This window comes from Humulus lupulus, chromosome 8 (genome assembly GCF_963169125.1).
Source record: "Humulus lupulus chromosome 8, drHumLupu1.1, whole genome shotgun sequence".
NCBI lineage: Eukaryota > Viridiplantae > Streptophyta > Magnoliopsida > Rosales > Cannabaceae > Humulus > Humulus lupulus.
The window spans coordinates 9,638,470-9,710,558 of record NC_084800.1 but is presented as its reverse complement, the minus strand read 5'-3'; the positions used below and the strand labels follow the sequence as shown (position 1 = coordinate 9,710,558).

Sequence of the window (72,089 nt, the reverse complement as noted above, 5' to 3'; positions counted from 1 at the left end):
AATAAATATACCTTCTATATAAAAAGGGTATAGATATTTATGCAATTAAAAAATTAAATAAATAAGTGAAATTTAACTTTAAAACTAATTAAAAAATAGATAAATATGTAATATATTAATATAAATTCAAATATTATAATATAAATTCAAATGTTATAAAATAACATTATTATATTAATATATAAGACAAAATTAGATATTTAACAATTATATTAATATAAATTTAAATGTTATAAAATATTATAATAATAATATATATTCCTAATTTTTTACTAATTATATTAATATGAATTAAAATATTATTATGATAATAATATTTAATACAAGACTATATTAATATAAATTTAAATATTATAATATATCATTATAATAATATATAATCTTAATTTTTATAAAAAAAATCATCATTTATGTTTAAAAGTTATTATATTATATATATTTAAAAAAATCATAAATAATGTTTTGGTTTAATTTTTCATTTAATATGTTTATGTCATTCTTTTATATATAATATTATTTATTTATTTGAAATTTATATGATAATGATACAAATTTTTAATAAAAATAATTATAAAATCTATAAATAAAATCAAGCAAATGTGTATTGTACTTTGTTTGTACCTAGTATATATATAAATGGGGTGTTATATATATATTTTTTATATAAATATTCTCACATTTTTATATCTAATTATTGATATTAATTATAATTAATGAGACTTTTTAACTTCTTTCCTTTTATATTTAAAATTTAATGTATTTGCAACTATTTCTCTTTTCCAAATATATTTTTAAATTTTTATATAATTAATTATTAATAATAATTTACATTTTATATCAATAACGTCTTATTAAAGTATTTATGTTATAGTATAGTATGTACTAAAAATAGTTAGAAATGGTCTTATGGTAGTATTACTATATGAATAATGTATTTAACCCATGCTATTGCCATGTTTGTTTTGTAAATAGGAGAATTATGAAGTTATATTGAATTTATATATATTTTTTAAAATAAAAAAGTAAGCAATATATACGAATACGAGTAATTTACTTTTCCACATTGTTTGTAACTTTTTCTCTTGAAAAGAGAAAGTTAATTACTTTATATACTTTTAACTTGAAATTTGCTTTATCTATTTTGTCCCTTTAAAAGGGATTTTCTAGGAAAATTCCTCTTCTTATTTTTATTATTTTTAATTTTAATTTACCTTCGAATTCGATAGTGGATCAATAGATCATTCATTACATTACTAGTCTTGCTTTTTTTTTTTTTTTTTTTGGTATGGAAAACAAAAAAGCAAGTTGCATGCCTCATCTTTTGTGGAATTCCATGACCAAACTTGCCCATTATTTCAGCTTTCAAATGTGGACTTAGATCAGCTTGAAAATTATAAAATCACTCTTTAATAAAAATAATTATAAATTATTACCACTCTCTTTCTCTCTCTTACCTAATACTTAGCTAGCTTGCTATTATTTTAAAATTTTCAAAACCAACCATTATACATATTTTCCCACTCTTCGTTACAAGTTTAAGAGCACTCACATTGGGTGCTCTACTCCATCCTTTAAAATACCTCATCAAAACACACATTTTTCTATTTTACCTCTAAGTTTTACATTATACCATATATCAGCTTCTCTATATATTTCTTTACATCATTTAAATATTATATCTTTAAACATATTTTATTACTTAAAGTAAAATAAAATAATTGAAAAAAATAATAATAAATATATACTAAATAGAGAGAGAAAAGTTATAAAAAAAATATTAAAATATTATATAAAGGATATGTAAATGTTATGTAAATGTAGATATGGATTAATTGGAGTTTGTGCATAGCTATTATAAATATATGTATAAAGGAGCTGATGAAAGATGTTTTTATGAGTTTTAACTAAATATTATAAAGAAAGTGTAGTATAAAATATATCACAAAAACATACATTTTTATAATTTACCTCAAAACTTTTACATTATAGCATACATCTGCTTCTTTACATTATTTATATATTATATTTTTTAAAATATTTTATTTATTTTAAGAAATAAAATAATTAAATAATAGTATCACACTCATATATATACAAAAGTTTATAAAAAAATAAAAAAAATATTTATAGCTTGATGAATAGTATTTCACTACATATAAAGAAATACTATTCATTTAGGTAAAAAAATATAACTTTACATCATCCAATGGAAGGCTACTTAACTATTTTTTCTCTATATTATAAAGAATAGCACATTTTAACTCATCCAATGTGAGTGCTCTAACAAGGTCTTCTTTTGGATTTAGTGTTTTCAAACCATAGAACATTCAAAATTATTATCTTTATGTTGACTTGAAATAAAATTTCATGAAAAGTCTCTCTATTCCTCTGGTAAAATAATTTTTTTTTATGAAATTGTTTAATGAATTCAAATGCTGACAAATTTTTACTACATAAATTTATTTTTCTAAGATGAACTAGTTATGTAAAGAATAGTATGTCACCGACTCACCAACTTAAAACTTGTTCGTCTTAAAAAAAATTGCTGTCAAAACAATGAACTCATAGATATTTATTTAATGGACCCAACCTTGATATTTAAATCTATACATATAAATATTAAAACTTGTTCGACTAAAAAAATTGCTGTCAAAACAATCAACTCGTAGATATTTATTTAATGGAACCCAACCCTGATATTTAAATCTATAAATATAAATATATATTTTTAAAAGGATATAAATATACTTCGAATATGTTAATGTTTGATTTTTATTTTCTTTATTTTTTTTAAGGAAGAGGCTGGCCTAAGGAGAATCAATTAAAAACGAATGGACTTGGACAAAATATTAATACAAACGCGTTAAGGGGGAGAAGGGTTGTTGTCACCGTTTTGGACCGTCTGATATATTGACTTTTCTTGATATTGACTCCTAATCTATGGCTTCTATAAGTTTGGTCAGTGTCCAAATTTGAAGCACGTGTGCCATGCCGTCTGAGCATCCAGAAGAATTTAAGTCTTTTGAAATTTCTGACAGAAAAATATCACTGTAATGTCATGCAACTGATATCAACTATAGGCTTTTAATGTTTGACAGAAAAAGAGACCCATATAATCATATTTAAGTTGATACTAAAATAAAATAAAATTTTCTACATTTTGAGAATTTAAAAAAAAAAACTCCATCAAAATTTATCAAATAATATTCTATCAATCTATTGATTTCTTGAGATTTTACTTTTCACAACAATATATGTGTATGTGGGATTCAACTTTGAAAATTTTGTATTTTGGAACTTCTTATATCAAATTTTTTTTTTAGAATGACTAGTTTGTTTTGTGATTGAATATTTTGGAATGGTTATGAAGACTTGCTTTTCTCTATTGCAGAAGAATCTAAAATTAACTATTGGGGGAAATAGTAATTGAAATGGACAGAATAAAAGGTTACAGTACTAACTTTTATTTCTTGGCTGATTCTCTTTCAAAAGTTCCATTTAAAACCAAACCATTCTCTCATAAATAATGAACAGCATTTTATCACAAGACCCACAAGAAGCACTGAAGGGCAATTATTTGGACACATATATATAAAGCATTAGTTTTAATTTATTCTGATTTTAGCATAGGCCAAGCATTAACAACCAAAAAGTCCATCAAAGTTATCTACAATTGCTCAATTATTTTACTTTCCCCTCATCAATAATTGTTGGTTTGTGGGGCATTAATTTTGGATGACAGGGAATGAAGTTGTTTTCTGATCGGGGTAGTTGAAGAACAAATTTATGATTTTATGATATTTGAAATTAATGTTATGCCTTGTGTTAACACGAGTGTCTGAGTAAGAAGCTACTCCTACTTGCCTTGTCTCTTCCAATAATCCATAACTTGAGTTTTCGATCAAGATATTTGAGCCCTGCAATGTCCAAAAATCCAAAACATGGTAATGAAAAAGACACCTAACCATTCTTCATTCTGCAAAACAATTTGGAATATTTAACAATAAAATCATCTAGTACATGACAACAATGAATGTCTTATACAAAGTGATTGAAAATGTATTCCCAAGCCCATAAGGCAAGGGAAGTTATTAAAATCTCTCTGATTCCAACCAATAATGAAGCCCAATGAAAAGAAAAAGAAGGCCCAATAGAAAATGAGCCACTAATTTTAAAGGGATACTAGAGAGTCTAAGAAACTGTCAAATTGTCAAGAGATGAAACAATATTACAAAAATGATGAAATGAAACATATGTATAAACGACCCTTTTTCTTTTCCTTTTTAACCCTTTTTGAACTCAATTGAGAAGGGTTCTGGTTAAATGCTCCCTTGCTGTAGCCCATGCCTGAGTTATAGTCTGCAGAAATAAGAAAAGCAAATGTTGGGATTAAACCAAAGATCAAAGAAAGTTTGAGCTTCTCATAGCATATGTATGCTAACATATTTTCTCTCTTTTATGAAATATTAAAAGTGATATAGCATTACCTGCTCGGCTAAGGGTGCATCAGCATCCATGCTATGGCTTGCAACTTTTCCAGCAATGACATTGGGATCGGTTTCAAGGATCATCCTGGAAATCGAACCAAATAGATTTATATCAAGTGGAAAGAAAAAAGGAAGCATGTGATGGTTCATGTAAGGAATTGTTTAGCAGATGGCTGAAAACTCAAAAGCAAGACTTTTAAATACGTTAAAAAGGGTCATACCCTCCATCAACAATCTCATCAAGACATAACAGTATAAGATCCAAATTCTCAAGTGCCTCCCTTTTATCAACAGTATTCCTATACAAGGACAAAGTAGAACAATTAGCACCAGATGAGAAAACAAGTAATCAGAAATAGTATTCAAATGAAGGCAAAACAATAAATAACCAGTAGCACCTCAAGATGAGAGAAACTGCATCAAAGAAACCCTGAAGAACTGTGGCTAAAATGAGCTCATTTTCGTCTTCACCTCCTGTCACATAGAAGTGAAGGTCCTGGACAAACTTATAGACAACAATTTTGTCGTCGAACATCGCTATCTCCGCTGCATATCATAATTAGTTTTAACATTACTAAGAATGAAGGCATCTTAGTACAGTCTAATCCTATAACAAATTGATAGAAAATTTTCATTTGCAAAGCGGCTATAGTATTGCAAGTTTTATCATCTTTTCAAAGTACGGATCTTGTGGCAATACAAAGGGGATTATCTTAGTCTAAAACCATAAGAAACATCTCATGCACATACAAAATCACAGAATATAAAGAACGAAGTACCTAATTTTTTTTACTAATACAATATTGTTGGATCACTACTGTATATCCAAATCTTTTAAGCCAAATTACTTATCTCGGACTATGACAAGATTGTAAATCATGTCTGTATCATAAAAAAGAAGCATACCTTCTGTTCGGGGATTTGACTTCAAAGTCCTCTGGAAGACAGATTTTTCAAAAGCCAATTTATGAGTATGGGTTGGCCACTCATCCGTGTAATACCTCACAGCTACACGCTGCCCCTCAGAGTCTAGTAAAAGAATGTTTTTCACAGAAGGGCTCAAATCCTATAAGAAAAGAAATAAAATGAAATGGTTCTAGTGTTTCAATACCAATATGAGAACCAAAATAATGCTGATGATGGCTAATATAGAATAGCCTTAATCCTCTTCCAAGTGTTAAGGCATTTTACCAGATAAATAAACCCCATTTCGGAAAAATCGTTCCATGTAAACATCTAATGATGAAATGATTTTATACTATTGATAAAGTGAAACTTGTGTTTAGCTGACAAGCCCAAAAAGTTACAAGCACATACAAACATCAGATACATTATCTTCTTCATATATTAATCTGTAACGGTTGGAATTCAACTCTAATACACAGATCTATAAATGGGACAATCAAAAGTCGATATTCACATCCAAACGTCGTATCAGAAATTTGCTAGACTTAGAACGTTCTTAAAAAAAAAAAAAGCTTCCCAACTTGTTTTTTTTCTTTAAAAAAAAAACGGTAATCCCACTTCCTCACATTTTGTATTGATTTAGTTTAGAATCACATCTCATGAAGCTACGATTTTTGCTCAAAATTTAAAAGCTTTTACTCGGTGAATAGATCTTTACAACGGATAAACTTACAACAAATCTAATCACAGAACTGAAAAAGAAAAGAGAGAGAAACTTACGTAATTGTTGTAAATACTGCCCATTTCGATGAAATTCCAGATCAGAGGAGTTTGCAGAGTTCGGTAATGGAGAAGCGAGTTGGGTTCTTCGATTTGTTTTTTTAAAGAAACACAAATGAGCAATTAACCTTTTTTAAACAAAAGTGAGAAAAACTAGACATAGACGAGTTTGGCCTATTTGGTCATTTTCCACTTTTTCTTTTTCTTCAATGTTCTAGTAGAAAATTTTATCATTAAATGATTTATATTTAATTATAATTGCATAATAAATTTTGGAGAAGGGGCTTTGTTTTCCGCATTTAAAAAAATTGTATTCAATTTTTATTTTACTATGATGTACATTGTACTTGTAGCAGACATCTCATCAGTTTTTGAAAAATTTTGTATAATTTAGAGTGCCAAAAACATAATTCAAACTATCAATAGTACGCTTAGCTGTATTTTTTTATCCACTTACAACTTATTATTTTAAACTCTATTTTTCGATTTCTAAAACTTGATGGATGCCTACTATAATTACAAAGTATATCATCATATAAAATAAAAGTAAATGGGTCTTATATTTAAAAAATGACTAAAATGATGAGTTTGGTTAATTTTGGTATATTTGTATTTTGAAAACAAAGAATTAAGTAAGGTATTTAGCTAAAACAGGACTGATTAAAATGATATGGTATTTTTCTTCTAGTAAATGATGTAACCTTTTTTCCTTTTTGATTAATTAAACAAAGACAAACTTTTATTTTGATTGATGTTTTTTGTGACTCAAAAGTAAATCTGCCCACATCCAGAAGTATAGTATTCAAACCGCATCAATAATTAAATAGTTGCACACAGAAAAATGTGACATGAAAATGAAAAAACAAATCCAAATTCCAGAGGCCTTTTTACATGGGAAATCTACACTTTTGTGCCAAGCAAGAGCTAGCCATAAGGGTCAAGAGAGACACTAAAGATCTAATTAAAAGGACTTTAATAATTTTTGTACAGATGAGATTGTTGATGAGACAATGATGGAATCATAGATAATAGTTTTGGTCTTATTACAAGGGTATTAATTTGTCCATTATGGGCTATAGAATGATAGTCCGCATTTGCATTTCCAATCCTCTGGTTCATAATTTGCATATTGGATCCCTATGTGGCTGTGTCTGCTGTTGGTTGGCACTTGTATAGCCTCACAAGGAACGCATCCATAACACTTGTGCTCGCAGCTTGGTGGACTTGATCCTATTTTTCCCATCCCTTTGTATTTTGCTGATTCATTCGTACCTGCCTCCTCCTTTCGGTTCTTGAAACCCTTTAAATAAACAGAAGAAAATAACTTTGAGAATGTATCTTTCAGAGAGAGGGAGATATATATATATAATATATATATATATTTATACCTCTTTTGATGTTGGTTTCATAGACTGAAGGCTCTGGCCTGGACCTGATCAAGTTAAGGGAAGAAATTCAGAAACTTTACAATAAAATATATAGGAAGATGAGAGTTCAATAGCCAAAGGAGGAAGACAAGAGGTTACAGAGAAAAAGGAAGAAGGAAAAGAGAATACATTTTACTAAAGCCTAACGAGATCATGTATTGTCTTAGACTCTTCATACCTATCACTATGGCAGTTTCTTCTATTTAAAAAAGAAATAGATAAGAAACTATGCCATTAAAAGTAATGGTGCAACTTAACCTGATAGATGAGCACCAATAGTAAGACCATCACTCGGTGGAAAAGCTCTGCTAGTTGCAGCAACCCAGTACACTACTTGCAGAGCTATTACGAAAAAGCAAAACCTTCCCTTCATCTGTATGGAGCTGGAATGATGATGCTGATGATGATTATGATGATATGGTATGTTCAATGTCAACTCAATCAGGAGCAACAAAGAGAGAAAATCATTCCTGATTCAGGATTACATGCATCATTGCATGGATTTATAAGGGTGAGGAAGCTTACCAAGAAAAGAAAAAGAAAAATAATCCTTTTCCCAAGAAGAGGCCAGCGGGAAGGAACCTCAGATTTATCTAGTTTTACCTTGAGCCAACGTCAACTGATTAGAGAGATTTTACTTGTCAAGCAAGTGATTCTGATTTCTTATCAAAATAAATCTTCCTCGTTTCATTTGACAACACTCTTGTGACCAATCTGCTTACGCTCTTGAGCCAATCTGTTTATGTGAGGTGATGTTTTGGTTGAAGATCAATAGCACTCTTTTTGGGGGGTCTGTGAGAAACCTGCTACACCCTATCAATCTCTGAATCAGAATAAATCTTTGGTGCCTAGACTGCAGAGCTTTTTTTGTTTCATATAATAATAAAAAAGTTTCTTCTGATAGTTTAATTCCCATATGAGGATATAGAAATCCCGAGGCAGAGAGCCTTTTTACATAAAGATGGTTAAGAGAAAGCATCAATACTATTGGCTGATAAACCCAGCAGTACAAAGGAATTTAATGAGTTAGTTAATGGTATTAATGAAGTACTTTGGTCAAACTTTTTAACAGCTCGTAGGGGGTGTGAGAAACACTGGGGTTAATGTACCATCCTCTAATCTGAGCCATCCATTTGGAAATACAACAGAGAAGATTGCATTTAAGAATTTGGGTGAGCCTTCATTGCTTCAATGTACCTCCAGATGATCACCTTCAATGAATGATAGTAAATCATGGCAAATACAAACATTTGTTGTAGTATGAAGAAAAAAAAACAATGTGGTAGGAAGATTTGGAGTCAACTCAGAAAGCATGTTATGCTCAACTGCGAAAAAAAATACTGTGTTATTGAAGTTTGAGCTGTTCTGGTTAGTTTGCTAAGTAAACTTACAAAATCTGGATTGCATGCCTCAATCTTATGTCTTTTTCCAATTGGGTGATCAATGATGTAATAGCATAATGAACACTGCTACTCTGTGACAGTAGCTAATTTGGAATTGAAGTGTTGTATTTGTATACAAAGTTCCATTTTTTTACTAAATCGAAATATAAAATAAAATAGTGGCCTGCTCCGAGACATTATAATAAAAATGACAAGTCAAATATCATCAGCAGGTGTAGAAAAAGGCCTAACAGCAGACTGTAAAGATAAACGTAAACCATATGTATTTTTCAACCTTGCATTGATACTAGCGTGGGAGAAAACACAGTGACTTGGTATTAATTAGGTGTGCTGACTCTGCTGAGCAGTAGGTCAGCTGCCCAAGTCAGCCAGCCAGCGTCACTCTTAGACCTAAAAACTACAGAGGGAGTGAAAGAAAGCATTGGTCATTTTAGTGATAAATAAATGTTATTAAGAGAGGGGGAGAACATAAACAACATCATAGAACAGCTCACCAAATCCAAAAAAGAAAAAGGAACATAGAACTGGGACTTAATGAATGAATGGATTTTATTTTTGACCGTTTTAGACCTCTCCCTGAAATCTCACTTTGTCATTCAAAATCTGAATTAGGCTTCAGACACAGTGAGAGTTGCAAAATACTGTCCTTACTCAGATAAGGTAACAGATAATAGGTTGGTATGGTATCCTCGATTTTTGATTGAAAACGGATGAGAGAAACAAAATGGTAAGGAAAATATTATGGAAACTGGAAAGGCTTCTCAGATTAGCTGGGAGCTGATGCCATTGTACTACATATGAATGGTCTAGAATCTGTGAAACTGAGACACTAAAACACAGCTAACAAAGAATAGCACCAAATTAACTGAACCATTTATTACTCATGTAGAATAGGATGAGTACATCAAATAAATAAGAAGAACAATTGCATTCCAAACTACAATGTTTTCCCATAATATTGTTAAAGTAAAGCAAAAACACATACATAGAACCAAATCAACATTGTAAGTTGTAACAATATTGCGAATTGGATTACTTGCCACTTTTGGACTCTTTCTTTGGAAAAATTGCGTCGACAAGGGCCTCAATTTCCTCTTTCATTCGTTGAAACACACCTGGACCTTTGACTTCATCTATCTGGGTATTCTCATCAATGTCATCACTCGTTCCATGCGTTTCTTTATCATGGGTAGGGGATTTCTGAGCATGGGTTATTGCCTCAACCTCTTCCTTGGCTCTCTCCAACAAGTTTGGTGCTTTTACATTTTCTTCTTCAATTCATTATCAAAACCATACAAATTATTATTTATTTCAAATAAGAAAATTATGAATCACTTTTTGCTTCAAGAAATCCCAAGAGATTACAAACAAATAAATTTTAATATTTAATATATAATTAAGTCTAGTATTGTGATCAGAAATTGAAAAGGGTACAAAGAGTATACAAAATCCATACTCAATATCTATTAACGATGATTGTTCTTGCAAAATATAACTATTCCAAATTCAAAAATGTTGGGTTTATAAAAGTGGTATCTTTAGCCAAAACCTATCATCAAGATTAGCTCTTTATCTAAAAAAAGAAGGGCAATACAGCAGGATAAACAATAGATATTCTCTAAGAAATTTCGAGTGATAAAATAATAATACCTGAAGTCGTAGTAGGTGCTGGTTTTGGTTCCGCCATTAGAGATTCTCTAAGAAATTTTGAGAGTACGATCAGAAACGTTTCTTCTTTACATGTTCATGTTCGAGCTGGGATGCATCCAAGCCGTCTATCCGTGGACCCTCACCTCTTTACTGATCATCCAACGGTTGAAATGAGTAACACATGGATAAGGAATTAGCAGTCCACGTCTCTACAGTGTATGCATAATTTTGGTGCACATCTCCTTTACTTTATACAATAATGTGCACATAACACAATTTTCTTAGGAGTTTCACTTTAAATTTTATTGGTGGAGTTCTCAGTGTTCTTGACCCGTAAACAGTTTTCGGCGCAACTTTTTTTTTATGACTATGTATATTGTAGCTATTTAGAGTATCTGCAAATTTTTAGAAAATTCCGAATAGTTTACAATACTGAAAACTAAGTTCAAATATGTTGTTGCACACGTGACTAATTTTTTTTAAGCGCGTGGAAAACAACATTTGAATCTAATTTTCGGTGCTGTAAACTATTCGGAATTTTCTGAAACTTTGCAGGATGCTTTAAATAGTTACAATATACATGATCATAAAAAAATTCACGCCGAAAACTGTTTGTGGGTCAAAAAACACTGAAAGCCTTACCGGTAAAGCTTAAACTTAAAGTGATGCCCTATAGAAAAATTATCCCCAAAACATATACTTTCTACAAAATATTATCCCAACTGATATTGGTTAAAAGAAACTGTTATCTTAGTTGTTGTAATATTTTACTTATTATTACTCATATTTTATGTATATAAAAGATATCTATATGACATTGATGTGGTAAAATCAATTATATGATTTATCTATTGTTTTTTCAAAATTTGTGAATTTGTGAATTTTTTTATTTAACAAAATAAATTAAGATCTTATAATATTAATTTATTTTTATTGTGTTATAATTTATTTTTGAGATATTTATATAAGATAGAGAAAAAAATAAAATTATGATATATATCCTCATATTTTTTATATAAATATTAGAAAAGTATTAGCAAATTGAAAGAAAAAAATAATTTATGAGATAATTTTAAGTGATGATATAATATATACCTATGTATACATATATAATTTTAAGTGAATTACACAAATATATATTACATTAAAGAATTACTAAATGTATAAAAAAATTATAATTTTCTAAAATTATAAAAAAAAATTATAATTTCCTTACTTATATTATTTTTTTAAAAAAATATATAAAATAATCAAATAAATTTAAAAATTTATATATATAATTTTCTAATATTATAAACTTTCTTTCCTAGTCAATAATTCATGTGCTGCTTCATTTATATTAATACTACTTTGAGATAATGATTTGATATGTTAAATCTAATATTATCCTTATGATAAAAAATATAATTATAGGTTTCTTTTATTTTGTGTAGATACACATATTCATTATAAAATTGGTTGAAACATCTTAATTAGCAAGGTCACTCATTTTTTTCTTAATCTTTTTTTTTCTTTTTGAACAATTTTTCTTAATCTTTGATAATAAACTAGTGGTGGAAATTTTTTGGTTTAGAAGAGAGTATACACTATCCATCCGTACCTTAAAAAGAAATATATCAAGAAAACTATGGATCATATGATATTTTTACGTATAATATCTTTCATATGATACTATATAATTGTACCATTATCACTTGTCATATTCATTGCTCTTTAAAAAAATTATATCTTAATTAAAACTTTTACATATAAAGCTCATCTTGAAAAAAAATAAACGAAGAAATTTGCAATTTTCATATTTTAACAACGAAATTTCGTATATGGATCAACACTTAACAATCAGTATCCACATCAACAATAATTATAGGGCAAAAAAAAGTTACTCCACAAAGAACTGACACACTTTTGTTGCAATTGAGTTAAAAGTGTGAATTAAAATAGTTTCAAAAATTTAGTTGTAGTGTAAAAGATTTTTTTGGTTGTAATCTTGTAAAAATTATCATAAAATAATAGTATATATCATTCTTACAAAAATAGTAGAAAACGTGTTAGCGTTAAATTTAATATTTACTTTTCTAAATTTTGTTGTATATAATTGTTTTGTAATTACGAATACAGTTTAATTTGAAATGTGTGAGGTGTACATTTTATTAAAATTAGATACAAATTTCTACAAAACCAAAATAAAACACATGATTATAACATTACTGAATAGTACCAAAAAATTATATAAAGTGAGTAATATTTTGATATACATTTAGGGTCAATTTGCTACAGTTGTGCAGTGGGAAAAAACAACGCTAGCTATGCTATGGGGGAAAAACAACTGCAGCTGTGGGGGTAAGCAGCTATAACTCTGCTGTGATAAAAGTTGCCGAGTGTTTAGTTGGAAAAATTGTTTAAGAGTGTTTGGTAAACGATATAGATATTTTTAAAGTGTTATTAAATATTAAAAGACTAAAATAAATGTTATATTTATTTTATTAAAACAAATTCACACATTCTAAACATACTCAATCAATTATAATATAAATATTGTATTTATTTAAACATGTTAAAATCATAATTTTTTTTCTTTTTCTAAAACATAAAATTAATGTGTTTGATAAATTATAATTTAAAAACATTATTAGATGCGAAAATAATATTATAGGGTATAATAAACTTTATATTGAAGTGGTTTGTAAATTTATAGTGTATAATAAACTCTATATGCGACAATTAGACGTGGCCACCAGAAATGATATGGGCGTATCCTTAAAATAAGGGACCAAACTCCATTTAATATTGATCCTCCACAAATTAAAGATGAAGAGATGGTTGAGATGAGAGAGTATGTTCGACAATTAGAGGAGCACATCCAGACTCATTGTATCACCTTGTGATCTCAATATGCCCTACCACCACCAAATGATCCCGATGTTGGAGCACCGAGTCAGTAGGACTTATGTATGAATTTTATTATTATGGACTATTACATTTTCATATTTAGGATAACTTTTTATTTTGATTGAGCAAACGTACTCTTATGTTTTTATTTATATGTATAATATAAGTGTTTTAATTTTAATTTATTGTTTTATATTTAATTTAAATTAAATTGATAAATAAATATTGCAGAAAAAATCTCATTTCAGTCTATACCAAAGACAATATCCTCATATAGCCCCATCACATGATAAAATTGGACGGATTCCATTGAAGATATTGTCCACTCTTTTTGTCCTCGTTACCAGCTATACCGAGAATTTTCTACTGAGGATATGTTCTCGATGCAGTTTCTTCCAAGGACATACGGGTTCTACCGAATACGTTTGCTCTCGGTATATCCATTTTTTTTTGTAGTGAAATGTAAATCTAAGTATGTCCGTACCTATATATTTAACAACTTTATATTTCCAATTCAAACCACATGGTCCGCGTGCAATGGGAAATGGAAACGAATTAAAATTTTCAAAACAACTGTTCAGTTTTCACCAAACTTATTAATTTATTTTCAATGCTTCTTACGTATTTGAAGGTATCATTCTCAACAACGTCGATCTTTCCTTCCAACAATACTTTTTATCGTATTCAGATTTTTTCAACGTCTATAAAACGCAGCAGCGACATGATATGTTGATCTCGTATCTTACTCGAGTTACTCATCGCTACACTCTATATTATTGGTTTTAATTTCTTGTTATAATTCAGATAGAAAAGTACCTTAATATATTGTACTTCAAAACTTTTTTTGAAGGGTTCTTAAGCTCAATGCATATATACATGCATGTGTGCAAATATACTTAATGTTAGTGTGTCTCGCATGGAAGAGGTGTGTTAGCAGATTCAACAATATATAAAAAGATGGGTTATTCACTAATTACTAATTAGTTGTAAGATATTACTAATTAGTTTTAAGATATAACCTCGTGTCACTTACACCTTTCACCACTATCCTTATATATATATTTATATATAAATTGATCATCTCTCTTGTTTCAGTACAGAGACAGAAAGAAAATTGGAAAGCTACAATATGGCCGATACAAGTGTTTCATTGCTGGAAGCTGAGGAAAATATATAGGAGCTGATGTTAGTTGTGTCAAAGAAGAAATAAATCCCAATAATGAAGATAATAATAATGATGATGATAAACTCCAAGAGCAAGCACAGATGAGGCCATGAGTTCAGCTGCAACCAAGTTGCAGAAGGTTTACAAGAGCACTCAAGAAAAGAATGTTTTTGTACATGAATGAAAAACTCAGCTCAAATTGAGTCTGAGAAGAATGTTGTATTTATATTAACAAAATGAATACATGAGTATATTCTGGAAGGGACCATGTATGGCCCTGCCAACCATCATTTGTACGAAAAAGAGAAAAAGGACGATTACAAAGAATATTCTAACGGAATTTGTTACAACAGAATTTGTCACCCAATGAGCTGTCCAATGAGGTGTCCTTGCTGTACGTACACTAGGGGCTGAGACTAATCACTGAGGCACCATTGTGTGTATTGATTTATCCTAATTCCTCAACATCCCCCCTCAAACTATGTGGGGTGAGAACCACACCTAGTTTGCTTATGAAGGTTTGAAATTGGGAGTGAGATAAGCTTTTCGTAAGACAGTCCGCTATTTGCTCGTTGGATGGAATATATCTAATCTCAAGTGATCTCTCTAGAACTTTTTCGCGTACGAAGTGAATATCCAGTTCAATGTGCTTCGTGCGAGCATGATAGACTGGATTCGATGCTAGTGCACTTGCGCTCATGTTATCACACCATGTGACTAGTGTGGATGGCAGAGAGAAATTTAGCTCCTGGAGAAGAGATTGCACCCATGATATTTTTGCAGCTACTTGTGCAAGTGCTCTATATTCTGACTCGGTGCTGGAACGGGAGACAACAACTTGTTTTCTTGAAGACCATGCGACAAGTGTGTCTCCAAGATACACACAATAACCTGCTATAGAGTGTCTGTCGTCTGGGCAGCAAGCCCAATCAGCGTCTGAAAATCCAGTAAGAGCGAGATTGTCATTGTAATGAATGTGTAGTCCATGGTGGGGTGTACCTTTTATATATCTCAAAACTCTTTTTGCTGCACTCCAGTGAGTAGTAGTAGGTGCCTTGAGAAATTGGCTCAATTTATTTACAGCATAGCTAATATCAGGTCTTGTGTTCGTCAAGTATTGTAATCCTCCAATGATACTTCGATACTCTGTCGGATTAGAGAGAGGTTCACCATCTGTAAGTGAAATCATCTTTCCAACTGTCATTGGCGTCGGGACAGATTTTAATTGTAGCATCTCGGTTCTTCTGAGTAGTTCCTCTATATATTTTGATTGAGTTAGATACATCCCAGTGTCATCACGATAAACTTCAATCCCCAAGAAGTAATGCAAAGATCCCAGATCCTTGAGTGCAAAATTCTTATTCAATCTTTCTGTGTACTGTTTTAGCTTGTCTGTATTGTTTCCTGTAACAATTATATCGTCAACATATAATAACACCAGAATAACAAGATTATTGGACCTGTAAAAGAACAGGGATGAATCAGCTCTTGAATTTACGAATTTCCAGCTCAGAAGTGTGGATTTCAATCTGTCAAACCACACCCTTGGGGCTTGTCAAAGTCCATATAACGACTTAGTGAGCTTGCAAACAAAATCAGGTTTTGTTTTATCAATAAATCCCTGTGGTTGTTCCATAAACACATCCTCCACTAAATGACCATTCAAGAACGCGCTGTTTATGTCCAATTGTCTCACATTCCATCCTCGTGAGACTGCAAGAGTAAGAACGATCCGGACTGTGGCTGCTTTAATTACGGGACTGTATGTCTCTCCAAAATCAACACCCGGTCTTTGCTTAAATCCCTTCGCCACAAGACGCGCTTTGTACCGCTGAAATGACCCATCTGAATTTCTCTTCTCCTTGTATACCCATTTGTTGCCGACAATGTTCATGTTCGACATTCGTGGAACCAAGATCCATGTTTTGTTCTTCACGAGAGCATAAAATTCTTCATTCATGGCTCCATTCCAGCCAGGATGACTTAAAGCTTCAGCAATAGATTGTGGTTCTCGGCTGTTCTGTTCCCACTTAGATTGGCTTAGATAAGTCTTAGGCTTGAAGATTCCAACCTTTGACCGAGTGATCATATGATGGCCAGTACATGTTGCAACGTTATCTGTCTCTGGGAAACATGGTGATGATGATTCGGCATCATGGGACTCCTCATGTGTGTTTGATCTGTTTACCGATACACTAGGGGAAACAGCTTCATTAGTCATATCAAAGTCAACAACATTTTCAGTTGAACCATTTACCTGATCTGTGGTATGGCTAGGAGAAGGTGATGAGTCAGGTGACCCATGGTTTTCCTCTTGATGATCACTATCAATTTGAGAACCTGCTTTATCAAGAAAATGAGATAAGTCAGATGTGTGAGGATAAAATGATGCCGACCAAGATGGGACATAAAGAGAGACACACGACTCTGGTTTGTGAGTATTTAGGAACCCATTTTTGAAGGGAAAGTTGTCTTCATTAAAGACAACATTTCGTGAGATGTACAAATGTCCTGTGCTACTCAAACATTTATAGCCTTTGTGATTTTCACTGTAGCTGAGATTGACACATTTTGTGGAATGAAACTGGAACTTGTGACTTTGGTAGGGACGGAGGCATAGAAAACAAGCTGACCCAAAAATACGAAGGAATTTGTAATCTGGTGTGCGCTTGAAAATAAGTTCGAATGGTGACTTATTGTTAAGTACTGGTGTGGGTAGACGATTAATGAGGTACACGGCTGTTTGGAAAGCGTCCCACCAGTATTTTTGAGGAACACTTGACTGAGCAAGCAAGGTAAGTCCCATTTCAACGATGTGACGATGCTTGCGTTCAACTTTACCATTTTGAGCTGAAGTATGTGGGCATGAGTGCTCAAATGCTATGCCGCTTTCTAACACATCTGAAGTGAACGCTTGATACTCTCCACCCCAATCTGTGTGGAGAGTTTTAATTTTCTTCCCAAACTGATTTTCAACTAAGGCTTTAAACTGTCGAAAGGCAATAACAACTTCAGATTTGGCTCGTAATGGATAAATCCAAGTATACCTACTAAAGTCATCAACAAAGTGTATATAGAAGCGAAAGTTTGTGTTAGACATGATCGGGGCTGGTCCCCAAATATCAGAATGCACAAGATCAAGAATAGATAAAGCTCTTTTTCCATTAGTTTGAAAAGGGAGTGAATGTGATTTACCAAGCTGGCAGGCTTCACAGAAACTTGATTCATTAGAATTTGTTTTTACATTCATTTCTTTCAAGACACTATCTAAAACACGTTTGGATGTATGGCCTAACCTATGGTGCCACTTATCCTTGATTGAAATAAAATATTTAGCAACTACTGGCTGGTTTACATTGGAAAGAAAAACAAGTGGTGTGTTTGAGTAAAACTTTGGCTGTGATTTGCTGGAGAGAGTGTGTGGTGTCTCAAATTGATAGAGACCATCTTTAAGTTTCCCTTTGAGTAGAACCTGCCTTGTCACCTTGTCCTTGACATAACACAAATCAAAGAAAAATTCAACAAAAACGTCATTATCAGCTGTTAACTTTGAAATGCTAATTAAATTTTTGGTAATATTCGGAACATGTAAAAGCTCTTTCAATGAAAGTTTTGAGGCAGAAGTTGTTGAAAGAGAGCCAGTACCAACATGTTGGATTTTGAGTAAATTACCATTTCCCACCATGAGTGTTTCCTTACCATTGTATTCTTCCTTCTGCTGTATCTTATTTGCCTCAGCTGTAACGTGGCTAGTAGCTCCGCTGTCAGCATACCATGCATCGTGATCAAGAGTTTCGGGTGATGTTATTAAAGCCATTTGTGAGGTGCTTTTGTTTTGATGCGGGTTTCCTCCTGGTGAAGTCCCCATGAAAGCCTCATCATATTGATTGTAACAGTATAAGTTGTGGAATGGCCATATTTCCCACAAACTTGACAAGTGGGCTTGGAACCATTGCTACGGCCACCACTTCTTCCACGGTAGCGGCCACCTCCTCTGCTGTTGTTCAAATTTCCTCAGCCTCCGTTTGATGTATTACCAATCTGACCACGACTTCCAGTAGAATAGCTTCCCTTATTAACCAAATGAGCCGAGAGAGTACCCGATGAAGTGAGTTTGTTTCCTGACAGAGTGTTGAGTCTATCCATCTTCCCATCAACACTCAGAAGGATGTCTTGCAACTCTTGCCAAGATGTAGATGGCCGAGCCTCAATGATCAACACAACAGGCAAGTAGTTTCCAAACTAGAAAGAACATTTGAAACAAGATGAGATTCTGGATATGGTTCACCTGCAAGGGCAAGAGCATCAGCCCATTTCCGTTTCTGCCGTAACTATTCCGCCAGTGTGAGTGACCCTTTTCTAGCTGTCTGAATCTTTGTTCTGTACTCATCTATTTTGGCTCGGGAATGAGCGCCGTAGAGGGCTTCGAGAGCTTGCCAGAGTGACGCCGATGAACCGCAACCCATGACTTCAGAAGCTATCCCTTCTGTCATTGAACCGTACAGCCAGCCGAGTAACAATTGGTCATTCACAATCCATTGTTCAAAGGCCGGATTTACTTGGCCTATAGAGTCGATGATGCTGCCGTCGTCTTCGGTTGGGCGAGGAAGATACTCAGGAGGTCTGGGTATGGTGCCTTTGATGTAGCCGTCGAGTATGTGCCCGCGGACGATTGCCGAAACCATGGTTTTCCACAGTGTGAAGTTGTTCCGATCCAACTTCAGGGCAAATGGCTGGTTGAGTGTACTCCCAAAATGAGGTATGTTCACATTTGGAGCCTGAGTTTGTGAGAATGATGGCTGCCGTGGGTTGCTAGTTGCAGTAGACCCAGATGATCGATTTCCTCCTCCTTCAGTAGGTGAGTTGCTGTGGGTTTCAGCCATTGATGAAAGGTAAAAACCAAGGATGCCAAACTTGGCTCTGATACCAACTCAAGAAAAGAATGTTTTTGTACATGAATGAAAAACTCAGCTCAAATTGAGTCTGAGAAGAATGTTGTATTTATATTAACAAAATGAATACATGAGTATATTCTGGAAGGGACCATGTATGGCCCTGCCAACCATCATTTGTACGAAAAAGAGAAAAAGGACGATTACAAAGAATATTCTAACGGAATTTGTTACAACAGAATTTGTCACCCAGTGAGCTGTCCAATGAGGTGTCCTTGCTGTACGTACACTAGGGGCTGAGACTAATCACTGAGGCACCATTGTGTGTATTGATTTATCCTAATTCCTCAACAAGAGCTACAGAAGAAGAAGAAGAAGAAGAAGAAGAAGAAGAAGAAGAAGAAGAAGAAGAAGAAGAAGAAGAAGCCTTGCAGATCGTGTTAATTGGTTGAAGGTGGAAGGCATTAGATTTTGCTGCTCTTGGGAGGAGCTCTGTGTCGTTTTTTGACTCACATAAGTCAGAAACTGCAATTTCAAGATGGTCGAGAGCTAGGACAAGGGCTGCCAAGGTCATAATATTTCTATGCTAGCTAATTATGCCTTGCAATTTAAGTTACTTTTTCGACGATACTTTCTAAAGCTCAAAATTTCCATTCGGTTCTGTCAACTGTCAACCAACTGTTTCCTTGATCTTCAGAGATCACAAAAAGGAAAATTATTGTTTTGATTAGTATTATATATTGAGAACTAATTATATATATGGTGGTTGTAGGTTGGAAAAGGTTTATGCAAGTATGAGAAGGCTCAGAAATTAGCTTTACAACACTTTCTTAAAGCTGTGTGCGTATATAAGCCGACATTGGTTTTCCAATATTGTTTTATTTTATGATAAATAACGCATCAATAAATCAAATACTTTGTGTGTACAGATTGATCCACGTCATCGTTACCGACACAATCTTTATCTACACATATATTATAATGTGAATTAAAATTTTGGTTTCAATATCATATATAATTTTTTTCTTCTTCTGTTTCTTTTGTCAAAAAGTGATTAGTTTACTCGCCATGTGAAAACAAATGAAGGTTGGACGTAGGAGATGGGAAAGAAGTCACTCTTGAGAAATGTCCAAGGACTGTTCTTCATCTTCAGTGCATAAAATATCTTGGACCAGTAAGATTTCTTTTAGCTAACTATTATATACTCTTTACAATAAACGACGAACGCACCGATCTAGAATGCATGCATGTTCTCAACTTTTAGTTTTTACATTTTATTTTTCTAAAGTATTAAAAGTTTTATTAGCCCCATCAACGAATTTTCTGCTCCGTAATCAATAAATACAATCACTTAATGTATATGTGTGTGAATACTTATATACATATAATAATATCATTTTGTCACGTGATCAATATTACTTATAAATCTCGGACATAATAAATACGGGCTAGAATTGCTAGTGTCCTCACCCTGATTTTAATAGTTTAGGTAAAAATGATAATAGACAATAGAAGGATCGTGGATGTAGTTAAAATAAGTTTAATTATTTAGGTTGTAGACATAGAGACAAGCCTGCTAGGTATATAAATGGGGTGGGTCTCCTCTGCCCGCAAACATTTTGCCCCACCCCGCTTTGATTAGCTTCTTGGAGCGGGGCAGGTTTGTCCCGCCTCATTTTTGTCTCATTTAACTTTTTTTTTAGAAACATTAAATTATAATTTTAGAATTTTCCCAAAGTCTAAATATTTTTTTTTATTGTAATCTTTATATTTTACACTTCGTATCAACTACACTATCAAATATTATATTTTGTTTTTTATTTTAAAATTTACAAAATAAATACAAGAATAAGGATGAATTATATAAAACATATTTTTCAATATTTATAATTCATTTTAGTCTATATAGAATTAATGATATTTTAAACCACATATAAAATGTCAATTTTACGTAAGTAGCATGGGAGAATTGAGTTAGAGTATAGAAAAAAAAATCAAGGCGGGACGACCCTGCCCCGCTCTAAATTCCATCCCATTTTTACTGAGGCAAAGATACTCCATCGGGTTGGGGCTCACCCCGCCCCATATTTTGCCAGGCCTAAAGCCTGTTATGAAGTGATTGTGGAAAGTGGGAAGCTTCTCTACATGCAAAATAGATGCCACGTGGAGACTCTTGAGGGCTCCAAGTGGATCTTTGTGTTGAGCACATCAAGAAAATTGTACGTGGCGAAGAAGAGTAAAGGCATCTTCCAACACTCTAGCTTTCTAGTCGGTGTGCCACCATTGTTGCTGATAATGGGATTCTTGAGGTATATATATACTAGGTATAAACAAAGTGTGATCCACGTTTTGCTTAATTTTAAAATTATAAATATTGTTTATAATTTAATAAAAACTGATTCACTACTTTTAAAAAATATATATATATATATAAAATAGAATGAAAAATAATACTATAGTATATATAAATGTTTATATCAATAATCTCTACATATATGACATCTAAACACAATATTGATATAGATATATATTTACATAACTATATGACATATATATAAAATACAATAATATTTAAAAAGAAATTAATAATAGAAATAAAATAAGAATAGAAAAAGTCATAGTATAAACTGTAGTATACATGCATCAACTATTTTTAGTTTCTAATGTATCTCATAATGTCCTTTGGTGAATTCAATAAAGAAAAAAAGCTTCAATCACTTTATAATTTGTGTGATAAAAAACAAACTATCTCACAAATTTATAAGATAAAAAAATGTTATGTATGTCTTTATTTTTTTTAAATAGATATGATTAATTATTTAAATTATCATAAAATATCTTATTTTAATTATTTTTTTTGTTTATGTTTGTTCTAGTTTTTGAATTTGGCACTGCCAACAAAAGATTATATATTATATATTTAATATAATATTAAGTTTAAGTTTAATTAAATTTTATTTAAGTTATAAAATATATGGTTTTGTTATTTTTAAATAATTATCATTGTAAAATATTTCAAAAATATCTTATTTTAATTTTTGAATAAATAGCATTTTTGTCCCCCGAACTATAACCATTGTATGATTGTGCCCCCTGAATGATTTGCGATGTTAAAAATTCCCCCCAAACTATGCACGTTACTAAAATATGAGACTTTTGTTAGATTTCGTCCTATGTGGCTAACAGATTGATGTTGTGCATATTGTCTGTTGATGTGGCAATGTCATGTGTAGAATAATTATCAATTTTACCCCCCAAACTTTGACCACTACCAAATTATACCAATTTTATAACAAATATATGTATATTTTTTCGTAAAAATAATAATTAAATCATTAATAAATAAAAATTTTTAATTATCAACAAATAACTCTTTTTTACTTTTTCTTTTACAATATTAATTAAAACTATTTTAGGATGAACATTTAAAATAAATACTAAAAAAAACTTGTAATTAAAGAGGTGAACGAAAGACTTAAATAATTACATAAAAATTTCAATTTAAAAGGGGGACAAAGAGTGTTACACCCAGATTTCGAGCCTTGAGAGTTGTGATCTCGAAAGCTGGATTCGTCAGGTGTGAACTCGCAATATCTAAAATACATGTTCGCAACCTAGGCGCCGAATCTTCATAGTTGGTGGCAACCTCGAAGATAGGTAACCTCGAAGTCCTTATAAGCTCGAAAGACAAAACATCGGAAGGCATCCATTTTCGGGTGACCTCGGATCAAGAAGTCCGAGCTTGACATGAGTGTGAGCTCGAAATAAGGCGGCCTCGGTCGTACTTACCCTCTCCGAACTGATTTCGGGAAAACAAGACAACTTGTACTTCACTTAGAGACTTAGACGGGCATGATGATGATTGTTGATCTCGAACGACTTAATAGGTCACTTGAAGAGGCACAGTCCATGCATTCAAGAGATATTATTGTTATAACTTCCCTACAATAAAGGGATATTTATTAATCAGTTACACGCCCCCTGGTCTTCAGGGGACGTTTCCTTGTATATAGGAGTTACAGGCTTTAAAGCCATTAAATTTATTGATATATAGGACAACTTCCCAAAAACGTGTGGGATAGTATTATGAGACTTCCTCTATAAATAGAGAAGCCATGTACCTTTGTAAGGGACCGAAATTTTGTGATCTTGAGAGAAACTCTGGAGAATTCATCCCTGAAGGATTTCCAAAAATTTCCTAAGTTCTAATAACAAAGACTCGTGGACTAGGCAGAGTTAACTGCTAAACCACGTAAAAAACTCTCCTTGTTTTATTGTGTTTTTCTGGTCATAATTCTTTACTGTTTACGTGCTCTACATTTTAAGTTGACGAAAAATGGCGTCAACAGTTTGGTGCTTTCATTGAGAGCCTTAAGCAGTGCGATCCCTGAACAGTTATGGCCGCAAATGATCAAAACATTCCTGAAGAAAACTATCCAAGACGCCCTGGGAAGCAGCCAATGGTAAACCTAGATACTGAAGAGAGAAGCGAGTCCTCTGATTCTCGGGGACCTCCAGCACCTCCAGCCCCAAGGGATGAGGATATGTACTACAATCCTGAATGGTGTGTCCCCATTGTGGAACTTGAAAACCGACAGCTGAAAAAACAATTGGTTGATCCCAATAAGCGGAATGAGGAGTTGGCTAGGTTAGCCGCAGAGGCTCAGGCGGCTCAGCCCCCACCTCCACGTGAGAACCAAGCCCTTCCTCCGAGGGACGTGCATGTTCCTCCCCGCAGGCCTCGTGGACGTCCTCAAAAAAATGCTGCCACGAGGAGGCTAGAGCAACCTCTGGCACTAGCAGAACCATCCGCTCCCTTGGGACCTCGAAGAAGTACTCGAGCTAGGGCTCCGGTTAATTCAGCTACGGAGCTACCAGCGGGAACTGGTAATAACCAAACCCCTACAGAGGCTCGGACTCAAATCCCTGGTAACACGCAGAATGCAACCGACCCATCTCGGGAAAACTCCAGACCGTCTAGGCCTCGAAATGGGTGGCAGCCACCGTCACCCATACGTTTCCCTCCATCGCCTATAAGATACCCTTCACCACCTCGCAGGAATGCTCAACCAGTTTGAGATGATGAAGAAAGACGTGCGGGAAGGAGGCAAGGCAGCAGAGAAGCCTTCAAGGAGCGGAGAGGCGCCCAATCTACAAGAAGTCAAATGTCCTGGTCTTGCACTACAGAGACGAGGCAGCATGAAAGAGACCCATCTCGAAATAATCATGCAACGAGTCTTACCAGTGACGACTCGGGAGATACTAGATCAGTCAGTATGTATGATCGAGGTCGAAAGAATACTGGGAACCACAGGAACCGCTCTGACCTGCGGGAACACTTGAATCAGAATCGGGGTAATGTTAACCCGTCAAATTCGGACCTGAGAGATCGCCTAAATGGGCGTAAAGATCCCCTGCGGAGGCGCGAGCCTGGAATTGTGATCAATGATAGCCAATTTCAGGCAAGGCCCCTCGCGGACCCGATCCAAGAAAGAATTGATCAGTTGGAAAAGGCCTTCAGACTTTTGCAAAATGAGCAAGGTCGGAGTCGGCATGAGGATTATGACGAGGAGCTCAAACCGTTCGCTCCCCAGATTTCCAACACTTCGTTCCCTCAAGGATTTCGGATCCCTCGTGTCCCAACTTTTGAGGGAAAGTCCGACCCATACAACCATCTGAGTACATTGAATACTATAATGAGAGCAAGTAACGTGGGTTACGAGCTCAGATGCATGTTATTTCCAGCATCGCTTACGGGACCAGCCAAAAGCTGGTTCAAGAAATATAAGAGACATTCAATCACTTCTTGGGATCAGCTATCAAAGGATTTCAAGAAGCAGTTCAGAGCCATGATGGGGGTTAGACCTGAGGTATCAACTCTAACCAACGTTTGGCAACAGCCAGGCGAGACATTGAAAAGTTACCTTACGAGGTTTAACTTGGAAGTTGCCCAGGCTCGAAATGTGGATGACAGCGGTCATCTAATGGCTGTCCAAGCTGGAGTAATGCCAGGAAGTCCTCTCTGGGATGATATGCAGAGAAAACCGGTGAGGTCCCTAACCGAGTTTAATAAACGAGCTCAGAGGTTTGTAAATGTAGAGGAGGCGAGGTCGACACTGAATATGACCTCTCAGCCCGTAACTACAACGATAAACGTAAACTCTGCCTCAACCTTGGCGGACCCACCGGCCTCAAAGCCTATTGCGGAAAACCCTTCCAAGAGAAAGAAGAACGAAGGGAGTAACCCCGAGGCCGAAGGGGGAAAGAAGAAGAAGGGGGAAAGATATTTCTCCGTATACAAAGTGTACACCGAGCTCAACGAGCCTCGGGAGAATATATACCTGGCTAATGAAAACCAGGCCCCTTTCAGGCGTCCAGACCCCATGAGAAATTAGAAGTCCAAGAGGGACTCCAGCAAATATTGTCGATTTCATAGAGACACCGGGCACACTACTGATGAGTGCCGACAGTTGAAAGACGAGATCGAAGGATTCATCTCGAGAGGTTATTTCAGACAGTATGTCAAAAACCAGAATACTAATCAGGCGTCCACAAGCCAGAGGGCAGCTGCGCCACAACCTGCACAAAACAACAATTCCCGAGCCAGGAAAGAAGATAGGCCCCCTCCAATTGATGGAGAAGACGTGATAACCATCTCGGGTGGGCCTCATCTCGCAGGTATGCGCAGGAATGCCCAAAAATGATATGTGAATGAGCTAAAGACTGGGGATGAGTCTCCTTATGAACCCGAACCTAGAGCTCCAAAAGGCCAAAAAGTTGAGTCTCAACCGATTACCTTTACTGAGGATGATGGGTCCCATGTTCAGTTCCCCCACAATGACCCACTGGTCATCACTCTCCAGCTCCCGAATAAGAAAGTTCACCGAGTTCTCATTGATAATGGGAGCTCCGTGAACATCCTCTATAAGGCCACCCTAGAAAAGATGGGACTCGCGCTTCGAGACCTAAAAGTGTGTGCAACAACTTTGTACGACTTTTCAGGAGAGGGGATTGCCTATATGGGGTCCATCGAACTCCCAGTAACCTTGGGAGACTATCCGGTCTCGGTGACCAAGATGATGGAGTTCGTGGTAGTGGACCTGCCATCAGCCTACAACGTGCTGCTTAGGAGACCCGCCCTAGTGGGGCTGGGGGCAGTCTCGTCTGTAAGGCATCTGGCCATCAAGTTCCCGACTTCTAGTGGCATAGGGACGCTGAAGGGAGATCAGTTAGCCAGAAGGGAATGTTATAGCATTTCCGTAAGAGGAAAGAAATAGGCGAGCGAACAAACACTCGTCGTTATCCAGAATAAGGACAGGACGATCTTGGAGTAGACGAAGAGATCAACCCAATAGTGGAGAAAAGAGCTGACCTCGAGCCATTAGAAGAGCTCGAGAGTGTCAGGCTCGAAGAGTCAGATCCATCGAGAACGGTAAAGGTCGGGAAACACCTACGCGAAGAAACTAAATAGCAATTAATTTGCTTTCTGAAGAGAAACCAGGATGTCTTCGCGTGGTCACATTCGGACATGGTAGGAATAAGTCCAAATGTTGTGAGCCACGCGTTAAATATCGATAAAAGCATCCCACCGAAGCAACAAAAGTGAAGACAGCTGGACGATGATAGAAAGAAGGCACTGAAAGAGGAAGTCGACAGGTTAAAAGCAAACCGATTCATTAAGGATGCTTTTTACCCCGATTGGGTAGCCAATCTGGTACTGGTTCTGAAGCCCAATGGGACGTGGCGAACCTGCATCGACTATTCAGATCTCAATAAGGCCTGTCCAAAAGACTGTTTTCCCTTACCACGGATTGACCAGCTCGTGGATGCCACGGCAGGGCATGGACTGATGTCATTCATGGATGCCTATTCTGGATATAACCAGATTTCCATGCATGCCCCTGACTAGGAACATACGAGCTTCATAACAGACAAGGGGTTATATTGTTATAATGTCATGCCATTCGGGCTCAAAAATACTGGGGCCACATACTAGCGGCTCGTGAACATGATGTTTTGGAGCAAATAGGGAACATCATGGAAGTTTATGTTGACGACATGTTAGTCAAGTCCCAACTTAACGATAACCATGTGGATGATCTCGAAGAATGCTTTGCCGTGCTCCGGAAGTATAACATGAAGCTTAACCCTCAAAAATGCTCCTTTGGGGTATCTTCAGGAAAATTCATGGGTTTCATTATAAACGCTCGTGGAATAGAAGCTAACCCAGACAAGATCTAGGCCCTGATCGACATGCCCTCACCTCGGAGACACAAAGATGTCCAAAGTTTGACCGGCAGGATGGCGGCACTAAGTAGGTTTATCTCGAAATCTACAGACCGTTGTCTTCCATTTTTTAACCTATTGAAGGGAGGCAGGAAATTCGAATGGACGGAAGAATGCGAGTTAGCCTTCCAGGAGCTTAAAAATCACCTCGCAGAACCCCTCATCTTATCAAAACCTATTACGGGAGAAGTGTTATATTTATATCTCGCCACTACCGAGCACACCATAAGTGCAGTGCTTATGCGAAAGGAAGGAAAGGTGCAGAGGCCCGTATATTATGTCAGTAAAAGATTACTGGGGGCAGAGTCGAGATACCCCTTGATGGAAAAGCTAGCTCTCAGCTTAATTCATTCATCTCGAAAGCTTCGACCCTACTTTTAAGCGCACCCCATCCATGTATTAATTGATCAACCACTAAGACAAGTCTTGTCTAAGCCAGAAGCTTCAGGTCGACTTCTTAAATGGGCGGTTGAACTCGGACAATTCGAGATCACCTACCACCCAAGGACGACCATCAGGGCACAAGCCTTGGCAGACTTTATAGTGGAATGTACTGGCATGACCAACGACGAAGTTATAACCCCGACCCACGAGCTGTGGAAACTTTACGTTGATGGGTCATCTAATGAAAATGGATCGGGGGCAGGAGTCATTTTGATCACTCCCGCAGGAAGCAGATTCCATTCTGCCTTAAGATTCGACTTCAACGCATCAAATAACGAGGCTGAATACGAGGCTTTACTGGCGGGACTTCATATAGCCAAGGAACTCAATGCTAAAGCAATACATTGTTACATCGACTCCTAGCTAGTAGTTAACCAAATTTTGGGAGAATACCAGGCTCGTGGCACGAAAATGGCAGCTTACTTAGAAAAGGAAAAGTCAGCGTTGGAACATTTCAAGTTTTACGGGATCGAACAGGTCCCCCGAGAACCAAACTCGAATGCAGATGCCTTAGCTTAGCTCGCTACTTCCACTGAGAATGATGAGCTAAATGCTGTGCCAATTGAACATCTCTCGGCACCTAGTATTAATGAGCCAGAGCTAGAAGACGTGTGTATGATCGACTCTGAGCCTACCTAGATGACTCCAATAGTCGAATATCTCAAGACCGACATCCTTCCAAAAGATAGGAACCAGGCTCGAAAGTTGATGTATCAAATCCCCCGTTACACCATCATGGATGGCAGACTGTATAGAAGGGGATATTCCATGCCATTACTTCGGTGTGTGACTCCACCCGAAGTCAAGAAAATCATTGAAGAAATTCACGAAGGGTTCTGTGGAGACCACACTGGGGGGCATAGCCTGTCCAAGAAAATCATACGCCAAGGTTATTTCTGGCCTACCATCAAGTCGGACTTTTTTGAGTACGTAACGAAGTGTGATAAGTGCCAGCGCTTTGCCATAATTCCTCGAGCTCCACTGTCCGAGCTGACCATGATGACCTCCCCATGGCCATTTGCGGTATGGGGAATCGACCTCATAGGCTCTCTCCCAACTGGCAAGGGCGGAGTGAAGTATGCTGTAGTTGCCGTAGACTACTTCACGAAGTGGACAGAAGCTGAACCGTTAGCAACAATAACCTTTAAAAAGTCCTTGACTTTGTAGTGAAGAACATCATATGTCGATATTGGATGCCGAGGAAGATTGTATCTGACAACGGAACCCAGTTTGATAGCGATCTGTTCACCAACTTTTGCGAAAAAAATGGAATAATAAAGAGTTTTTCATCAGTAGCTCATCCCCAGGCGAATGGCCAGGTCGAAGCTGTAAACAAAACTCTCAAAAGTTCGCTAAAGAAAAAGTTGGAAGAAGCAAAAGGACGATGGCCTGAAGAATTGCCCCAAGTCCTATGGGGATATAGGACTACGGCCCGAACATCGACAGGACATACCCCGTTCTCTCTGGCGTACGGTTGTGAGGCTATGTTGCCAGTTGAGGTCGAAATTCCTACAATTCGAGCACACGTAAGACCAATCCTCGAACCACGCTTAGCTCGAGGAAACCCTAGACTTGATCGAAGAAAGAAGGAACGAAGCTCAGCTAAGAAACGCTGCATACCAACAGTGAGCCACCAGGTACTTCAACAAGAGGGTTTGGGATCGAAAATTCGATGTGGGAGATTTGGTGCTAAGGCGTGTATTTTTGGCAACGCGAGATCTAGCAGCTGGCGTGCTCGGGCCAAATTGGGAAGGACCCTATCAGATAGAGTCAGTCATCTAACCCGGTGTCTATAAGTTAGCGAGATTGGATGGGAGCCTAGTACCGCGAGCATGGAATGGCGAACACCTAAGACCTTACTATCAATAGTGTAGGATGGATGTTGCCTGTAACCATGCCTGTTTATCTGTACTGTTTTGCCTACTTTTGGATTTTATCAAATAAAGATTTATTTCGTCTAATATGGTTTATTTTTGCAATCTCTCTTAATCTAATAACCTATGGTCACATTCATAGGATATTAAGGGGGCATCATTGGTATATATAAATACCATCAGCTTGAAAAATAAAGTAACATATACGAAATACATACAAGTGTTTGGAGATAACCAAATGCGCGAGCTAAGATAGTTTGGATATAACCGAATTATCAAAAACATACAAGTGTTTGTAGATAACCAAATGCGCGAGCTAAGATAGTTCAGATATAACCGAATTATCAAAAACATACAAGTGTTTGGATATAACCAAATGCGCGAGCTAAGATTGTAACGCCCTAAACTCCAGGGACCGTTACGGTGTGCCATGTAAATAGTGCTAAACTCGCTAATCGAGTCATTTGGCCAAAATCGTGCACTAAGTATGATTAGCGGTTTAGGGATTAAATTTTTTGGATTAGATATAACGTTTAATATATATATATATATGTTGGGATCCCAAAATTATAATTTCAGAGTTTACTACAAGAAAATATTTACAACAGGCCATTCTATGCGGCAAAACAGGGTTTAACCCTAGTTCCTTCTCAACCCTCGGCCGTGGTGGACGAGCAGCTGCATATGTACACCTCATCACCTAAGCTCTCCAACTCAAGGATGGTCCAGTTTTCTTTTGCCTTTACCTGCACCACATAGCACCCATGAGCCGAAGCCCAGCAAGAAAACACAATAAAGCACGGTATAATATCAGCAATGATCGTAATAATCATCCAGGACTCTCAGTCCAAACAAATAGGTGACAGTCGCAACAGTCACAAACGTGGGTACAACCCCCTCTAGCCATGTGACGTTAGGGTCACTCGAGCTTAACTGATAAGAGAACCTTCATAAGTTTGAACAGGATAGGTGCATGGTGAATGGTCACCAACATAACCTTCCCCGTGACTTACAGTCTTAACCTTGGAATAACGTTCCCTAGCCATGTGACAAACAGTCACCGGGCCATATGCCCTGGCTCTGAATAACTAGTCTCAGACTAGCCAAGCGCTTATAAGTTCATCGACCTTAGGGTCGGTCCAGCGTTAATACCCCATATGAGTCATTCTTTGCTGATATCGATTAGATCTAATCTTTATTTGGCTCAGCGTTCATGACGCTATGCCATTTCTGACTCTTAGGTCAGTAAAACACGACCAGTGTTCAACCCATTGTGAACTTGACTAGTAAATCACAGCTTCACACATGGATTTAACACCATTGTCGATTCTGGCTAATAAGTCAGTGCCACACACAAGTAAGCCATGCCACCAAGCATATATCACATATCCAATATCCATAAACAAGGTATTCAACATGCTTACTTAACATGTACTAGTACAATAAAGGACTATGCACGAACACAGAGGCTCAAGCTCTGAACAATATCATACTCAATATGTAAAGCATGTCCTAATCACATGTTTTTTCGTGCATCATATGCATTATATTTAACAATCCAACATGCACCAATAATAGCCATGCATGTCACATATACACAGGGTGCAGTTTTCTTACCTCAGATTCGAGCTAGAACCAATATAAGGATGACCCTGAGAACGATCAACCTTTAAGCCCTTAGCGGTCACCTAATCATAACCAAATATGGGATACCATCAATAAAAATGATCAACATAGGTTACCAAACCAAAATCTAGCCTCCGGGACAACAATCCAAACTAATCCAAGTAGTAGGAACACTCCCGAGGCCTATAGCTAAGTTCCCGGGGTCAAAACGAGCAAACGGGGTGAAAACAGGGCAAGGGCTGCGGCCCTGGCACCTTGGGCCGCGGCCCCCATAATTTCCTGAAGCAAGCGCCGCGGCGCCCAACACACCTGCTTCATCGATCTAGGGCCGCGTCGCCCAAGAACAGGGTCACAACCCCCAACCCTGGGTCACTCCCAAACGTGTTTTCAACTTCTCAAAGCTTCCAAAATCATACCCAAACATTCCCTAATCATCAAAACAAAGTTCCTAAGCTTCCCAAAGCTCCATAACTCTCAAAACCCAAGGTTCAAACCAACCAAAAACTCAACAATTCACAAAGTCCAATTCTAAGCTTAAAATCTTTAGAAACTCAAAACTTCAAACTTAGATTACCTTTGATTAGGTTGTTTTCCGTCAAATCCTTCAGTTAAGAAGCTTCTAATCTTTCCTAGGATCCCTATGCCTTGACCCTCGCTTGATTCCGACTCCTAGAACTCAAAATTCCCTTAAGAAAGCTTCGAACGGTAAAATAGACTATCGGGAAGAGAGAGAGATTTTCTAACGTACGTTCTTATCTGACAAGCTACTTCAAGCTTAAGTAACCTCAAATAAAACCTAGGGCTCGGGGTCCCGAAAACACCCCCGGGGACATTATAGTCAAAACTTCCAGAATTCCATCATGATCTCAAATACTCCCAATTTATCATCAAATAAACATTCTTATTACCCAATACTTGACCCCGTTATGACAGAACTGCTAACTCATAATCTATGATCGTCTCATGCCAAATAGCTCGAATATATCTCCATAATAATAAAATATCATTCACAAATTACAATATGCACCCAATTTACAAGTATGCCCTCAACAGGCCAAATTAACAAAATGCCCTTATGATTATAAATACACCCATATGCATGCATTTATCATCATATAATAATATAATTCACATTAACATGCATATGATCATTTAATACCATGATAAATCAATTATGGCCCTCCTGGCCTCCTAATAAAGGTCCTAAACCCTATTAGGAAATTCGGGGCATTACAAAGATAGTTTGGACGTAACCAAATTATCAAAAGATAAAAATATTTGGATGTAACCAAATATGCGAACTAGATTAAAAATATAAGTGTATGGATTACAAACCAAACACGACCTTAATAGGTTTGCAGCAAACCAGCTAAAACTAATCGACGATAAGTTGGAGTATAAACCCACTTCGAGTTAAGTCGAGATCAAGGCTGAAGTATCTTATAAAACAATAGTTTCGAACTCATAACCTTGGAGAGATAGCCGAGGACGAGAAAAAGTAACTAAAAAATAAGATATAACTAAACTGTTTGCATTACACACCATACAAGTACTTTCGGGTTCATGGTTAAAGTAATATCCGACCTTGACAAATAACGAGATCCGAAGTGGATAATTCGAGCAAACTATGCGTGAATGCATTGAACCTCGAGCCTAAATCCAAACTATGTTTGTGCGAATAAACAAGCATACACGATTCTTTAATATAAAATGTGCAAAATATTTCAAATCAAGAAATGTAAAACATATATATTAAAAGAATGCCAAAAAGAAAAAGAAATTGTATCAGCCCTACGGGCATAAATTAAAACAATCACAAAAATAAAGGGACGCAGCCCCGAAGTGAAATTTATGAAGGAGTAGTCTCCTTAGCCTTCTCAGCACCAGCATCACTAGACTCTCCAGGACGAATAGCATGACTGTCCTTCTCAGCAGCCTCCCGAGCAGCCTCCTCCGCGTCAAGCCGAGCTTGCCATTTAGCCACAAATCCTTCCTCGAAAGAGCCCAGGAAGCTGGTATCGAGGTCAGCGTTGCTAGCCCAGATCCTGTACATGGCTTGATCAACTGCCTTGATCAAGTTGATTGTCATCTAAAAAAAAAATTAGTTTGTCATCTAGTTTTTTCCATATGGATCATTTTAATTATAGTTGGAATTCTGAGTACAACTATTATGTGCAATCAAATTTAAATTATGGAGAAACTAATGATATAATATATATGATATGTATGAATCTTTTGATATCCATTTTGCCCCCACCTATAATCCAAATTTTTCATGTAGTCAAACCCAATCTCCAATAGGGCATGAATTCAACATGCATAATCAAAGCCATGCCCAAGCCGAGCTATCATATCCCATTGAACAAGAAACGAGTCCATCTTTAGAGGATACCCTACAACAGTTTATGCAATCAACCTACCAAATCTTACTAGCACAGTCTCAGTCAATCTAAAAAATTGAAACAATAGTAGGGCAACTTGCAACTGTTATAGAGTCGGAAAAACAAGTTTATCTCAACCAACCCATTCCCAATCCAAATAGTCAAATTCAAAGTGAAAAAGAGAATGAGGTAGTTGAAGAACTTGTAATATGCATCCAAACCCCTAATGAAACAAAAGAGTTGGATGAAATAATTTTCGAGGCTCATGAGGAAAATGAAAAAGATATAATTATATTTCAAGAGCCCATAATTGAAAAAAATTGTTTATTTACTCAAAATGAAAAGGAGTCTAATATAGATATGCAATTTTCTTATTTTATTGATATTCCATTAAAATTGCATATTTCTAATTTTCTTGTAGGTGTGATGTTATCAATTATTATTTATGGCATTTGCACCAAAGTCATAACTCACCTTACTAATGAAATTCTACACCATCGATTGGGTGTAGGTTAAAAGAAAAAAAATTTATAGTCGAGCTAAAGACTATAAACTAAAGCGCTTTGTGGGAGGCAACTCATACTTTAATGTTTCATTTTATATTTCACTTTTGTTGTGTGTTTTTGTTTCATGTTTTTCAAATTCCAAAAAGCTTGAAGGAAACTTCTTGCCCAAAAAGAAAAGAAGAGAAGAAAACAAATGAGCCAAATCAAGGAAGCATTCATCAAAGAGAGTAGTTCTTAATTTTTTCTATTTTATTAAACATTGAGGACAATGTTTCATTTAAGTTTGGGGGTAGTGTGTATGTATTTTTCTTTGTGTTTATGTGTTTTTCTTTGTGTTTATGCATGTTTTTCATTTGTTGTAAAATTCAAAAAAAAAAAAAAAGTTATTTGTTTTTCTTTTTGTTTTTATGTGATTTTCAATGTTAAAAAAAAAATATATTTTTTCTTTGTTTTGTTTGTAAAAAATATATATATTGGTGATTTTAATTTTCTAATTATAAGAATTATAATTGAAATTGTTCTTAGTTCTTAGAAAAATATAAATAATTATTAAGCTTTACTTTTAATTTCTAAGTTAGTTTTGTTTAAATATATATTTTTCATAATATGTCACTTGTCTATTCTATTCGAATTTGTGATATTTGGATATAGTTTATTTAAACATTAAATTCTTTAAATCTCTTAAAAAATTTTTTTTGAAAAATCATAGAATTTGCTTGATTATCTCTTGAGATTTAATTTATTTTTGTTTACATAGGCTTGTCTAATGTTCACATAATAATTTGATGATAGTTTTTGTGTTTGTATGTTCAATATCTATTTTGAAAACAATTTTAACTTTCCAAATTAATTACATAAGCTTTACTTTTATTTGTGATTTTCTTTGAACTATTTCCATTATATAATTTTTGACGAAATCATTTGACATCACCATTTAGAAAGAAAAAAAAAACAAACAAAAAAATGTGTGTTTTTAATTTTTCTTTTGCTCGAGGACTAGCAAAATATTAAGTTTGGGGGTGTGATAACTCTACAAAATAGAGTTATTTTACCACTTTTTATGTGCTAATTCTTGCTTAATTCTTGGGTTTTTAATTGATTTATTAAGTTTTTAAGTAATTTTGAATTTATTAGGCTTATTTTAATTTTATAGATTTTTGTGTGTTTTTATAGTTATTTTGTTGTAAAATGTTGTAGTTAATTATTTGAATTATTATTGTTAAGTTAGTGGTAAAAAAAATGTTGTATTATTGAAATTAAATGTTAAATATAAATTAAGTTATAATTAATATTTTCAAAGAATTAAATTGATTTATTTTATAGTTGAAAATATTTTATTATGATTTATTTTATATTTATTTTGTAGGAAATTTTATGACACTTTTGCTCTTGAAAAGAAAGAAAAATAAAGAAAAGGTGGCATTTTTAAGTAAAGAAAGAAAGAAAAATTGGCATTCTTGAAATGCCATAACACAGGCCCACGCTGATGCCTCCTTCCAGCTGCACAAGCCAAGTCCTCCCAACAGCAGCTTCTCCACCTCCAGCAAGTATCCTCTTGCCAGCATCAATTCTGCCCACCGAAACATTACCCAGATGCACCCTTGGCCAAATGTCCTTCAATATTGCCTAGCTAAAGCTCACCTTCAGCATCTCAACAAAGCTCAACGGGCTAGCCAACATCCAAAGCCAAACTCTCTTCCAATTGCACCATGGGCCTCCTGCCCAGCCCAACAGGCCCAACAGCCTCCTCACGCCAGTGCACACAACCAGCCGCCTGCACACCTACCAAGCCACCAACATTTCTTCTCAAAAGCACCTTGTCCCCTTGTCTATTTTGTTTGAAAATACCACATTTTTACCCCACTTTCTACACATTTTACCCCAAAACATAATTATTATACCCCTATAATTTACCCCTATTTGCCATATTATAATTAATTAAATTAATTTAATCAATTCAATTATTTTAAATTGATTATTTTAATTCCCATTTTTTGGCTATAAATAAGGGATTTTGGGTGTCCATTTTGGGAGGGAGAGGACCATACCAAAAACTCTACACATTTCAAAACCTCTCCATTCTCTTCATCTTCTTCTTCTTTTTTGTTATTTTTCTATGTATTTTTAGAGGAACAATTTGGGGGTTCATCCTCCAAAATTTCCTATTTATGTTTGTAATTTTAGGTTTGTATTTGCTATTTTAGTTATGTGTTTCTAATCTTTTTAAGATTATTAAGGTGATGATGAAAAAATTTGTAACTAGATAGTATTTATTTTGTATGTTGATTTCCCATTTTGTGCAACAAAGTTTATGGAATTTTCTTCTTCAAATATCTTCTTTCATCTTAAATATCATGTATTTTGGATTGTTAGCACATATTTACACTTTGTTCTTCATTAGTGCTAAAACATAATATTCTTTGTGTAAGATGTGTCATTAAATTGTACACATCCATGCTTAGAACAAAAATATTATGTTTGACCTTATAAATAATCTTCATTGATTTATTTGCTATTTCATTAGATTGATTTACACTAAATGCTTTGAAATTATAACTTTGAAAAGTGAAGAAAAATCTTATCTTTTTAGAAATAATTTGTGCTTAAAATTATAAATCTATTTAGAAAATGATAGTTTGATTTAGTTTAACTATCACCAAAACTTGGGAATCAATGTACTTATAAATATTATTGAACTTATATTTTGTGGATTCTAATCCTTAATAATCTTATTTTACCATCTTCATTTCTATTATTAATTTATGTTATATATATTGTCTTTAATTTCTTTATTAGTATCTTTTATTCTATTTTTATTATACAAAAATTTCATCAATCTTTGGAGCAAGGTTAGAATTTAGTAATTTTGGTTTAAAATAGTTTCTCTTTTTCGATTTTAGTCAACTCCTTTGGGTTCGATCTCGTGCTTACACGAAAACTATTCTATAAATACGATTCGTGCGCTTGCGAGTTATAAATATTTAAAACATACCCGTTTTGGGTCCAACACCTCGCGGGCGCTTACTCCTTTGAGCCCCCTCGCCACTGTCCAGCACGGTGTCAAGGTCGGAGTCCATGTCACCTGCATTATAGCAATTAAAATTTAGCATGGCACTAACAGACAAAGAATAAAAAAGACAAGTGGAGAAAACCTAACTGGAACTCTCCCCGGAGCTTAAGCTCGGCGACCAAGAAATTCCCCCATCTTCAGAAGAGGCGGGGGGAGTACATTCCCTACAGGTGGACGTCAACCTCGAAAGGTCCCTATAGTCGTTGGTCCCATATTGGACAGCTATTCCGTTCCATACCTCATTCAGGCTATACATGGTGTCGTATTTCCCGAGCCAGCTATCGAACCTATGAACCCATTCATCTACCCAAGTTCATACATAAAAATGGTATCTATCGTCCTTGCACAATACTAACCTATCAGGTTTGTGTTTTAATAGGGAGGGGGACCTCATTTTCGACCTTAGGATGACTGTACCTTGATCATCCGAGCCCGAGCTCGAGGCTTCATCATTGGCCTCGTTCCCTGATTGCGGGCTCCTTCAGCGAAATAGAGGTAGGGGCCTCACCTCTCTTCTTGGGGGGAGGATGCCTGTTGGCAAAGGCACAAGCTCCCAGTGATCATATTTTTTATTGGACCAATCCGAGGTGGACTGGCCATTTCCCAAGAGCCCACAAGCTCAGAGCTTACCTTCATGCAAAAGGTATGAGAGGGATCTCCTGCCATAAGGGAGTTGGAGCAGAGTCTCTCTATGCTCCTTCATCTCGTCAGTGTGAGTAGGACGATGGTAGTTGGCTGGAAAATAAAATACATTTCAACTAAGTACGGGCCTATTGACAAAAGTCCGAGCACAAAAAAGAAGGAGGTTGGGATACTTACGAATTCGTCTGAACGAGTAGTATCGAGACGGAGCTAGGCCATCTGTCCAGAAGAAGGCCTTCTTGAAGTCAGAAGGATGGTTGGGAAGATCCTCAAACATCTTTTTCTCCTTGGGGTAGCTCGAGAGATAATAGAAGCCATCTTCTCCCCAAGCTCAGGAGGGATTGCTTTTCAAACAGAAAAGATACAGAATCTCCTCTGGCGGTGGTCCTTCCCACTTTAGTTCGTGGTATAACGACCTCAGGGCAGACAGAACCCTGTAAGAATTAGTATTGAGTTGAAATGGAGCTAACCCAACGAAGTCTGTGAAGTCCTTGAAGAAAGACTTCAAAGGCAGTATCGCTCCTACCTTCATGTTGTCAGGATTTCCCAACCATCCTCCTGACTTCATGTGCTCCTGGCTCCAAGCCGCATATCTTAGCTTGTTGTCAGGATTTCCATCTCCTGGAGCGCGACAGCTTCGCTCGTGGGAGGTAGGGGCTCGACACCTTAGCGAGCCTGATAATCTTATACCATGAAAGGCCAGGATATCATTTATCTGACTTAGCGAGGTAACCGAGCTCCAATAGTGCTCGGCCTCGAAAAATTCCATCCTCGACTGTGAGGTAGAGGGCTCCCCCATCAGTGAGAATCGAAGATCTCCCGGGTTGTACGTGATTGTCACTTTCAGCCTGGGATCAAGGGGGATCGGTCTGGGTCCTGAGTCAGATTCCGGATAAAGAGCCTCTCGAATGATTTTTCTCTTCTTCTCTATAACCTCGACGATTTGACGACAATATTGAGCTCGAGTTTCTTCTTGTTCGCGAGCTAGCTCGTGTTCACGAATCAGACGCTGGTTCTGGGTAAACAACGACTCTGGGCTCGGAGGTTTTGGCAAGTACGGGACGGCAAGCAACAACCCCCACGGTCTTTCCAGATTTTGTGACATCTAGCAAGAAAGAAAAAATGGTGAGGGCCATGCAAGCAAGGAATTAAGAATAACAAGCTTGGTGAAACAAGCTCGGAAATGCTTGGGTACGAGATGAGTTCGATCCTGAGGACCTGATTAGTGTCATGACGCGTATTTCACAAAAAAAGGAAGGAAGTGGATTTAATTTTTCAGAATCTTGAAATATCAGGGAAAAAGGTGGTGTTTATTCAAAAATGGTATTTTTGGGTATCGTGCATTATTTAAAACCAAGATTTTGTACCCAATATCTTGGTGTGCAAGATACGTCTTCCAAAATTTGAAAACCCAAAAAAAAAGAGACTATGTTTGGGTCTTTCTACATATAAACTGGATTTAGAACTAGTAATGGGAGAACCTAAACCTAATATCTATCGATCAAAGCGTCCTAGTACATCAAAGTAAAAAATGAACCAGTGCATTCCTAGAAACTAAAAAACAGCAAAGCCAGAAACTGATAAAAAAAAATCAGATACTTACACAATGAAGATGACGATTGCAGAGAAATAGTTGATTGAAGAAGAGGCTGTAGGTATAATCTCACGGTCTCGAACAAGCTGGCAGTCCTTTGCTTCTTTGGCTGGGAAAACATGCAAAAGCAAAAAGCTTTCTGGGCTGGCCTCTGGTTTTTTCTCTCTTCTCTTTTCTCTCTGATAAACGTAAAAATAAGAGGAAGCAGATGACTGGAGTCTTATATATAAACCATCAGAAGTGGTAAAAAAGGAATTAATCCGAGCCATTGGCCAAAATCCTTATCAAATCCGACGGCCAGGGATAAATGACAAGATGGTGCCGAAAAGATGGCAGGCGAACGATCGTGGGCAGATTTCCAAGGTACTCGAGTACCTTGTATGAGCAATACCCAATTGACGCGTGTCCATACTCGAGTGTGTGTGACGGTGCGGTTCCTGAAGAAAGTAGTTCAAAAGTTTCCTTCTCATAGGATTCGAACAAATACTTTTGAGGGGGCAAAATGTTACACCCAAATTTCGAGCCTTGAGAGTTGTGATCTCGAAAGCTGGATTCGTCAGGTGTGAGCTCGCAATATCTAGAATACATGTTCGCAACCTAGGCACCGAATCTTCATAGTTGGTGGCAACCTGGAAGATAGGTAACCTTGAAGTCCTTATAAGCTCGAAAGACAGAACATCGGAAGGTGTCCATTTTCGGGTGACCTCGGATCAAGAAGTCCGAGCTTGACATGAGTGTGAGCTCAAAATAAGGCAGCCTCGGTGGTACTTACCCTCTCCGAACTGATTTCGGGAAAACAAGACAACTTGTACTTCACTCACAGACTTAGACGGGCATGATGCTAATTGCTGATCTCGAACGGCTTAATAGGTCACTTGAAGAGACACAGTCCATGCATTCAAGAGATATTATTGTTATAACTTCCCTACAATAAAGGGATATTTATTAATTGGTTACACGTCCCCTGGTCTTCAGGGGACGTTTCCTTGTATATAGGAGTTACAGGCTTTAAATCCATTAAATTTATTGATATAGAGGATAACTTCCCAAAAACATGTGGGATAGTATTATGAGACTTCCTCTATAAATAGAGAAGCCATGTACCTTTGTAAGGGACCGAAATTTTGTGATCTTGAGAGAAACTCTGGAGAATTCATCCCTGAAGGATTTCCAGATTTTTCCTAAGTTCTAATAACAAAGACTCGTGCTCTACATTTTAAGTTGACGAAAAACGGCGTCAACAAAGGGGAAAAAACTTTGTTTTAAGATTTATTTTTTAATTTTTATATTGACATATATATTGTAAAAGAAAAGAAAAAGTAAAAATAAATTATTTGCTATTAATTAGATTTTTATTTTTTGAGTTTTTGAATTTTATTTAATTAATTTGAAGCTTTTAGTATTGATTATTTTAAAAATATTTTAAAATTATTTTTTTAATTTTTAAGGATGTAATTTTTTTTTAAAAAAATTAAATTTGTCTTAATAAAAATGGCACAATTTGGTAGTGATCAAAGTTCGAGGGGCAAAATTTCTAATTATTCTACACATGGCACTGCCACATCAAGAGACAAAATGCTACATCATCAATTTGTTAGCCACCTAGGACGAAATCTAACAGAAGTCTCATATTTCAGTAATGTGCATAGTTTGGGGGGAGTTTTTAACATCGCAAATCCTTCGAGGAGCACGATCATACAGTGGTCATAGTTCGGGGGCAAAAATGCTATTTATTCTTAATTTTTTTAATTATTCATGTTGATCCTGAATTTGGCCAACTGACACGGAGTCAAATATGCTTGATGTGGACAAACACGTTGGAAAGAATATGATGACGAAAAAATAAGGAACACAAAAGTTTATAGTGGTTCGACCCCAGAATTTGGTAATAAACTACATCCACTTGAATTGTTATTGATATAGGATTCAAAGGAGTGATCAAAGAACTAGGGTTCAATGAGTTTCACTAACCTCTAAAGAACAAAACAATCTATCAAATAAAATCACTCTAGTCTCAAATAATTCGAAGGCCAAAAGTCCCTTCCTTGAGCTATCTTTCTCTATTTATAGGCTCAAAGGGGATTACATTAATTTGTTACAGATATTCTTTCCTAAATAATCGGATACTCAGGAAATTATGGGAGTCAATTTCGTGATTGATTAAGATCTTATAAAAATATCATGAGATACGCGGAACCTGCGACCATATTGGTCGCAGGTAAGCTTCGACGGCTTTTTGCTTGTAATATCTCTTCTGGTCGATACCCTAGCAGAATTCCGCCAAGTGTCAGCCACATGTCCGGGAATCACTTGCCACGTCATTCGTGCCTGTTTTTTTGGATAACATTTTCCCCCCAAGTTTATTTATTACAAGCAATAAATAAAATTTTGAGGAAACGACCATTCGGTTACCCCACCATACCTGTCAGAACCCTTCGTGTGTTCTTGGAAAGAGCTACCTACCCTTGTCTAATCACGACTTTTCACTTCCCAAGTAACGTTTCGACGGCTATCACTCTTCCCCATACTTCGAAAAAGGGGAAGCTGATGATTACTTCCTTTTAATGCTTTCGGAAAAAAAAAATATAGCCCTTTCAAAGTTTCCCTTTCCTTTTTACGCAAGCCATCACTCTTAACAGAAACCCTAACACCAGAGCTCCTGTTTCCCTCTGAATTCCGTCCTTCGGCGTTCCAAGATTCAGTCCATGAGCCCTTTTACGCCCGAAAGGTTTCTTCAAATTTCCACGATCCTCGTCCTGGTAAGTTTCTGGATTCTTGCACTTTATATTTTTGCCGTGCATGCTTTTGTAGATCGATTGTTGGGTTCATTCGTTTCTAGGTTGAGATTCATGTCAGTAGGGGGGTTTAATAGATGAAACTGAATGTTGTGTGATATTTCTCTGTTACTAAGGAATTATGAGTTAGTTTGGTAGTTAAAATCATGGCCTTAGGACATAAAACCGAAGAGAAAATTTGATTTTCATGCCAGTTGAAAAACCAGGTTTTTCCCGCCCTAAGAGGAGTTGAAAAAGCATTTTCAAAAAAAAATTTGCTTTCACTTTTGATCAGTTTCTCAAACTGTTCGCGTGAAAATGTTTAGTTTTTTGTTAGAATGTTGTTGTATAAAAGCTTAGCTTTTATACTCGACCAGCGTTATTCTAAACAACTTTAAAAATTCTTCATCCTCACCTCCCCATTCTTCTGTTTGCAAACTTTAATGCTAGATTTGTGGGGAGGTGAACGACCCATCGACGGCGATCTTCTTGCCCAGCTGCTCAAGGGCGAAGAACAACCGATCGACCGTGTTCACGAGATTCCATTTTCACGATCTTCTCCTAGACCTTGTCCATCACCACCTCAAATGGCCCGCTCTAAGTCTTTAGGCAAGAAAAAACCTGACTCTGAAAACAGTCCAAATTTTCCTGCCCAGCCTGATTCACAGGCTAGGGTTCCCTCGACCAGTGGTCGAGAAAATGCTGCCCCAGACCCTCGTATCCAAGTCAGGGCCCGCCCTCGGCATCAAAACCTTCCTGATGTCGAGTGGAATCTCTCCCCGACCAGCCAAGTGACTCATCGGATGCTTACCAATTATCGCAGGAAGTATCCTTTTACAGGAGTTAATCTCACAATCCTGGCTGCTGACCAAAGAGCTAACTGTTGGGTTTTATGCCCTTATAAAACCATGTCGGACATGTAGCACGATTTCATATTATCAATAAAAGTAGTAGAAATCATTTAGTTTGACAACCGTGTTGCTTGCTTGTTTTAATACATGATTATTGAAATAATACAAACATTTATAAAATCCCAAACATATGGATAGTTACAATTATAGTGACTAGGTCACAGTGGATTATAGTTGTAATTATATGTTCAAAAGAACGAGTCCTAAGATTAGATCAATGCATTGGATTTTCACTGATTAGGCAATCTACGATATGATCTACTTACACATTCAGGGTGTGATGTCTTGTCCAAGGCATCGACCAAGTAGATAAGATCAGATGTATTTAGTTACATCGGACTAGGACCGATATTGATTATTGATTGATAAATAAGTATCGTTGTTATCAAATCTAATCAATGTCACAACGTTGACCATATGTTAAGTCGATCTTAATTCTGAGTGATAATATTCTGCTAATTATATTATTTAAATCTTTTGACTTGTTCGTTACCAGCTTACCCTACGGTCTAGCCCATACTTACATCTTGGAGATTTATTAGTGTAATTGAGTGGGAGTATTATTCATAGATGCGAAATCTATAACTTCTGTATGAGAAGTGAAAAGATGATTTCCTTAATTGCTTTGTTCAAAATGTTAAATGATTGAGATCTCATTTCTGTGATTAAGTTCACGGAAATATCATTTATAAGGAACTTAGTGGGAGTTAAGGATAAAATGCTGATGAGGGGTAAAACGATAATTTGCACCCAGCTCGTTAGTAAGTCATCGATAGAGGATTGATTGATTGTAATGGTTATAACAATGGATAACGTATTTATGATTTTGAAAATACGTTCTATGAATTCAAGAGTTCAATTCCGAGTCTATAGTGGAGTCACAAGGAATTAATAAGGTAGTGAAATTATTCGTAAATAAATTCACAGTAACTCGTTGGAGCTTGATTTCATGGATCCATGGTCCCCGCATCACCTTTGAGTAAATCATCTAGAATGTCTCAATTAATTGATTTAATTATCAATTAGGATTTTTAAAGTTGACTAGGTCAATTTTGGAAAATTTACAGAGATATGAGATTTAGAGAATAAAAGAGAATCTTTGGGTAAATTTATTAATTTTGATAAATTGGTATCAATATAGATAAATAATATTAAATCAAGTTTCAAATTATAATTAGTTAATTTGAATAAGGATTTAATTAATTAATTAAAAAAATAAAAGGTTTTGAATTTAGGCCCAGTTGGGATTTAAATTCAAAACAAAGAGATTGGGCCCAAGTCCTTTTATGGCAGCCCAAGGCATTTATTTTTGTTTATTATTTTTAATTAGTTTAAATTTAAATAAATCCCATTAAGTTGCCTATATAAGGAATATGATATCTAGGGTTTTCATAAGAAAGCAAGTCAGTCTCAGTTGATTTGGGTAAGTGAAAACCTAGACACTCTAATCCTTTCTTAGCCACAATCTCTTCTTCTTTTCTAGATCTCTATCTCATGTGTTGAGAACCAGCCCACACTAGTTCTAGGTTGATCAAAGGCTTGGTGAGGAAGACTGTGTTGCTGATCTTGTTCAATCTCTTGATAATACTCTGCTACAGAAAGGAATCAAGGGTTAGAGAGATTGAAGGATGGAGTTGTTCTAGTTCCGCTGCGTAATGTAAGTTTTTACTTTACTTTGTATTTGTATCAATTTCATAGGAGCATGTTCTAGGAATTTGCATGTTTGTTTGATAATATGTAAATTGCATGAAAAGAAATAAAGATCCTGCAATGAGTTTTTCCAACAATTGGCCTCAGTGCCATAGGTTGCTAGTTTATTTTCATGAATGAACAAGTATGAAATTGATTGATATGTTAGGTGTTAATTGGATGGTACATGTTATTGGTGTATGTATTATGTTTTCTTATGTAAATTTAGCAATAATTTGGTTGTTTTTAGCTTGTTTTGGATTTAAAAACTGCACAGATTTTTTTTTTAAAAAATTTTTTGACTGATTTTTGCAGTGTGTGCTGGGCACGCATGGAGCCGCTGGCGGGACCCGTCCGTACTGCGTCGGTGCCGGAACCCACGCGCTGCATTTTTTCGCAAAAAAAAAAAAATTTAATTTTTTTTAAAAAATTTGATATTTTGTGTAGTTAGGTTTAAAATATTTAAAATTAATTATCTGATAATTTTATAGATATTTTTTCTTTTTAAAATATTTTGAATTTGTTATCTGATAATCAAGATATTTTTTTTATTTTGTTATAAATAAAATATTAAAATTAGTTATCTGATTATTCAATATATTTTTATTGTTTAAAATATTTATAATTAGTTATTAGATAATACTATTTTAAATTTGATTAAAAGATATTTTAAAATTTGTTAAAATATTTAAAAATAAAATATCTTATCATTTGTTATACCCAGATTTCGAGCCATGTTAATTATGACCTTGAAAGTTGGATTCGCAAATAAGTGGACTCATAAGGTTGGAAGCAAGCTCCAGGATCATATGCCGAGCTTGCAGGATATGGACGATCTCGAGTATGGTGACCTCGAAGAGTTCATGATCTCAAAAGATAGCTCCAGGAACACATTCATCTTCGGAGACAACTTCGGATCAGGGTCCTCGAGCTCGACGCGCATACGATCTCGAACAGGTTGAGTGACCTCAGAAGATGTCTCCAGCTCTTAAGGTGACAGGAAACCTGGGAGACCAAAGCCTTGGAGATATGCAATAATCACTTTGAATATCTACAAGTATTATCAATATGAGATATAATCCTCATTTATTAATGTAAATCCCCTAGAATCATGGGATATTATTTGATCAGTTATGCGTTTCCTAGTCTTCAGGGACGTTTCCTTTTATATCTGATTGTAGGCATTTAAAGCCATTTATTTAATTTACACAAAAAGAGTAACTACCCAAAATATGTGGGATAGTATTCTGCATTCTTCTCTATAAATAGAGAAGCCATGCACCATTGTAAAGGACCGAAATTCTGATCCTTGAGAGAAAACTCTGAAGAATTCATGCTTAAGAATTTTCAGAGATAATCTTGAGTTTAATAATAGAGACTCGTGGACTAGGCAGATTTAACTGCTGAACCACGTAAAAATCGTGTGTTTGATTTGTTTTATTGTAATTGGCCATTATCTATTATTGTTTTTGTGCTCTTCTTTCACTGTTTGACGAAAAACGGCGTCAACATCATTCCTAACAACTTAACAACCTTGGTTAAATTAATTATTTGAAATTGAATATTTTTTGATAAATTCTATTTTAATTAATTTAATATTTTGTAACTTGTTTAATTAATTATATTGAATTTTGTCCGATGAATTCTATGTTAATTAATTATGGTATTTTACAAAATAGTGTATTGTTGTGGAATATTTGCATAATTTAATAATACATGCTTATAGAATAACATGTTAGGCCCATCCAATTATTAACATATCAAACATCATTATTAAGTTATTTTTTTGCATTTGGGCTTTAAATATAAGTATAATGTGGCCCAATTTTTGTGTTTAAAAAATGTGGGAAAAATTCAAATAAAACTTTCATAAAATGTTAAGTTTTATTTGGGCCCAATTGAACATGTAAAGTTTAATTTCCTCTCTTGTGGGTGGTTCCACTTGTGAATGCCCATTTGCTTTGCATTACTAGATTGAGCCTAATCAATTGAATAACAATTAATAAAACAAATGTTCAAATTCCTGTCTTTTTGGGCTTTGTGTGGAAGTTAGGGAGCCTTAGTAGTGGGTCCGACATATTGAACCCAGCTCTCCTCCATGCAAGCTCGGATTATTAAGGCCCATTTACCTAAGTTGGACTTAATTGTATTAGGTTATTCTTTTTAGTTGGACCTAATAATTGATTAGAAACATATTAATTCTAATTTTTGGATTAATTTTCAATGGTAATTTTAGAATTAATGGAAAATTTATAAACTATGGTTTGTTGATTATTTTTATAATTTGGCGAACTTTAGTTGGTTTATTGATTATTTTGATAATTTGGAAAACCTAAGTTGATATTTTTTTCAAAAAGAATAAAATACTAAAATATTTAATAATGAGTTTTAAAAAATTTCAATTCGATCTCCACCGTTGATTTAACAAGGTTAGATTTCAGTGGGGCCTCATGGTGCTTTGATTTCGTCTCCCTACGGAAGGTGTTCACTGGACTTCTTAACATGGTTAAATTTCTTAGGATAGATGGTTATAGATGGACTTTCTATAAACTCATCCCTACGGCGACTTTAGGAATTAAGTCTATAATAATCGAAACCGTGGGTCAAACTCATAAAGTAAGAAATATTTGTGACTCTCGCCTACCGGGACACATGAGTTTCCGTTACTTTGATCGGATGGAATAGGTAGTTAATAAAAGTCTATGACGTTTTATTAATTGAGATGTTTCTCTATTTAACTACGTGAATATTTGTGACTCTCGCCTACCGGGACACATGGGTTCATGGCTAGCTAAAGTACCTAAGAAATAGAAGATAAGTGTTTTAGTATTTTGCTTATCTCAAAACATTTTGTATGTTATGTTATTTCTAAAATATTTAATGAATAAATGTTTGTCAAGCAATGCGTTGATTTCTACTTAGTTGATAATAGAAGCTCTAGGCTTCCCACCTCATACTCTCTCTGATCTCTAAAATGTTACTCTATGGTGAGAACCTCACGAAATGTTTGTCCAACATCAACATAGTGTTGATTTTAGACAACATCGAGTTCGTGATAATCAAAGATATTCTTATTTTTCCCATGCAACGATCACCAAATCCTTCAAAGAGGAATGTTGATGGTAATTCGAACAAATGAAAGAATGCTAATACTACTAAACAAGCTCAAGGAGAAGTTGCTTTGAGCTTCTTCTTCAAAGAGCAAAGAGGAAGAAATTCATACAAAAATAACAAGAAGTCAACTGGTAAGGCACAAAATGCTGTAAAGCATCTTGGAGCAAGGCCTGATTGTAAGTACACAAAAAGGGGAGTGTTTCCAACTGCAAGGAGACTGGGAATCGGAACAAGATTGCCCGGAACTCAAGGCATATGAAACCCAAAATAATTAAATTTGTCTTGGATGCATGTGATTTTAGAGGATGATACTTCGGTTTTGGATTGCTGAATCACAATCTACTAACACATGCATGTACCTTTTTACACTTTTAGCATTGGGAAAGCCATGAAGGATAAAAAGCCACGGCTTGGTATCCATCAAGGGTTGTTCGTATCAAACAAGGCAAAAGGATAAGCTTGAATGAATTTTGGAAATAAATATATTGTTTTAAGACAATGTTTATTTTATTCCAATTTTCAATGGAAATTTTAATTTAAGTTTTTCTTATTACATCAAGAACAATTTGTAGTTACTTTCACAAGTAATAAAATCCTATTTCTTTAAATGGATGTGAATTGTGGGGTGGATGTATGAAAAACATGCTATACCTATTGCAACTAGACGAACCCTATGTTATAAATAATGAGTTGTTTAAGACAGCTAATTCTAGGACTGTTAAACGACAAAAGGTCAATAACGTTAGAAATGATGTACCTTTGGCATTTTCACTTTGGTCATATTTGTTATGATAGGATTCAAAGACTAACAAAGGCTGGGCCTTTGAGGGAACTCACCTAGGGTGACCTGCTTGTTTGTGAATCTAGTCTCGAGGGCAGAATGACAAAGCATCCATTCTTTGTGATAGGAGAAAGGGCCAAAGAACCACTAGGGCTAGTATGTTCAAATGTCTGGGGATATATGAATGTTCAAGCGAGGGGTGGTTATGAGTATTTCATCACCTTCATCGACGATTGCTCTAGAGACTCATGTAAGTACCTAAAGCATAGGAAATCTGCGAATTTGTTAAGAAGTTCAAATAATTCATTGCTATGGCTTTAAAACCAAATTAGGTAAAACGTTAAAGATCTTGTGATCTGATAGGGGTGGAGGATATTTGAATAATCAGAACCAAGATCATTTCGTTGAGCTTGAAGATTTGTCTAAAACAATTGCCCCAAGGAATCCGCAACAGAACAATGTTGATGAGCGGTGTGAATCACACGTTTATGAAAATGTGTGTTCTATGATAAGCTATTAAACTCTATCAACTTCTTACCTAGATCTATTCTGGAGACATACTACATAGACCGCATGTGATATTTTTTTTTAAATGTTGTGTCGTCTCAAAAGCTATCTCCAAGACACCGTTAGAATTATGAAATGGTCGTGAACTTGGTTTACGTCATTATGGAATTCGGTAGTGTCATGTTCTTGTCATGAGGAAAAAGGTAGAAAGCTAGAACAATGAGCTGAGGGTTTGCTTTTTTGATGGCTATTCTAAAGGTACTCAGGGTGGTCTGTTTCATAGTCCAGTAGACAAGAAAGTGTTTGGCTCTACAAATGCTACTTTTCTGGATAACGACTACATAATGAATTTCAAGTCTCATAGAAAAATAGAATTAGATGGAAAAACGATAAACTATTGTTCCATCCTTACCGACGCAAGTCGATGAAAACAAGGTACATTTAGAAACCCCTAATCCAAGTCAAAAAGTTACGATGCCTCATCATAGTGGGAGGATTTCTCGGAACCCGGTACCTATGATATGGATAGTGAAACCCACAAGTTGGTTGGGGACACAAGTAACAATGATTTGTTGGCCTTTAAATAGGCAATGGGTACGTCTGAAAGGGATTTTTGACTCGAAGCCAAGTACCAGGTAATAAAGTCTAAGTACTCTTAATTTGTCTGATATCTTGTAGATGTGCCATTGGACTTTAGGCCCATGGGGTGCAAGAGGATCTATAAGAAGAAGAGAGGAGCTGATAGAAAGGTCGAGACATTAAAGGCTAGACTCATGGCAGAGAGAGAAATTTGACTTAGAGAAAACTTTTTCTCCAGTAGCCATGTTAAAATTCATTAAGTATACTCTTATCCATAGCCACAACTCTTGATTAAGAGATAAGGTAAATGGACATCAAAGAAGCATTTTTAATTGCTATCTTGATGAGACAATTAACATGCATCAATCAGAAGGATTTAAAGTAGTTGGACAAGAAATTCGGCAAGCTGAGTAAGTCAATCTATGGACTTAAACAAGCTTCACGCTCCTGGAACTTAAGGTTAAATGGAAACATTAAGACTTGAGTTTTTGAACAAAATGTAGTTGATCATTGTGTTTGACAACTTAGGGAAAAAGACATTGTGGTGTTTTGAATCCTTTATGTAGATGATATCTTATTCATTGGAAACAATGTCAAGAAATTATCAAACATAAAGAACTGGCTAGAAACAAAATTCCATATTTCGTTGTAGCAAGTCGTGTTCTTGGTATCCAGAACATCAGGGAAATAAATAACTAAACTTTAGCTCTAACTCAAGCAACCTACTTTAGTGAGGTGCTTGGTCATTACTTTGTAACAAATTTCGAGAAATGATGTTTAGTATCTTGACATAGAATTTATTTTTCTAAGCAGCAGTCTCCACAGACTCCTCAAGAGAAAGAAAAGATGTAATGAATTCCTTATGCATTTGAAATTAGAAGTCTAATGCATGCTATGTTGTGTGTTGTGATCGAAGATCTTCTATGCAGTGGGAGTGGTGAGCAAGTGTCAGTAAAACCTTGGAAATAAACAATAGATGGAAGTCGGTATCTTTGATGGACTAGAGACTATATGCTAGTCTTTTTAGGTGGATCTTTGTACCTGTTAGGCTACACATATTCAAATTTTAGACTGATGTTGATGACAAGAAGTCTACTTCTGAAAATGTGTTTACTCTTGGGGGTGGAGCTATGATTTGGAGAAGCGTTAAGCTATCTTCCATTTTAGAATCCACTTTGGAGGCTGAGTACATAGCTGCGTCTATGGCGGCTAAGGAAATAGTTTGGCTAAGGAAGTTCTATACGGAACTCAGTGTTATTCCAAAAATGGATAAACCACTCATTTTGTCTAGTGACAGTAATGAGGCAATAACGAATTCTAAAGAACCTCGAAGCTACAAAAAAGCAAAGCATATAGAGAGAAAGTACCACATTATCGAGGATGTGTGGCGAAGGTGTGAAGTGAAGGTGATGAAGATAGCATTGTAAGGCAATCTTTCATATCCCTTTACAAAGATATGAGCAGAAAACATAATTGTGAAGCATGTAGAATGCATGGTTTTGAGAAACATGTCCCATTTGTTTTAAAAGGGCAAGTGGGAGTTTGTTGGGTTTTATGCCCTTATAAAACCATATCGGACATGTAGCACGATTTCATATTATCAATAAAAGTAGTAGAAATCATTTAGTTTGACAACCGTGTTGCTTGCTTGTTTTAATACATGATTATTGAAATAATACAAACATTTATAAAATCCCGAACATATGGATAGTTACAATTATAGTGACTAGGTCACAGTGGATTATAGTTGTAATTATATGTTCAAAAAAACGAGTCCTAAGATTAGATCAGTGCATTGGATTTTCACTGATTAGGCAATCTACGATATGATCTACTTACACATTCAGGGTGTGGTGTCTTGTCCAAGGCATCGACCAAGTAGATAAGATCAGATGTATTTAGTTACATCGGACTAGGACCGATATTGATTATTGATTGATAAATAAGTATCGTTGTTATCAAATCTAATCAATGTCACAACGTTGACCATATGTTAAGTCGATCTTAATTCTGAGTGATAATATTCTGCTAATTATATTATTTAAATCTTTTGACTTATTCGTGACCAGCTTACCCTACGGTCTAGCCCATACTTACATCTTGGAGATTTATTAGTGTAATTGAGTGGGAGTATTATTCATAGATACGAAATCTATAACTTCTGTATGAGAAGTGAAAAGATGATTTCCTTAATTGCATTGTTCAAAATGTTAAATGATTGAGATCTCATTTCTGTGATTAAGTTCACGGAAATATCATTTATAAGGAACTTAGTGGGAGTTAAGGATAAAATACTGATGAAGGGTAAAACGATAATTTGCACCCAGCTCGTTAGTAAGTCATCGATAGAGGATTGACTGATTGTAATGGTTATAACAATGGATAACGTATTTATGATTTTGAAAATACGTTCTATGAATTCAAGAGTTCAATTCCGAGTCTATAGTGGAGTCATGGAGAATTAATAAGGTAGTGAAATTATTCGTAAATAAATTTACGGTAACTTGTTGGAGCTTGATTTCATGGATCCATGGTCCCCGCATCACCTTTGAGTAAATCATCTAGAATGTCTCAATTAATTGATTTAATTATCAATTAGGATTTTTAAAGTTGACTAGGTCAATTTTGGAAAATTTATAGAGATATGAGATTTAGAGAATAAAAGAGAATCTTTGGGTAAATTTATTAATATTGATAAATTGGTATCAATATAGATAAATAATATTAAATCAAGTTTCAAATTATAATTAGTTAATTTGAATAAGGATTTAATTAATTAATTAAAAAAAATAAAATGTTTTGAATTTAGGCCCAGTTGGGATTTAAATTCAAAACAAAGAGATTGGGCCCAAGTCCTTTTATGGCAGCCCAAGGCATTTATTTTTGTTTATTATTTTTAATTAATTTAAATTTAAATAAATCCCATTAAGTTGCCTATATAAGGAATATGATATCTAGGGTTTTCATAAGAAAGCAAGTCAGTCTCAGTTGATTTGGGTAAGTGAAAACCTAGACACTCTAATCCTTTCTTAGCCACAATCTCTTCTTCTTTTCTAGATCTCTATCTCATGTGTTGAGAACCAGCCCACACTAGTTCTAGGTTGATCAAAGGCTTGGTGAGGAAGACTGTGTTGCTAATCTTGTTCAATCTCTTGATAATACTCAGCTGCAGAAAGGAATCAAGGGTTAGAGAGATTGAAGGATGGAGATGTTCTAGTTCCGCTGCGTAATGTAAGTTTTTACTTTACTTTGTATTTGTATCAATTTCATAGGAGCATGTTCTAGGAATTTGCATGTTTGTTTGATAATATGTAAATTGCATGAAAATAAATAAAGATCCTGCAATGAGTTTTTCTAACACTAACCTTCTCGGGGGTGCCTATAGCGCTTGGTCCAGGTATCACATAGAGGCGGGGGCTATCCTCCCTTTACATCCTTTCTATCAGGGGGTGGCCAACTATTTTGGTGTCTCCCACTTTCAAATTACTCCAAATGGATACAGAATGCTGGCCGCACTCTATATCCTGTATAAACTTAAAAAATGGCCATAACCTACCCCTCATGAGGTTAATTTCCTCTTTGACCTTAAGTCCAACCCTCAACAATACAGGACGGGCTTCTTCCATCTATGTCACCAGGAAACTAGCCGAACTTTCCTGAGTGATACTACCCATATTTCCAACGTGGGGCAGTACAGTAGGGAGTACTTCCTCACACCGGACATGACTACAAACAACCTGGCCTTTGCTCGTGGAGGTAAATGCTTTTTTCACTGGTCGCTACTTCTCCTTAACAAATTCTCCTGAACCTTTCTAAAGTATATTTATGCCTTTCAGGACCATGGTTACGTCCGAGCCCAACACCAGATATGGTGTTGAGGTCCAACGCACTGGCCAGGATGGCAGACACAGAAAAAAGCGTCAAGTCCCTGGTCACCGATGAAAATCTGAGGCTATCTGGCCTCCTGGCTCCTCGCCATGAAACAAGAGGACATGTGGTAGCTGATGCCACGGCCGAGGGGGATCCCGAGCAGCAACCCCCGGCGTCTTCTCCCCAAAGGAGGCCAACGAGGGTTACGATCAGGGAACCCACTGGCGTCCCTTCAGCAGAGAGGCCTTCTGGGCCCCAAGGCAAGGGGAACACAGAAGGCAACAGAGTCTGTCATAGACCTAGATGAATCCTCAGATGAAAATGGTACAGTTATTTTGCTTTTAAATAGCTTGCCAATTCCCTGTCACTTGTTTGACGGGGATGACAATTTTACATATACTCCAAATCTAGGGCCAGACTTCTTCGTGCCAGATAGTGAGTGTATGACTAATAGAGTCAGTAGTATAACGACCAGTAGTTGTAGCTCGAGTATTAAACTTTGTGACCTATTTTCTGTTTTACCAAGAGCTTTCATTCGCCTTTATCTTATCATCTGTATATTTTTCTTTGTACGCAGAGATGGCCACTCCCAACGTTTTCGACTTGTACCAGGCTGAAGAGGAGGTAGAAGTCCCCCTGGTTCGGCGAAAGACATCTAGGAGGCATAATGGCAAATCAAGCCAAGGACCTCCAGCCAAGAAGGGTCGAATAGAAGATCCTTCCAAGGATGTGCCAACGGGGCAAGCTTCTGCTCAGCCTTCTGCTCCTACTGAGAAGGAAGCTGCCCCTGCTGCCAATCCTCCGCCTGTGGCCCGAAGGGAGCACACTCTGCGAGCAGAACTTCCCGGGGAAAAGCTCTCGAACCGCTCCCTACGATCAGCTAAGGATCGCCTTGCTCATATCTTGAAGCATGACCGTTGCAGGGAGGCAATGGCTGAAGCTGAGGGCATGGGAGTTGACCAGATCCTCAACAAGGCCCTTAACGAAATGGCCAGCGTAAGTATTTTTTCTCTTGAATTTTACTTCTCCTTTTTGTAATGTAGTCTAACTTTTATTTTCCTAACTACAGGCCATGCTGACAGTAACTGTTGCTCGCACCCGTGCTCTTGCCATCATCGATCAGGCTCGGGCCAAGGCCGTCGAGGAGTTCCAATTGAAAGCTTCAGGCTGCAGAAGCCAGGCATGTTGGGGAGTTGGAGGTGGTCACCCAGCAGAAGGATGCAGCGGTGGCAAAGCTGGCAGAGGCTGAGTCTTCTAAGGCAGATATGAAGAAGCTGAGGGATGAATACTAGTATTCCAGCCGAGTCCAATATCGTGAAGTCAAGAGGCTCAAGGAGGAGCTCCTAGATAAGGACAAGGCCATAGCTGTTCTTGAGAGCCAAGTAAAGCAGCTGAAGCTCATTAATGCCAAAGATCTGGAAAGGTATAAGAACGCGACGCTTCGGTGTTTCTACGAATTTTGGAGACACAACCGGGGTGCCAACTTTAACTACCTTCCATAGGATGCCAGGAACGCTGAGCTGGCCCGCTGTACTGCTCGATTGGCTGCAGAAGAAGAAAGAGCAAGGATCCCCGCTTCCCCAAGCATCCAGCCGGTCGCGGTCGAAGAGGAAGGAGGAGTTGCTGATGATGCTGCCAACCAGAATTTTGAGTAAGACCCTCCTGCTCCTTAAACTTATTTTTATTTCTGTTTGATTACACAACCCACGGGTCGTGATGTAAAGACTAAGATTTTTTATATTTAAATTTGCTGCATGGGCAGCAAACTTTCCGTTTACTTTGAACAATTACATCCAAGCAGTACTGCTTGCGGTGTAAAAGAATGCCATTTGATATTACAATATTTTCTTTTTATTATAACATCTGTTCACATGACCGAACTTAGCATAGTACTTTGACTCGACTTAACAAAATATAAATTTTGAAAAGTACTCTAAGTACTGTAGCATGCTTTCACTCATTTTGTTCATGTGTTTACATACCCTTTGGTATGCTTGCTATCGATGTACCTTATGTGCCCCCCAAGTGATCGAGGAGCTTTAGGTCCTTGGTCACTTGCCTTGACCACGACCTGTGCGAACATTGCTGCTCGGTAGGAAACGTAACACTTATAATACAGCAAAACAACACACGTAATGAACAAATACTTGTAAAATAAATTTACAAAGGTTGGCAAGAATGACTGGCTGCGCACAGTCCCTTATAATCTCGTATTAAAAATGGACTAATCATGTCTTTACGAGTGATCTTAGAAAAGATCTTACACTTATAAGCGATTGGCCATACAACGTGGCTAACCCTTTTTCGAAACTTGTAAAAAGTAAAAATTAATACAAGTGAATCCTTTAAAAAGGACTGTTTATTAGTAGTACTTGTGCAGGTGTTCACCGTTCCAATAGCGTGGAACAAGATCTCCATTTAAGTGTGCAAGTTTGTAGGTGCCCGGATGAAGGACTTCTTCAATCTGGTAAGGTCATTCCCAGTTTGGTCTGAGTACTCCAGCAGTGGGGTCGCGGGTGTTTAAGAAAACTCGTCGTAGCACTAGGTCACCGATGTTGAATTTCCTTTCTTTTACTTTTGAGTTAAAATACCAGGCGACCTTTTGCTGGTACGCAGCAACTCGGAGTTGGGCTCTTTCTCGTATCTCCTCAATTGAGTCTAGGGACTCCATCATTAGTTGGCTATTCTGGCCCTGGTCGTATGTAATGTGTCGATGTGAGGGGGGATCCAATTCGACGGGCAACATAGCTTCATACCCGTATGCCAAGGAAAACGGAGTGTGACCTATTGTTGTTCGATGAGAAGTTCTATACGACTAAAGTACTTTAGGCAGCTGTTCTGGCCATGCTCCTTTAGCGTCTTCAAGTCTTTTCTTCAAGGTGTCCTTAAGCATTTTATTCACTGCTTCGACCTGCCCGTTCGCTTGTGGATGCACGACTGAAGAAAAGCTTTTGATAATCCCGTGTCTTTCGCAGAAGTCGGTGAATAGGTCACTGTCAAATTGGGTGCCATTGTCTGAGACAATTTTTCGAGGCAAACCATATCGGCAAACAATGTTCTTGATGACAAAGTCAAGAACTTTCTTGGTCGTTATGGTAGCGAGCGGTTCAACTTCGGTCCATTTGGTGAAGTAGTCGACTGCTACAACTGCGTACTTCACTCCGCCTTTTCCCGTTGGCAGGGACCCAATCAAGTCTATTCCCCATACTGCAAAAGGCCAAGGACTTTGCATCTGTTTTAATTCGTTTGGAGCTACGTGCGGGATTTTTGAAAATCTTTGACACTTATCGCACTTTCGCACAAACTCCATTGAATCTTCGTTCATAGTCGGCCAGAAATAGCCTTGCCTTAGAATCTTTTTTGCCAAACTTTTCCCCCTAGCGTGATCTCCACAGAAGCCTTCATGCACTTCCTTCATTAGCTCCTTAGCTTTCTCTAGTGTAACACATCTGAGCAATGGCATGGAATATCCTCTTCGGTATAGAACACCATCGACCAGTATGTACCTAGCAGCCTGCCTTTGAAGAGTTTTGGCTTTGTTTTTATCTGCTGGTAGTACACAATTTGTCAGATACTCCAAGTAAGGTGCCATCCATGTATCTTCCATTCGGATTTCCATACTGGTTTCATTTGCTCGTATGCTTGGCTCACTCAATCTTTCCACTGGCACAATATTCAAAATGTCAGCATCTTTCGTGCTTGCGAGTTTGGCTAAGGCATCTGTGTTCGAATTTTGATCCCGCGGTATTTGCTGGAGGGTAAACTTCTTGAACTAGGCCAATAAATCTTTAGTTTTGTTCAAGTAGGCCACCATTTTTAGGCCTCGCGCTTGATATTCCCCTAGAACTTGATTCACTATCAGCTGTGAATCACTGTAAATATCCAGCATCTTTATACTCCTGTCTTTTGCCATTATTAATCCAGCGAGGAGTGCTTCGTATTCAGCTTCATTATTTGAGGCGGTGAAGTCGAACCTAATGGTGCAATGAACCGATGCCCTTCTGGCGTTATCAAGATTACTCCTGCTCATGCGTGAGATTCGTTTGACAACCCATCTGTGAATAACTTCCACGAAGGAGCTTCATCTTGAGGCTCAGGCGCACTGGGTCTTTCGCACTGCTCGCTGTTCGGGAGTTCGGTGAACTCTGCAATAAGATCAGCCAAGGCTTGTCCTTTTACTGCTGCTCGCGGTGAATATGTAATATCAAACTGCCCCAGTTCGACTGCCCATTTTAATAAACGCCCAGCCGCCTTTGGTTTTTGGAGGACTTGCCGAAGGGGATGGTCAGTTAAGATTGTAATGGGATGGGCTTGGAAGTAAGGACGTATCTTCCTTGAGGCCAAGATTAAACAGTATGCTAACCTCTCGATGGGAGGATACCTCAGTTCTGCTCCGATCAGCCTCTTGCTTACATAGTAAACCGCTTTTTGTACGCCTTCTTCCTCTCGTACTAGTACCGCACTAGCAGCAACTTCAGTGATCGCCAGGTAAATGAACAAAGTTTCTCCTTCGATAGGCATTGATAAAATAGGAGGCTGTGCCATATGGGCTTTCAAGGCCTGAAAAGCTTGCTCGCAGTCTCCTGTCCATTCAAACTTCTTGTAGCCCCTAAGTAGATTAAAGAAAGGGACGCATTTATCCGTTGACTTGGAAATAAATATACTTAGGGCTGCAATTCTTCCAGTTAAACTTTGTACATCTTTGATCTTCTCAGGCGATTTTATGTCGATCAGGGCTTTTATCTTGTCGGGGTTGGCCTCGATTCCTCTTGAATTAACAATGAACCCCAAAAATTTCCCTGATCCAACTCCGAAGGAACATTTGAGAGGATTTAGTTTCATCTGGTACTTGTTCAATACATCGAAACACTCTTGCAAATCCTTCACATGTCCTTCTGCCTTTTTCGACTTTACCAGCATGTTGTCCACGTACACCTCCATGTTTACGTCGATCAATTCTTTAAACATGCGATTAACCAATCGCTGGTAAGTCGCACCTGCGTTTTTCAATCCGAAGGGCATTACTTTATAACAGTATAATCTCGTATCAGTCTGAAAGCTGATGTGATCCTCGTCAGGGGGATGCATGCTAATCTGATTGTAGCCTGAGTATGCATCCATGAAGGAGAGGATCTCGTGTCCTGCAGTAGCATCGACCAACTGGTCGATCCTTGGGAGTGGGAAGCAATCCTTCGGGCAGGCTTTATTGAGGTCTGTAAAATCCACACAGGTTCGCCATTTGTCGTTCAACTTAGGAACCAGTACAGGATTAGAGACCCACGATGGATAAAACGCCACCCTGATGAACCCATTCTCCTTTAATCTCTCAACTTCTTCCTTTAAGGCTCTCGACCAATCCTTATCGAGCAGCCTTCTTCTCTGTTGCACGGGCGAAAAACTCTTGTCTATGTTCAGGACATGGCTGATAACTGCAGGATCTATCCCAGCCATGTCTTTGTGCGACCAGGCAAAGACTTCCTGGTTTTTCCGCAAAAACTCCACCAGTGCGTGCTTCGTGGTTGGTTCCAAGTTTTTCTCGACCTTCACGACTCTGGTCGGGTCTTTCTCGCCAAGTTGGACCTCTTCCAGGTCCTCGACGGGTCTAACGTTTTCTTCAAAATCCCCAAAGCGAGGATCTAAATCTCTATCCCCACTTTGGGCAACACCCTATTTGGTGATTTCATCACCAGATTGGGCTTGTGTATCAATTACAATCTGCAACCTATCTGGGGGAATGCTCTTTGACATTCCCTTCTTCGCCTTCGTGACTGAGGCGTTGTAGCACTCCCTAGCCTCCCTCTGGTTTCCCAACACACATTCTACCCCTGCGTCCGTTGGGAATTTTATGGCTAAGTGCCACATAGAGGTAACGGCCCGTAGATCAACCAATATAGGCCTCCCAATGACGGCATTGTACGTCGAAGGACAATTGACTACTATTGTAATGCCCTGGCTACCCCAGAACAGTTACGGTGAACGGTGGACCGGAAATTTGACTAGTTACTTGAGTCCTTTGGTCAAAAACGTGCTCTAAGTGTAGTTAACAGGTTAAGGTATAAAACCAATAAAAAGGAAATGGAGATTTTATTACAAACTGCTCTGCAGAGCTAAACAAAACATTTACAAGTGGTTCTCAGTACAAAATGGTCATTACAGTTTTAAATTTACAGTCCCGCCGACCTAAGCGGCAAAAGTAGGGTAAACCCCCTAGTTCCTCTGAGAACACCTTGACCGTGGTGGTCAAGCGGCCGCATATGTACACACCACCACATCAGCTCTCCACTCAAGGCTAGGTGAGCTTTTCTTTCCCTTTACCTGCACCACATAGCACCCATGAGCCAAAGCCCAGCAAGAAAACATAACACTTCTCATAAACATTATCAAATGATTATCATTATAATCATACTGAACATAAAGCTTTCAACAAGCAAATGAACATCACATGATTTTAGCGGGAGAGTGGCTGCTAGGTAAGCCACTAGCCTCCAAGCTCTCTTTTCTAGCGGGAGAGTGGCTGCTAGGTAAGCCACTAGCTTCCAGGCTCTCTTTTCTAGCGGGAGAGTGGCTGCTAGGTAAGCCACCAGCCTCCAAGCTCTGTTTGTTCATCGACCCTCAGGGTCGGTCAGGCATTAATGCTCCTTGAGTCATTCAATGCTAATAGTCGATTAGGTCTAATCTCCATTGGCTTGCGTGAACCACGCTAAGTCCATCCTTGACTAATAAGTCAGCGCTAAGTGACCAGTGCCCAGTATCACCGCCGAACTTGACTAATAAGTCGCAGCTTCACAGCTGACACTAACACCTTTGCCAATTCTGACTGACAATTCAGTGCAACGTGACCAGTGCCCAGTACCACTGCCGAACCTGACTAATCAGTCACAGCTTCATAGTTGATACTAGCACCTTTGCCAAACCTGACTAATTAGTCAGTGCTATGCACAAGCGAACAACATATGCTAAGCATTCCATGTTCAATCCATGTCCATATTACACAATCAACATGCCTGACAAATATCCATGCATGTCGCACTTGGGGTGCAGTTTTCTTACCTCAGGTTCCGAGCTAGAACAAATACAAGAGTGACCCTGAGAATGATCGACCTTTTGGTCCCTTAGCGGTTACCTGGTCATAACCAAATTATGGGATTCCATCAATAAAATGAATAATAAAAGGTTCCCAAACCAAAACCTAACCTCCGGGACCTCAAACACTACTCAACCGGGTAGTAGGTTCAACCCCGAGGCCTTAGGCTTGAATCCCCATGCTAAAAAGCTAATTCTGGCCAAAAATGCCTTAAGGGCTGTAACACCCTCACTTATTTTAGTTAAAACCATATTTGAGGTGTTACGTTTTAAAACTATATCATAATTTATTTCTGCGGAAGTCTGGACATGTTTTTTTTTTTTTTTTTTTTTTTTAACTTGAAAACTTATTTCACATTATTTACATTAAACATAAAGTGTGTCTCAAACATATTATACATAAGTATTAAATAACCCAATTTATTTTCAAAACATAACTTCACACTTTATTACAAACATCTCACTGATAACTGAAATAACCCACAAAAAGGTCGATGTGTTCATATGTACAAATCAGGGTCAGGACCATGCTTCAGTTCTCCTCATATCATTCACATATTTCTTTCTCTACCTGCAACACAAGACAACTGTGAGCCTAAAGCTCAGTAAGCAAAGTAATGCATGCAATGCTAATGATTACCCAATATCAATGGTCATACACAACTTCTTTTTAAATTTTGGGCCCCTTAATATTGTGCACACTGTTTGAATTGGTCAATGCTTGCAGGGCTTGTTACACATACAATATAAAATCCCATGGGTTCTCCTCCGGCTAGCCTTCACCACAGTAGGGCACATTAAAAACCTTATTCCATCGTTGCCCCGTCAGGCTCAAGAGTTAAGGCGGCCACACACTGTGGTGTCAATACATATAACAATAACTCATATGGAGGAGAATAAAAACGGAAATATGGCAAACAATATAATTGGTTCACTAAACCTAGCCCAAATTATTGGGCAGCCACTATAAGCCTACTATAGGCATCCGTTTACACTTATTAACACTTTCATTTGCCTTTTCAAAACAGTGGCACTGAACTTAAACTTCTTATTACAACTTTCTTTTATGTTGCACAAAACTTGCAAAGGCATTATATAATTAATCATCATAATATCATGCATGGTCTTATATCATATAATAATTTACCATATCACTATTATGCCATGCATACAAATTTATGATGAAGTGTCACTGTATGTTAATACCACTTACTCACAAAATATTCATATAATGCATACTTTCACATAACACGTAATTCTTGTGTTGCAGTTGAGTACTTTACTTACCTTTTGTCCACAATATATTTCACCGTGTAACAAGTGATGTCTTAGGTGTTGATATGCTTATCCTGACAATGGCATGGATTTCTCATCACAATGAAGGCAGTAAGACATTGAAATATCATTTAAAAATACCCATAAAACATCATATCAACTTTCATACCCAAAACATGCCTAAAACGCCTTAAACCACCTAGATCGAGCATTAGATTTATCTTAGACATTTGGGGAAATTTTGACAGAGTTTCCCCTTAATTTTAGCTATCCTCAAATATCAAAATCCACCAATAATCAACATCAATTAACCTGCCATAACCATATATCCCAAATACCAACATGATTCATCATAAAGTTATCATATACCGATTTTGATAAAATTCTTATCTCCTAGATCATCATCCAAATTAAATGAGTCTCCACATCTATTAAAACATTTATAAACATATATACTCTCTTATAAACTCAATCAAATAACCAAAAATCATCTTGTACTCCAAGAACCCCAAAAACCTCATAAAACACAAAATTTCACTTACCGAGCAACTTTTCGGCGAAAACAATCTCTTCAAGCTTTTCTAAACCTCAAACCACTTGGAAACCCCAAGAAATATCTTAAAAAGGATAAAACACCATATATAAGCTTTCAGAAAAATTCAAAAACATAGTTTAACTTCCAAGTACAAGAACTTACCATAAAAAGGCTAGAACTAAGCTTAATCTACTTCTTTGGCTTTGCTTTCACTTGGATCTCCTTAGAATTTCTTCAAACCAGCCAAGAAATGGTTTTTGGTTTTCTTTTCTCTCTGTTTTTCAGAATAATGGTCGTGCAAAGTGATAAGGTTTGATGAAAATTCCTTATTTTCAATGATTTAGCCTTATTGTCAAAAGTTGACACCTTTCATCTCATCATTTCACCTTTTGACTTATGAAAACCTTATCACTTCAATAATTTCGACTTAATCATCTGCTAGGCCTATTATCCTTATGTGTAAAACACTCACACCAAACCTTAGGTCCATATGACTTCATACCCAATAGTTATGCTTACCCGATCGAGCGTAGCGCACTTATGCTAAGCTCGTTTTGACTTTGCATCCATACCACTGATTATGTATACCTCCCATCAAGAATTGATCTAATGGTTCTAAAACCATTTTTACATCATCAATGAGACCTTAATCCTACCTCGATTACATTTGGTAAATCCATAAATACTCAATTTTACACCGAAATACTAGTAATCGACATTGTACTATTTTCCACTACTTAACCTATTTTGCCTTCTATATCTCACTTTCAACACTTAATTCCATGCCTTGTCCATATTTTTCATACTTTCTTATATCTTGAGCACATCAAACACCCATAAAAGACAACTCAAATGCCACAAGGTTAATAATATTGAGCATACATATAGACATCACATACACAACTTTTATACTTATACATGATAACACTTATAAGAATATGCACATGCTCAAATTATACATATTGTATGATATGTAATGCAATGCAATCATGTGATTATTGGCTATATATATCAAAATAATGTGGGTGCTACAAGGGCCGCAGCCCTCCTTGGCCATGCCGCGGCCCTCCCCTCAAATAGAGGCGCCTAAACCCAGCAGCCCCCAAGGGCCGCGGCTCACCCTGACCATGCCGCGGCGCAACACCCAGTTCAGCCAAAACCCCTGTTTTTCTTCCCCTACGATTTCTCTTGGAACCAACCCTTCAAACCCAATTTAAACACCACCCAAACCTCTTTCAAATACCCATTTAAACCTCCAAACATCACCCATAACTCTCCCCCATCATAACCCAAGTAAAACACCACAAGAACTCCCCTTGATTCCAATTTTCCACACCAAAATCAAGAGCTGAAATCCATGAACGAAAACAGAGCAAAACCAGTAAAGCAATGGATAAAACTCACCTCAAATTCGAAACCAAACCCCCTTCAATGGCTGAGCTATGTCTACAACCTCAACCTCCAAATTCCCTAGCTTAATTCCACACCTTGAGCTCAAAGACTCCAAAGAAGAAACAAGGAAAATGAAGGAAAGAGAAGGTACAGGAAGGAGAAGAAGGGAACTCTGTTTTGGGTTCTGTTTTACAGCCATCTATACATCATATATATCCAAATCACAAATGACCATTATACCCCTAGGTCTTTAAAGGTTTCTAAAGCCAACTCAAGGGTAATTTTGACACTTTCCACCTACACCGTTAATGATAATTAACGCTTCCCAATTCTCGCTAATCTCAATATTCTCAAACACCAATATTTCACATCCTGTTACCCTTTAATCCCCGGTAACACTCTAATCATTAAAAGCACCCCGAGACTCACCCCGAGCCCCGAGCTTAAGCCCGTTATGACCAAACCGATATTTAACATTCCTTGATCGTCTCATGCCAAATAGCTCGAACAAACCCACATTATAATGTGGTCTCAAATTATATCACTAACATGCGAACAAATAATCAATTTACCCTCAACGGGCCAAATTACCATCACACCCCTGTGGATAAAAATATGGACTCACATGCATGCATGCATTTCACATCATATCATAATATAATCAACATATACATGCATTTTATCAATTAATAACATAATTAAGCAAGTATGGCCCTCCCGGCCTACTATTCACGCCGTTAAACACAACGGAGAATTTGGGGCATTACAACTATCCCCTCTTTACTGAAATTTTGTCCCCGAAATTTTCCTGAACAGCTCAGGATACTGACTCTGCATATTCGACTCCAGCTCCCAGGTCGCCTCCTCGACCTTGCTGTTCCTCCACAATACCTTAACCAAAGGTATTGTCTTATTCCTGAGGACCTTGTCATTTCTATCAAGTATCTGGACTGGCTGCTCCTCAAAGGAGAGATCTGGCTCAAGCTCCAGATCTTCATAACTCAGAATATGGCCCACATCAGACACATATCTCCGAAGAGCTGATACATGGAACACATTATGCACAGCAGACAACGCCGGAGGCAAAGCCAATCTGTAAGCCACTTGACCAATCCTCTCCAGGATCTCAAATGGACCTAAATATCTAGGACTCAGCTTGCCTTTCTTCCCAAACCTTCTCACCCCTTTCCATGGTGAGACTCTGAGGAAAACATAGTCTCCTACCTGGAACTCCACGTTCCTGCGCTTGGGATCTGCATAGCTCTTCTGTCTGCTCTGAGAAGCAAGCATTCTAGCTCTAATCTTCTCTATAGCCTCACTGGTCCTCTGAACTGCATCAGGACCTAAGTATCTCCTTTCTCCTGTCTCATCCCAATGGATGGGAGATCTGCACTTCCTACCATATAGCATCTCATAAGGTGCTACTCCAATGGTAGATTGGTAACTGTTGTTGTAGGAGAATTCTATCAAAGGCAGATACTTACTCCAAGAACACTCTGGTTTGCGTCATGGGCAATTGCGTCACATATCAAACTGACGCAAAAAATCAATTGTGTCAGTTATAAACTGACGCAAATAGCCTTTTTTGTTGTAGTGTGTGTTTAAATTTTTAATATTCCTATATTACCCCTTATTTATTGATTTATTTGATTTTTAATTGTTTATAATTTTTAAATAATTTAAATATATTTTCAGATTTCATACAATAAAATAAATATTTGATTAAAACTTTAAAATAAATTTAATAAATAAAATTATTTTAAAATATATTTAATGAATTAAAATCTTATTAATTAACTTTAAATAAACCTAAAACTTTAATTTAATTAACAAATCAATCCAACTTGAAAAAAAAAAAAAAATTAGTGAGAATTGGAGGGTGGGGAACTGAAATGGTGAGGGTGAGAATGGGTGAAATATGAGTTGTTTTTTTTTTCATTAATTAAATTAAAAGTCAGGTTTATTTAAAGTTAATTAATAATATTTTTAATTATTTTATTAATTTTTAATTTCATTTTTTAATTAATTAAATTTCTTTTTAAATTATGAAAATTATTTTAAAGTTTTAATCAAATATTTATTTTATTTTATGAATTCTGAAAATATATTTAAATCATTTAAAAAATAAATAAAACAATTGAAAATCAAATAAATCAATAAAATAAGGGTGAGATTGGGATGGTAGGGAACTGAGATGGTGATGGTGAGATTGGGAGAAATATGACTATTTTTTTCATTAATTAAATTAAAATTTAGGTTTATTTAAAGTTAATTAATAAGATTTTATTTGTGTTGACGCCGTTTTTCGTCAAACAGTGAAAGAATAGCACAAAAACAATAATAGATAATGGCCAAATACAATAAAACAAAACAAACACACGATTTTTACGTGGTTCAGCAGTTAAATCTGCCTAGTCCACGAGTCTCTGTTATTAATCTCAAGATTATCTCTGAAAATTCTCAAACATGAATTCTTCAGAGTTTTCTCTCAAGGATCAGAATTTCGGTCCTCTACAATGGCGCATGGCTTCTCTATTTATAGAGAAGGATGCAGAATACTATCCCACATATTTTGGGTAGTTACTCTTTTTGTGAATAAAATAAATGGCTTTAAATGCCTATAATCAGATATAAAAGGAAACGTCCCTGAAGACCAGGAAACACATAACTGATCAAATAATATCCCACGATTCTAGGGGATTTACATTAATAAATGAGGATTACATCTCATATTTATAATACTTGTAGATATTCAATGTGGTTATTGCGTATCTCTAAGGCTTTAGTCTCCCAGGTTTCCTGTCACCTTTGGAGCTTGAGACATCTTCCGAGGTCACCCAATCTGTTCGAGATCGTATGCGCGCCGAGCTCGGGAACCCTAATCCGAAGTTGTCTCCGAAGATGAATGTGTTCCCGGGGCTATCTTTCGAGATCATGAACTCTTCGAGGTCACCATACTCGAGATCGTCCATATCCTGCAAGCTCGGCATATGATCCTGGAGCTTGCTTCCAACCTTATGAGTCTACTTATTTGCGAATCCAACTTTCGAGGTCATAATTAACATGGCTTGAAATCTGGGTATAACATTTTGCCCCCTCAAAAGTATTTGTTCGAATCCTAAGAGAAGGAAACTTTTGAACTACTTTCCCTGAGAACTGTACCGTCACACCTTTGAAAATGGACACGCGTCAGCTGGGTATTGCTCACTTTTGGTACTCGAGTGCCTTGGAAACACGCCCACGATCGTCCGTCTGACAACTTTTCGGCGCCTTCTTGTCATTGATCCCCATCCGTTCGATCTAGTGAGGATTTCACTCGACGCTCCTGATTAATTCCTTTTCCCCACTTATATATACAAGACCCCACTCTTCATCTTCTTCTTCACTTTTACCTTCATTCGCCATAAGCAAAAAAGAAAAACAAACTCAGAGACCTCTTTGCAAAATTCCTATTCTGTGCATGTTTTCTCGACCAAAGAAGCAAAGGAATCCTGGTATGTTCGAGTCAGTGAGTTCTTTCCTGCAACCTCTTCTTCGATCGACAATCTCTCTGCAATCGCCATTACTGTGTAAGTATGCCATTTTTTTTATTTAAACTGTTCTTGCTGTGTATCTGTTTATACTGGTTTGCATCCACGATAGGAAGTTTTAACACGACAGGCTTTCATGCCTTTTAGACTTTCATTCTGGATTTTTGTCTCTGGTTTATACCCAGTTTTGACGTTTGAATGTGGTTCCCATTTTCTGGGTTTTGAAATTTTTAGGCAACGTTTCTTGTGCACTAAGCTTTCGGATAAAAACGTGGGTCTTGATAAATGCACGAAACCCAAAGACGTCTTTCCTGGTTAACCGCCACTCTTCTTTCCCTTGAATTTCGGGATTTTCAAAAAATCATCCACGTTCCTTTTCTTTTTCGTGGACTACACGCCCCTGACTCTTCAATAAGGATCTTAGTATTTAGTGTCTCATTCCTAAATTTCCGAGCTCATTCCATTGAGCTCGTAATTCTTGCATGCATGGCCCTCACCATATTTTCTTTCTCGTTAGATGTCACAGAATCTGGAAAGATGGTGGGGGTCATTGCTGGCAATCCCTTACGAGCCAAAATCTCCGAGCCCAGAATCTCTCTTCGCCCGGAACCAACGCCGGATAAGAGAGTACGAGCTTGCACGCGAGCAGGAATACATTCGAGCCCACTATCGCCGCCAGATAGACGAGGTTATTGAAAAGAAGAGAAGAATTCTTCGGGAGGCCCTCTATCCGGAGCTCAATTCAGGACCTAGGCCAATCCCCCTCGACCCTGCGTTAAGAGTTACTGTTGCATATCGTCCAGGGGAACTCCAGTTTTCCTTAATGGGGGAACCTTCCTCCTCACAGCCGAGGAGAGAGATGTTCGAGGCCGAGCTCTACTGGAGCACGGTTACCACAACCAGCCAAATATCTGAAATACTGGCCTTCCATGGCCTTCATTTGTCAGGCACCTTGAAGTGTCGAGCTCCGACTGGTCAAGAACGGAGCTGTTTCGCTCCTGGCGGTCGCGATGCCACAGTGAAATATGCGGCATGGAGCCAAGAACATATGAGGGCAGGAGCACTGCTGCCCTTGAAGTCTTTTTTCAAAGACTTTACTGATTTCGTTGGGTTGGCTCCGTTCCAACTCAATACTAATTCGTACAGGGTGCTGTCTGCCCTGAGGTCCTTATTCCACGAGCTGGGGTGGGAAGGACCTTCACCTCAAGAGATTTTATATCTCTTTTGTTTGAAAAGTAACCCCTCCCGAGCTCGGGGAGGGGATGGTTTTTACTATCTCTCAAGCTACCCCAAAGAGACGAAGGTTTTTTGGGGATCTCCCCAACCACCCGCCTGATTTCAAGAGGGCCTTCTTCTAGACAGATGGTCTGTCCCCATCTCGACATTACTCGTTCAGGCGGATTCGTAAGTATTCTCGTTACTTTTATTCCTGAGCTCGAGACTTTAGTTCTTAAATCCACATTTAGTTGAAATGTGTTTCATTTTTCAGCTAACTTTCAACGTCCCACCCCTAATGAAGCGATGAAGAGGCACAGAGAGGCCTTGCTCCAACTTCCCTATGGTAGGAGGTCTCTCTCGTATCTATTACACGAGGACAAGCTCCGAGCTTGCGGGTTGTTGGGAGAGGGCCAGTCGACCTCTGACTGGTCCAGTAAAAAATATGAACACTGGGAGGAGGTGCCACTGCCCACAGGCGCCCTTCCTCCGAGGAGAGAAAGGAAGACATCACTCCCAATTCGCTTGAGAAGTCCGCGTTCTGGGAATGAAGCCTCGAGCTCGGACTCAGATGAAGGTAAAACCCTTCCTACTTCGCGAATGTGGTCCCCCACTTTACTAAAACACAGGCCCAATAGGTTAGTCTCGTGCCCACAGGATAGATACCACTTCTACATATGGAGTTGGGTAGACGACTGTGTCCATAGGTTTGATAGTGGGCTCGGGAAATACGACACCATGTACACCACGGACGAGGTGTGGAATGGGATAGCTGTGCAGTATGGGACCAATGATTATAGGGACCTCTCGAGGTTATCACCTACTTATAGGGAAGGCACTCCCCCCGCCTCCTCTGAAGACGGGGGAATTTCATGGTCCCCAAGCTCGAGCTCGGGGGAGAGTTCCAGTTAGGTTTCTTCTATCATCACTCTATATGTCTGTGATACTGAAATAACTTGATGTACACTTCTCTTTTACTGACTTACTGTGTTGTGACTTGTGCAGGCGAGATGGACTCCGACCTTGACACCCTTATCGACAATGCAGGCGCCAAGAGGAGAAAACGCCCTAGGGCGGGGTCACTGAAGACCAGTTAGCCGGGCAAAGGCTCCAAGAGATCCAAGAAGACACCTCCCCTTGCCCTGCCAGTTTCGAGCTCTATTGCTGCGTCGACTGTCCAGGCCAGCGCCTCCACAACAATGCCATCCTCGCAGGCCGTCGTCTCCGCGGTTGCACCGACTTCGCTGGTTGGTGCCCCTGCCATTGTTGATTCCCAACCTCCTGTGGTGGGCGAAACGTCTTCTGCTCAACTTTCCAGAAGACCTTCTGCTTCTCGAGTTCAGAAGCTAAGAATCTCCACCCATATGGACTCGTATGTGGTGGACAATGCTGCTGGACCTCACGGATCTACGCTGATCTCGGATGTCATGTCCCGGATCGGCCAGAGCTATGGCAGTTTCGAAGCTCCCCAGTGGCAGTGCTTAACCGGCACCCGAGACCGCACTGTCCTTTACGAGAAGAGTATCGAGCACACTGCTGCGGTAAGTATCCTTCTATATTCCTTTTGCTTACATTCATACTGACCTGAGGCTAATGGTGGTTTCTTCCTTTTTTCAGGCTCTTGCCTTCACTGCCCAGCTCAATTACGAGCTGAACAACGAGATCCATTTGAGCAGGACTCATGCTCAAGAGGCGAAGGACCTCCACCTTAGAGCGAATGACGATCTGAAGGCGGCGAATGCTAAGCTCGAGGCAGTGGTTAAGGAGCGTGAGGACATGGCCAAGGAGATCGGAAAGCTGAGAGCTGAACTCGAGGAGCAAAAGAAAGATAATACCCAGCTTCGGGAGACCAATAAGAAGCTCGAAGAGGACAAGGCCGCCACCTTCAACATCATAGAGGATGCCAAAACTCGCCTTCTTGCCGAGTACAAAGAAAAGAAGGAAAAGGCAGTCGACTCAGCCATGTACCGGATGTGGGCTTATAATGAAGATCTGGACACCAGCTTCTTAGGTCCCCATGAGGCGCCGCTTCTTGAACGATGGAATGCTCGGCTCGAGAAGGAAGAGGCTGAACAACTCGAGAAGGAGAAGGCTGCTCCGGACACCGTTTCGGAGGGAGCTCAGGAGGATAGTCATGCTATTCGTCCTGGGGGGTCCGGTGCCACCGATGCTGAGAAGGCCAAGGAGACTCCTCTTCCTTGAATCTGACCTCGGGGAGATCAGTTATCGGGGTTGCGTCCCCTTATTTCTGTAATTATTTTAATATATGCCCACGGGGCTGATACAATTTCTTTTACCATTATTTTATATGCTTTACATTTCTTGGCTCAAAATATTTTGCATATTTTTATATTGATGAACCGGTTATGTTTATTTAATTCATACAAACATAGTTTGGATTTAGGCTCGAAATTCGATGCATTCATGCATAGTCTATTCGAATTATCTGCTTCCGACCTCGTTACTTATCAAGGTCGGATATTACTTTAACCATGAACTCAAGAGTACTTATATGGTATGTAATGTGAATGATCTGGTTATATCTTTTTTTGTTTAGTCACTTTTCCTCGTCCTCATTTTTTGTTCCGAGGTTAAGAGTTTGAAACTATTTTTCTCTTAAGATATTCCAGCCTCGATCTCGACTTGTCTCGTGATAGGTTTAGGCTCCTACTTATTATCGATCAATTTTTTGGCTGGTTCTAGACCTGTTAAGTTTGCACATCTGGTTAACTCCAAACGTTTTAGGTTTTTGGTAGTTCGGTTTTGTCCGAACTATCTAAGCTCGCGTATTTGGTTATATCCAAACACTTCA

The 72,089-nt window shown here is 37.3% G+C and overlaps 3 protein-coding genes, 1 long non-coding RNA gene and 1 pseudogene across 9 annotated transcripts; 1 reads left to right on the top strand and 4 right to left on the bottom strand.

Moving 5' to 3' along the window:
* Window positions 1-3,967: 3,967 nt before the first annotated feature.
* Window positions 3,968-6,349, bottom strand: LOC133794497 (coatomer subunit zeta-2-like). Its single transcript, XM_062231738.1, has 6 exons — window positions 6,174-6,349; window positions 5,394-5,553; window positions 4,886-5,033; window positions 4,709-4,786; window positions 4,488-4,572; window positions 3,968-4,359 (listed from the first exon to the last, which is right to left on the bottom strand). Exons 1-6 carry the CDS (start codon window positions 6,195-6,197, stop codon window positions 4,300-4,302), a joined length of 555 nt encoding a protein of 184 aa, XP_062087722.1. The 5' UTR covers window positions 6,198-6,349; the 3' UTR covers window positions 3,968-4,299.
* A 615-nt stretch (window positions 6,350-6,964) lies between these two features.
* Window positions 6,965-9,700, bottom strand: LOC133794494 (EPIDERMAL PATTERNING FACTOR-like protein 3). 4 transcript variants are annotated; one of them, XM_062231734.1, is made up of 4 exons: window positions 8,126-9,700; window positions 7,859-7,997; window positions 7,562-7,605; window positions 6,965-7,473 (listed from the first exon to the last, which is right to left on the bottom strand). In XM_062231734.1, the coding sequence occupies exons 2-4, from the start codon at window positions 7,971-7,973 to the stop codon at window positions 7,240-7,242; spliced, it is 393 nt and encodes a 130-aa protein (XP_062087718.1). In that variant the 5' UTR covers window positions 7,974-7,997; window positions 8,126-9,700; the 3' UTR covers window positions 6,965-7,239. The 4 variants fall into 4 exon arrangements, with proteins under 4 accessions (XP_062087718.1, XP_062087719.1, XP_062087717.1 ...); XM_062231735.1 differs by having other exon boundaries at window positions 7,859-7,983; XM_062231733.1 differs by having other exon boundaries at window positions 7,859-8,070; window positions 8,204-9,700.
* Window positions 9,701-9,854: 154 nt separating this feature from the next.
* On the bottom strand, window positions 9,855-10,855 carry LOC133794496 (uncharacterized). 2 transcript variants are annotated; one of them, XM_062231736.1, is made up of 2 exons: window positions 10,654-10,855; window positions 9,855-10,274 (listed from the first exon to the last, which is right to left on the bottom strand). In XM_062231736.1, exons 1-2 carry the CDS (start codon window positions 10,688-10,690, stop codon window positions 10,036-10,038), a joined length of 276 nt encoding a protein of 91 aa, XP_062087720.1. In that variant the 5' UTR covers window positions 10,691-10,855; the 3' UTR covers window positions 9,855-10,035. The 2 variants fall into 2 exon arrangements, with proteins under 2 accessions (XP_062087720.1, XP_062087721.1); XM_062231737.1 differs by having other exon boundaries at window positions 9,855-10,271; window positions 10,654-10,846.
* Window positions 10,856-19,752: 8,897 nt separating this feature from the next.
* On the top strand, window positions 19,753-55,565 carry LOC133794991 (IQ domain-containing protein IQM4-like; annotated as a pseudogene).
* Window positions 55,566-61,649: 6,084 nt separating this feature from the next.
* LOC133794493 (uncharacterized) lies at window positions 61,650-63,419 on the bottom strand. Of its 2 annotated transcripts, XR_009875247.1 has the most exons (4): window positions 63,303-63,419; window positions 63,148-63,222; window positions 62,618-62,679; window positions 61,650-61,901 (listed from the first exon to the last, which is right to left on the bottom strand). It is a non-coding gene; the product is annotated as an uncharacterized LOC133794493 (long non-coding RNA). The 2 variants fall into 2 exon arrangements; XR_009875246.1 differs by having other exon boundaries at window positions 63,148-63,419.
* Window positions 63,420-72,089: the final 8,670 nt, after the last annotated feature.

Excerpts from the sequence above, each read along its gene's own strand:
- LOC133794494 (XM_062231734.1), bottom strand. The coding sequence starts at position 7,973 with ATGAAGGGAAGGTTTTGCTTTTTCGTAATAGCTCTGCAAGTAGTGTAC. Across the intron at positions 7,606-7,858 it reads TATTGGTGCTCATCTATCAG|GTCCAGGCCAGAGCCTTCAG; the intron begins GTTAAGTTGCAC and ends TAACTTGATCAG. Across the intron at positions 7,474-7,561 it reads TGAAACCAACATCAAAAGAG|GGTTTCAAGAACCGAAAGGA; the intron begins GTATAAATATAT and ends GTTTATTTAAAG.
- LOC133794496 (XM_062231736.1), bottom strand. The coding sequence starts at position 10,690 with ATGGCGGAACCAAAACCAGCACCTACTACGACTTCAG. Across the intron at positions 10,275-10,653 it reads AGCACCTACTACGACTTCAG|AAGAAAATGTAAAAGCACCA; the intron begins GTATTATTATTT and ends AATGAATTGAAG.
- LOC133794497 (XM_062231738.1), bottom strand. The coding sequence starts at position 6,197 with ATGGGCAGTATTTACAACAATTAC. Across the intron at positions 4,787-4,885 it reads GCAGTTTCTCTCATCTTGAG|GAATACTGTTGATAAAAGGG; the intron begins GTGCTACTGGTT and ends GTCCTTGTATAG. Across the intron at positions 4,573-4,708 it reads GATGAGATTGTTGATGGAGG|GATGATCCTTGAAACCGATC; the intron begins GTATGACCCTTT and ends TTCGATTTCCAG.